Genomic DNA, 72,089 nt, shown 5'->3' with positions numbered 1-72,089 from the left:
GACTGCCAAAATGAAGCCTCCCAATGAATACAGTATAATGCCAAACAGATATACATATTGTACACTCAGTCTATGTAAAAAGTCAAAAATGCATTGCATCAAAACAGTTACATATTGGCAAGCCAGTTCACTACAAGCAAGCAGAGTCTGGGGAAGAACTACTCCCTACCTCCTTGGTGGAGCACCAAGCTGATCACTGACTCTCGCTCTAGAGAGTGCTATAACAGTTGCTATTGTGCACACAACCAACCTCATATACAGGATCCCTGCTCCCTGATTTCTCTAAAGGTGTTGTCCCTTTAGGGCCTAACACTTCTAGGGCCTTGTTGATCCCAGGCTCAATGGAACATCCACCCAAGTCAACTAGTGCAGGCCAAAGAAGGAGGACCATCCCTTGCCAAGCACTATGTTACAGTGAGGCAGGAATGGTCATAGACATAAAGCCATAGAGAGCGCTATGTAAATGATGTACAAATGGTTACAGGGGCTTTTGGCCAGCAGTAAGGGAAATTAAGCCATATTGGGAAATGAAGCCATCTGGGCATTCAATATATATATATATATATACATATATATATATATATATATATATATATATATATATATATATATATATATATATATATATATATATATATATAAATATATATATACATGAAAAATATTGAAGATACAATTGATTGAGATAAAAAAGAATTAGAGGCAGAACATAAAAGAGAGAGTAAAAAAGAAGAAGATACTTTGGGGGGTAGAGAAGAAAAATCATGAAGGCAAAAGTGGGGACAAGTATGAATGTGAGATGGGAGGTAGAAAAATAGGAGAGAAAGGCGATGAAATGCTCAAACATTGCCTAAAGTTCTTAATGTAATTTTAATTGATCTTCCACCAACATTTCTAAATGATCGTATTTGTTTATTTTATCAACCTAGTGAACAAGCTAATTACAGCTATCATAATTTACAATTAAAAACAAAGACAGATACATTTTCAAAGGGTTTCAGTATCTTTTCTTAATCTTTTACCAGGGCTTAGAATATGCATTTCTAGATTAAAGCTTTAAAGTTGCTAATTATGTTCTCAGAATTAACAATTATTTCTTTACCCTTTTAGTACCTTCTTCTGGCAACAAAAAAATGTCAGCACTGATTTAATTTTTTGTTATTATAGGATTAAAAGAAGTTTTGAAAATGCAATTAAATATGCCCTATAGCTATAGTAACTTTTTCCCATTCCCATCAGTTAAAACAACAGCATAAAATAAATGATATACACTTTCTGAAATTCTTTTTATAATCAGACATTACAGCAGTATTCATACAGAAACTATGTAAGGTCAATAGGTTTTTGGAAGGTAGATCAATGCAATTATATTTCGATACTGCAGCCTTCCTTGCATACATTGCCTTGATTGATGTAAAAGTAAATTAATTCATTAGGATTTTAGAGCTCATTGTCTTCTTTTCATCCTCTGAGGGTCTGGTGCTTCTGGGTAAAGCACATATGGTGGATGAATCCTAGGGAATTAGTCTAATTTTGTATGTTAAGTAATAAATGCAAGAATGAGGTGTATGTTGTGTTAATGTGCTAACCATTATTCCATTGATGTAGTAATACTTTAAATGCTATTAAAAATGCTACAGTAATTAGGACGCATTATTTCAGTTAAGCAAAAGCCTGACAAGTTATAGTACTGTGTAGGAATGAGCACATTTTTCACTTAAGAGCTACTGGAGGGCTGGATTAAAAAGTTCTCATAGTAACTGCATGTTACCTGTGTTTAAAGCATAAGGACTTTTTTTGCTGGGCACAAGTTTTCAAGTTCTCTGGTAGCAAGGACTGGCTACCAGCTATTGCCTCAAGTGCTTGGGGAGTGGGCTGCTTCCAGAAGAAAAGCACAGGGAATCTCCCAAAGGACTGTGAGTTAACGGTTTGTTTTGTTTGCTGGACTTATATTGCCCAAGTGGGGACTATGGGACCTTTGGGAAAAGGACATTTTCATTTACCAGTACAGCTGGACTATTTTTGCTTACTGCCTTCCCAAAGGTTATGAACTGTTATGTCGGTATTTAAGATGCTGTGTTAAATAAATAGACACGTAAAATCAGCTGGAAACCCATGTACTGTCTACTAACTGTGTGAAAGGAGCTGCTGCTGCTACTACGTGATTCCCCACAATACACATTCAAATACTTTTGTGCTCTATGGTATGTTAGAGCTCAGTGATAGGACTGCGCTTACACCTCTTAAATCCTGATGCAAACTGCAAATGGGGATTAACAAACCACATAACTATTTTATGGTGAAAAAGCAATTATTCTTTTTTTTTTGATATACCTGTATCAGATGTCTTCAAGATTAATTTAAGAACTTACCCATGATTTGACCTTGAGCTTGCACAACTACAGTTGAAACCCTGGAAATAATTTACAAACCTTAATTACACTCCCTATAGAGGTTATATATAGTGATGGGCGAATCTGTGCTGAAAAATTACAGCAAAATTTGCGAAATCGTAAGTCAATACGTGTGACTATTTGGTCCACAGGCATTATAGTCAATGGGCATCTGAATAATTTTGACGCACATCAATTTTTAATTTGCTTGCGGCGAAAACAGAAATTTGGCGCAAATTTGTGTCTAGCGAATTTATTCACCCATCACTGGTTATTTATTAAACATCTAGGTTGCATCATTTCCAGTTAAGGTTTTATTCAATGGGTGCAAGTTGGTTTCATGCATGGGTGCAACACCTGAATGGAGCCCTAGAAGTGACACTAGAGTTGCCACCTTTTCTTCTGGCCTTAACCAGGTGATGATATATGGGGTGGGGAAGTGGGTCTGAAAAGGGGATGATGTCACAGGGTGGGCCATGATGCTATGGTGGCGGCATAGACAACACTGGTCCAAATTTTGTATGTAGGCAGGGTTTGTGGAAACACAGGGGGGAAGGCAAGAAGGGTATAGGGGGTTTACAATTGGGATTACAAACTAGCCTCGGCCATGGCTGGTATATTACCAGCTATTCAATGAAATACCAGCCAGGTGGCAACCCAAAGTGGCACATGCAGGTGTTAATTCCGGTATACCCTTGTATCTGTGGGCCAGCACTTTGTGGAGTATAGAGTAGCATGTATTGGCACTAGTAACTTTATGAATAGTATTTAAGTTGCCACAACTTTATGCTCTCCACTGCACTGTATCATAGGAATCTTGCTCTTAAATGTACATTAGGCAACACATGCACCAACAGGAACTGCATGAACAAAATGACATAGATAGCTTGTGGTTATCAATGCAAAGACAATATAGTATAGACATAAGAGTAACTAGACTAAAAACACATGCAAATCATAATAAATATAAATGACTGAAGGATCACAAGTTTGTCATTAATGATACATTCAACATCTTGAATGCAGAAAAATGTAATCCCATAAAACAGACTTCAAAGCAAAGTAACAGATGTTGAATACTTCCTGACTGTAGGGGGTCTCCAAAATGCTGTAAAATATCCAGCAATAATTAAGTTATTGTATAATAAATGCATAAACAATCCAATTCTAATGTAAATGATTATGTAATTTTTCTAACCTTATATAAGCTGTCTGGCATACTAGTGGGTATATAATGGGCACTGGCATAAATGATTAGAAGCACTGTTGGCAAGGAGACACAGTTCATGTTCCCTTAAGAGCCACAATGTTTTAATTTTTTCATGTTAAGCTAAGAACTTGCACTGTGGCAATTTACCCTACACAATTATTCCTGTGGCAATACAGTATCAGAATTATCTAAGATTTGATTGGGGAGACCTGCATATTCAGTACAATGTTTTCCCCTTGGCCCTGGCTCCCAAGCCCTCCCCAGATCCCGCCCACTCCACATCACAGTTAAAAGACCACACAGACATCAGCACTAAAAAGGGGCCCCAAAAAATAGTTATGTTACTGATTAACTTGCCCTTTACACCACTATACAGCCAATACAAGATGGTTGTCTTTTAAGCCAATTCCCTTCCTGTGTATGAGATACGATTCCCTTATCCAATGCGCTAGCAGCGCCACTAGATTATATAATATTTAGTCGTGACGTCAGTCTCATCTCGCGAGACTGTAATGTAACGTTCCGAAAGGCTGCCGGAAAAAGCTGATTGGTGAGGCCAAGAAGAGCCGAAAAGCTAGACATTTTCAGGACAGCGAGATGCAGAAAAGTGGAATTGGGACGTTTGGGAGTGTTTGCTTAAGGAGACTTTATTAACTAAATCACTGTGCCTCGTAATGCGCATGTGCAAATCTTTGTTGCGATAATGTGCACTAGACTTTATTGATTAGAAGGCACGTAACTATAGAGGAAGCAGACCCTGCAGTTGCGGGGAGGGGGCCCGAGGTACAGCGGGGCCCAGACCACGGGGTCTGCAGCACCAAAAACCTCCCTCTGACGCTGTATTAAAGAAAAATTAGCTTGCACACCGCATCAAGCAGGTGTGCGCGCTCAAGCGTCAGAGGGGGGAGGAGTGCCAGACGGGTTCTATGCGCTTGCCCCTTTAAAGATTTTCAGCAGGGGGGGGCCCGATGAGAAGACACCGGTAGTGCAGTACTGCCTGGCCCCCCTTCTTGCCCGGGCCCTGGACACTTGTCCCCCCTGTCCCCCCCTGATGGCGGCCCTGTGGCTAACACAAGGTAGGCAGACCGAGGGGAGACACTGCACTGTGGTGTGTTTGTAAATGTTTAATATGCAATTTGGCTGTGGTTAAAATGCACAAATAAATGTTTTAAGTGAGAAGCTGTGCATGTCTTTAATTTATGTATTACAATACTGTAACCCTGGGTGGGTTTGTGCAACATTTATGCCACTGTTTTTGCTGTTCAGCTCTTTGTATGTGAATTGTATATTCAAATTTTAAACAACCAGAAATAACTGCAATTGATGTATAGCAAAAATGTTCTTTGTAAATATGTTTTTTGTTTACTGGATCGCGATTGCTTCTATGCAAGGACTCTGCACATAAGACAAAAAGACAAAGATAACTCCTTCTAATTAAGATGTTTTTTTTTGTGAGTGCAAGTAAAATATGTAAGTCTTAGCAACCATGTCTGAATGCATGCAATTACAGAATTATCATAAATATTACAGGTTTAAATCAAAATTAGATTTTAGCTCACCGGCAAAGAAATGCATGATGTTCCGAAATATAACTTTTTTTAATAATCAGATTCTTTTTTTCTTTTTTTAGTTTTGTTTTAGACTTTAATCAACAGAAGTTGTCTTAAATAATCCAGATACAATTTCAAAGTGATTGAGTGGTAATTTTCCAGGGCAGGTATGAAGGGCATCATCTTGTTTGAAGGCTCATCACAAGAGAAGCTGTCAGAGATTCTAAGCAATTAAACCCATCTTCTTTAGACAAGTCTCCTGCTGTGCCACTTCAAAATATATAAAACTTCCAGGGCTACAAAGTTGGGTTAGAGATAAACATAGTACAGTCACTTCAACAATAGGTTGGGTCTCCTTGTTATGTTTTTCCCTTGGTTGCTTGCTCTCCTTTGTAAAAGAGGCAGTCCCATCTTAAGCTCACAACCTATATCTAAACAATATTTACTTCAATCCCAGCTCTTTTCGTTAGATTTAAATTATACCAAACCACATCCAAACTGTTATATAATAAAGGGCACAGTGTTTGCTACAGGTCCTATCACCTATAGCAGCCAATCAGCAGATTCAATTTACTAGCCACCTGTTTAAAAAGCAAATATGTTATTGGTTGATATGAGTTACTAAACCTGGGCAGACTTTTGTGCCATATGGTGTGTTATATCGAACATCTTAAAACAAAGTGTGACAATGCGTTGCCTGCAAATCATATGTTTGCCACATTTTTAAGCCCAAATTCTTAGATATTCCTGTTAATACCATATACTGGTAGAACTAAAGCCAGTCTACAGGCCAATATAATTTGCACATGAGAGCTAATATCTTAAACTACTTTCTCTGCAGCAACATTTTTCTGAGCTGAAACCAAAAAACATGTCAAGTGATGAGCGATTGTTTTCACCACTCATGGATTTGCCCAAAAAAACCAAAACACCCATTGACTTTAATGCATTTGGAGTGAGAAAAACACCAGTTGACAATGCATTTGGAGTGAGAAAAAAACAAATTTGCTAGCAAAAAGTTCCTCATTTCCTTTAGTGTGAATTATTCAGGAGTGTCGTGAATTTTTCTCAACAAAACAGGGTGAAGATTCACTCATCACTAGACATGTCACTTACATTTTTGTTCTGTTTGATCAGTGTTCTGAGGTGGTAGATGCCAGTCAACTAAAGCAATTAGAGCTTGCCACAGTTTGTGAGAGTAAACTTCTGCTACTATTTCTATAGGATTTTTAGAGGCTTGAACAAGGTCAGGCCCCTGTGCGCCGTGCGTGTGCGCACACTGGGTTTTTTCGTCAGTAAGTCGCACGCAGGCAGAAGCACATGGTACAGATCTGGGCCAACGGGGCCCACCAGGCTTTTTCCCGACATACTGCTAGCCCAGTCCGATCCTGTGCTTGAACTTACAATTCATTTAACTAGTCATTGCCTTTGCTTGGCTAAATACTACAACTGTCAAATCTTTACCTTCAAGCTAGAAAAATTTTAGCATTTTAGTTCAACAATGAATCCCAGAAAATGTGATATAAAGATGCCATTGGGAAGTGGGTTAGATAAACAATTATACGGACACATACAGTGAAATGCCCTCCATAATATAATTGTCAGCTTTTTATGTGTGAAACATTCCAGAGTTTTCAATAATAGAGACAAAAAAGCAATGTCAAATTTTTTCACATTTTGGAATTACAAACATTATTTATTCTTTTTATCTGGTGTAAATGATAAATACTCTATTCCGCCCTCTGTTGTTATTGAACTACCCGATATGTTAAAAGCAGACAGTTTGACTGGGTGCTGTCACCCCTAACAACTAATATGATGTTTGCTAGCAGAAAACTAGTTAAAAGTACCTGCTATAGGCGATTAGTCCTGCAGTAATGTTGGCACCTTTGACATCCTGAAAAGTCTGGGGAATTAAGTGCATTTTATTGATTGTACGTGGATAGCTTCCTTTGCAAACAGAAGGGAAACAGATAAAAGCAGGAAACATTTGGCTACAAGGTGACTAAAGTACAAACTGGGTGCAGTATTATTTTATTGACTTGCCAGGTATGAAGTATTGCAGTTCCCTAAATTTGCAGAAACACATACATATTCTACAAGACGACTGGAGGGGGGTTGGCATGCTTTTAGCACTAAATCATATTTTTTGGAAAGCAATAGACAAATAGAGGGTATTACATCTAATGTGAGTTATTTCCCTTTTGCAAATGCTTTTGATAGAAAGACATCCAGATAGTTATATTTCAGCAATACAACATAATGCATATAGAACAGGGGAAGAAGTGAAAACAATTGTAAATTGATAGAAAGATGGACGAGTATATGTAGGAAGCAAATGAATAAAGTTCAGAGGGTTTTAAGTTATTGGCATAGCATTTTCTTCATTTTATAATGTAACACTTCATTGTACAAGAACATTCCTATTCTGTGCGTTATTTTAGGTAAAAGTAGAGATGAATTGTCAAATGACCACCATATTATTTTCTACATTTGCATGGCAGTTTACTTCTATCTATTTGCATTATTTCAACAGTGACTACACGATTTTAGGAACGCTTGAAGTTTGGTGTTTGGAGTGGGCAATACATTGTCCAATCAGTGATTGACTGTACAGTCTAACAAGTTACCATATTTATCACATATTTTTTGTAGTTCCTTGCCGCGTTCGGCTCTTGCACAGTGGCCTCGGCCCAGAGACCTGCAGCTAACCCCTTAAAGGGGAGCTCAAGAGGAGGCACCCGAGTCTCCCCATCCATTACCCATTCCATAACTTGCGCATAATTCAGACATGCATGTAATGGAGAACAGGAGGTACAGGCAGTTGATTAGGACTGCACTTGTTTGTGCCTCCTTACGCTGTGATCAGCTCCTTGTGTTGGATTTTCAATCTAGGATCAGAGCACAGCATTTAACAGGCTTTGTTAGATGAGACAGACTCTTGTGCCCCTTTGTGATCTAACACTTGCACCCCACAAGAGCAAAATTTTGCACAAGAACCCATTGTTATAAATGATGACAATAACATGCCCTAGTAGCATATTAATGGACAGTGTTTCGGGGGACTGTTGAGGTATTTTTTAATGGATATTCAATTTGGTGGAAGGAGCAGAGTATAGCTTTTCCCAGGGCAGAAATGCTTGTTAGATGAGCACTAAGGAGTGGCTATAGGGAAACAAAATGACCCCCTTGAAGCTCGATACTTTGTATAAGAATCCATTGTTATAAATGACAGTATGTGCATGGCCTTTTATAATAAAATGTCCTACTAACATATTAGTGGGGAGTGTTTTATTATATTTCTTGTGTATTCAACTTCACCGTGCTCTAGCAGTCTTGGGCTGACCCCTACTACAGCGTTCTACACTAGCATACCTTCTAGCTGTATGAGCTAATCTTCACAAATCTCACCTACTTACCATGTGACAGGTCTCTGCTATTCCTATCCTCTCTCTCCTCTTCTTTCTCCGTTCTCTGTTACTGATTTTTGTAATTGTAAAGACTGATTTTTTTTTTAAATGAGGTGATAGCTGGCACTGCCTATTGCTTTGTTGCTTTGGGTTATTAGACCTGGAGAAAATGTTGTGCCTTTTATTTGTATTCTTAAAATGAATGCAGAAAAATGTTTCATGGTAAGCTCTCACTAATAAAAGCAAGGTTGTGGCGGAGTAGAGTTATGGCCAACAAGAAAATATGCTGCTTAGGCCAAAAATAGAAAAAAACTTGAGAGAAATTGAGCCCAGTACATAAATACGTCATATAAATACTCCCTTTGCTTAAAGCAGAAGCTAAACTGCAATGATGCTTTTAAGTGTGTAATATGGCATTAGGTATGCAAGATTATACATGGAAATACATCATGAAAAAAACTTTAGTTAGTTGTTAGTCATCTGTATGCCCTTTACAGTATTGTCATTTTACACTCCTTGTCGCAAATCAAATGATCACACCCAATGTATTAACCCAACAATTTTAATAAAGATAGAGGAAACAATGCTTAAGGGATGTCAAGGAATTGCACTGGTTATAGTTTAAGTGTGAAGCACAGGATTATCCATCTGCAGCTGATTTAGATTTCCCCCCCCCCTTCAGCTCAGTATTGTCTGGATCATGATGGGGTGCAGGCTGGCTCCGCCTTTTCGTTCCTTTACCAGCCACCACCAGCATACAGTGGAACCTCAATTTTACATCCCCTGATTTTAAGTTTCCCCTCATTTTACATTGTTGTTTTGTGGTCCCACCTATATATTATGCATAATACATTTCTCTGATTTTACATTTTCCTGGATTTTACACCATTATTTTCTGGCCCCCTGAAAAACTTAAAATGGGGGTTCTACCACCTATCAGGTGTGTTTCCCACTTACTGCCACACCCTCTCATGGTCCACCACTCTCAGGGGTACCTTAACAAATTACGTACTTAACTAAAAAATTAACTTATAATCAAACTGATTGATTTGTTAAACATTTAATTAGTGTTACCTTCTCCCTCTGTTTAGCTTTAGTAGCTAGAACTTACAGATCTAATGAAAATGACACAGTTCTGGGTATTTTGTCTGCCAGGTTTTACACCTGATATTCCTCTTCATTGCCTTCTAGGTAAATGGTCATTGCACTTGTTCAAACACTTGTTGATTCTTATCTGAAAACGAACAAACTTTCAACAAGTGCTTTAATATTATTGTCATAAATAGCAATGACAGGGGGGATGATTTCAGGTGTTTCCACAGCATCCAAAATACCCAAAATTTCCCTGTCTACCATTTCCTTAATCTTCTAAACAGAGGCATAAACATAGAGAAAGCAGACCCCGCGGTCACTGGGGTGCCCAGCGCTTCCTCTATAGTATTAAAATCCTCCTCCCCTCTGCTCTTCTCCTTTATATTGACGCGGTCACGGCCTTTGCAAGCATGTGGCGGGGTAGAGGGTGCGACCAGCAGAGTGGGAGAGGCAATGCACACTGGGCCCTTCCAAATTCTTTCCAGCAGGGAGCCTTGTTTCACTGCTGCTTCTAAATCCAGTTTGAAATGTGTTTTACTGTATAGTGCCTTAGCCTCTTTTTATTCGTTTTGTTGTAAACGTATAGTAAAATGACAGCATTCACCTATCTAGTATCAATAAAATATGCACAGTAAGCAGTTAAATATATTCATGTCTGCTCTATTTTACTGCATTAATGCTTAACCCTTTTTGTTTCATAGTAAATTGCATGGCATTCTAAAGTAAGTGTTAGTAAATTGATTTTACAGTCACTATTGTCAGTCTGCCGTCTGTAAATACTTCTTGTCATGCTATGGATAAAGTACAGAATCAGTCACAGATAAGGACTGTAAAAGGAATTGAGCTTTGTTTGCTGTTGTTGATTTTGTTGCCATCCAATCAGAAAAAGCAATGATCAAAGCACACAGAAAGTGCCTCCAGGCATTAAATGTGCTATACTTATATCGGGGTTAAATATCTGTGTGAAAATGTGACAGCACACCTTATAAAAGATATTATTGAGTAATATAGACTTTCTGTAATAACCAAACTGCAAAGAATATAGCTTTTTTCCATTCTTTTTTTTAAAGGTCTTCCCATGGCGGATCTCATGACTCAAAGATGAGGCTTGTGCTGCAAGCTAAGTAATAAAATCTAGTAGATACTCTGGGCTAGCTTGTGACAAATCATATCAAAGCATTATTAAAGAAGGAACTGGAGACCCGAGACTATTATTGATTCTTGACAGAATTTCTTATAATAAAGAATTGCAATCAGGACCTGGACTTTTGAAGGTCCGGGAAGAATTCTATTTACTATGGGGAGGGCTGCAAAATAGTAACATCAAATTACACAAAGGTGAAAACTCTATGCAAGCTACATATTCAGTGTCAGCCAGGTCAGCGTGCACAATCAGGCGGCAAGATGTAAAGGCATAAAACCCTATAAGGGAGCTGATATGGATTACTATTTAAAATGGGCAAAGCTGTTTCCAGGCTTAGAGCTATTTGTGCTGTGAATGTGTTAGCAGAATGAATCTGTGACCCTTTAGAGTTCTAAGGACACACCTCCATTAGTGTCCATATTCCGACAGGGAAGAGGCTGGTACAGTCAACCAAAATGACAGGGTGATAAATATAAAACCACTATCATCAATAAGACTCGAATGTAAAAGCACTTAGTTTTAGCCTAAGTAACTCACAGAAAGTTAGGTTTCAAAAACCTAAGCCTCATCCATCAGTACTTTACCTTCGGTTGACAAAGTAATTGTAAGATATCTAAAATGGAGGTTCAATATGAACTGACATTTCTGAAAGGAGGAATTGTGTGCTGCACTTATTCATTAAATGTATTTCTCCTCACAGGGAATGTTTCTTTATTTTTCTCCTAGCGCCTGTATGAATAACTTTAACGTTCCCTTGACATACTGACTCCTTGTAGAACAGCACCTATATTCATTAATATGGTAAATGTATCATTTTACACTTGAAAACCTTTTCACACAATTATATGTTTGGAAGGAAATTATAATGAAACTGTACAAGGGTAAAAGGTTCACTCAAATAAATCTAGGTGATGTGTTCTTGCTCAGGAGGCATGAATCGCTGGAGTTTTGCAGTATATAAAATGAAGTTGCCGTTTGGAAGGATAGATGTGAAGAATAGGAACATACTGATATAAATCAAGGACAGTATGCATGTTTTAATTAAGTGGCAGAGCAATGTTGAGTTAACAGGTAATTTCAAGGTAATATATGTGCCCGAGGGTACTTTGTATCTAGGCAAGTTAAAGCTTTGGCAGGGGGGCTTAAAGACACAGTAATATTAAAGATAGGCATACATTTCATCACTAATAAACTTATCCAATACCCAGTTTCATAACTTCTTGTGCCACCATAAAAACAGACAGCAGGTATATATTATATGCAAAATACAAATGTGGATGCAAAACGGCCATAGTTCTTGTGCAAGAAACTGCCGAAGTGCCTCACCCCGCCCATCTTGGATTGAGTATTGCCGACCAAGGACAGTGCTTGATTCAAAGATCTCCAAAAGGGAGTAAAAAAGGAGCACAGAGATTCAGCATCATCTCTAACAGTGCAGCATGTGACAAGTAACTTTTCAGCCTTTTCTACCTTCAGGTCAGTGAAACCCTTCTGTTGACTTTTTTGCTCTATTAATTTTTTTACATGGGTTGTATACAAGAACCTATATTTGTCCCATCTTCTGCATATTTGTCTTTTTTCCATTAGATCATCAAGGTGCCTAGAGGGAGCAGTTATACTCTAAAGCTGGCCATAAATGTGCAGATTATAGCCTATATCGGACGAGCTATCTGTGCCAATCCGTCGACCTGCAACTAACCATTCAGATTAATAAAGTATTAAAGAGAACAAATCACATGATGCTTGGGCCATTAATTCAAAAACAGCAATCGTAGGAAAGAAATGTCCGACAAATTGTAGTGACAATCTTTTATTGATATCTGTCACAAACGGCACCCTAAATCCAGAACCCAAGCTAAGCTCCCTGGTCTCGGCTCTCACTTCTGCCTATAACCGCCGCCTTTCAACTTGGGAGGAGCCCTTGGCTAATTGGATGCCGGCAGGTCTTATTTGAGAGAGGAGCAAAGCTAACGGTTTTGGACGAGCAAAGGGGCACGATCGTCTCACCAAGGATACTGGATGGAAGACGCCAGATAACACAGCTTGGAAAAGGCAGGCTGGACCAGCACAAGTAGAGTAGAATTGTCAGACAGGCCAGAATCGGGATTGGAGAGTGAAGAATAGTCAGTGGACAGGTGAATGGTCAGGATTGGAGTAGTCACAGGCAGGCAAGGGCCAATACACAGAAGATCAATCAGGATTCAGTAGAATAAGCACCCAGGAAACAAATTGAATTGAACCTAACAATGGGCAATGAGCTATACACTGAATTCGCCATTTATATTTTTTTAATTTCGCGCCATTGCGTGATGACGTCATCACGCCGGCGCATAAACCCGGAAGCACGCCGGCCTGCGCGTCATAGGAGAACAGGCACTGAAGTAGATAGGACGCATGCGGCAGGCGTCTATGCCGGAGCCGCGGCGGGCATAGCCACTAGACCACCAGGGAAGGCCACTGGACCACCAGGGTAAGAGATATTTGTTACAATATCCTCAGATAGGCAATACATGCAGAGATCTTATTGGCAGCCAATATAAATCTTTTAACCTGTCCGATCGACTAATGACCAATCAACATGGTTGACACTCCACACATGGTTTCTTACTATTATGTCTTTGCGTCTATGGCCAGCTTAACTGCAACATATATTAAAAAAAAAAAACAGCTGTTCTTGTTCCAGTCTGGAAATGTCTGCCATGCTGCACAAATAAGGTGCTAAGATTGTAAAATAATTTGCAGCATGTCCCTGTTTTTACTCCCCTAAAGACTGCAAATGCAAACTAGTACCAGTGATTCAGAAAGGCCCCACTATCAGGTCAAGATTGGCTCTTTTTGGAATATTTGCCTGATTGGTCCAATCTGAATGATGCTGCTGTGTTTTGCAGGAAAATGAATCTCTTCTAGGAATTTATGACTTGGCTTTGGTACATAGAATTAAATATTTTCCAAAATCTTGAGAAATCAGTCTGTGGCACAAAGGAGCATTTGAACTATCACCTCAGTATGCACCCCGACAGACTGGATTTGCAGCAGTGACTGGGTCTCTGACTCTAAATATGAAGGACTACAACAGATGTAGGACAGCTGGTCTGGATCTGTGCCTGCCATGTAAACTCACTTCTTAAACCTGTTCTCCACTTGCACCATGGTTGTGCCCAAGTTATACAAACTGAGTAAATATTTTTACAAAATCAGGCATGATTATATTATAATTGACTAAAAAGAAATTAAGTCTGATTTCTAGTGTTTGGCGTTAGAGTGAACACACCATACTTTGGCTTCTTGCCTTTAAAACATTTATTGCAGCAGAATTGTTGTGGCACAAGCTTTCAGGGACGACCCCTTCCTTAAAGGCAAGAAGCTGAAGTATGGTGTGCTTCTTTTCTCCCTTTTCTCCCAATTCTTTAGGCACAAGTGTGCTGCACCATTGACTCATGGTACAGGGGAAACCCAGGAGCAACCACCTGATCCAAAGGTGACAGTAGCTCTATGCGTCCTCTGCATCAATAGGTGCAATTGCACTCAATTTAAAATGGGAGGCAGGAAGGACTGAGCGAAGCCAGGTGCAACTATACAGAAGTGCAAAGAGCACATTTTGATGTAAGTACCTGGGGTTTTATATTCAATTGACTGTGGAGAAATTTGCATGTGTGCAGCTGTGTTTGCCATGATAAATGAGGGATTAATAGCCAAGTCCGCAGGAAGTTCTCTTTCGTGCATGCAATGTGGGAACAGCATCCCACCCTCCTGCTCTATAAAGCTTAAATGGAGAGAGGTTTTTGGGTGTTTTCTTGGGTGAATATATTTTGTCACAGGAATGGGTGATGTGGGGAATACAGTGTTTGAAGAGTTTGGTATACCCCTGGGTAATGTTGTTCAGTTACATCTTCTTGAGTATTGGTCCCAAGAGATAAGGGTCCAGAATAAGGCTTACATTGGCTTAATGTGCCTTACCCTTGCATGGCTCCATCATATGGCTGGCGGTGGCCTACTAACCCCTGTAGAGTTATTGCAAGCATTCCTGTAGTGAGTTTTGCATTACATGTGTTAAGCCTGTTTTTCCAAGTTTATTGATCAATGTGTTAATTAAGCTGTGACATTCATACATCCAACAAGGATTGTCAGTGTTCTTTCCATAATGGGAAGTTCTTGGAGAAAAAGGGAACAAGATGGATGGGGATACAGTTAGGTGTTGTCCTGATCATTCTCTAAACTTATCTTTGGCAAAAGCACCTCATTTTATGACCCCCCATTGACTTCTCTTTTCTACTCCTTCCTCCTCTACAACCATTGATTCCATCTAAACTTCCTTTGACCCATGCCCCTGGACATCCATTCCACAGCCACCCCTGCACTCAACCTGTTCCTTAAGCTTTTCTATGCTCAGTCACCCTAAACACAGGGGCTTATTTATCAAAATCTGAAATTTTCTAGAATCCACAATTTGACCTTATTTGTAATTTAAAAGCTCGATTTTATCGGATCAGAGAAAAAAGTGATAAAACCGAGTAAAAACCCGAATCATACAAGATATTTTTTTTCAGATTTTTTTTACCGATTCCCTGATTTTTTATAGGCTTTTTCCTGAAAAGCCAGAATTTTTTGGATTTTTGCCTGAAAAGCGTCAGATTTTCAAGCTAATTCCAGCGCAGACCACAGAAACTTCCAAATAGAATAGGGACCTTTCCCATTGACTTATTATTTACAACCTCTGCAGGTCTAAGATGGAGGACTTTCGGATTCTAACTTTTTGCAGCCTCTGGGAATAATAAATCTCAAAAGATTCAAGTTTTTTTTTTCCACTCAGATTTTTTTGGGTTTTTAACATTTGGACTTTAAAAAATAGCCCCATCCCCAGTGTCCTCACATCTTTCCTTGCACCATACATACCAACAATAACACTCTTCCTATACTCAACTCTTGCATAACATTATTCTCCCATACAAAAGCATTAACAGAACTAAAATAAAATAATTAGGCCGCATATCTAACTCCACTTTATCTGCTAAAATTCATTACAGAGCTTTGAAAATATGTGGACATTTACACAGTATATCATGTAGTTAAATTGGCTATGTGTGGTATATTTCAACGCCAGTTTTTTTAGACACCTTTATAAGTATGCCCCATGAAGAGATGTTGATCTAAAACGGCATGGCTTAATTAGCAATTACACAGTATCAGAACAGGCCTTTACAAACACTGAAGTCTAACATTGCATTAGATAAAGGTATTTGCTGCACCTATCCAAACAATTATGATATCATTGCTAAGATATTGGAAAACACGAAATAAGGAACTGAAAAAGTCTTTGAATACAATGCTTTGACTGACAGCTAAATAATGGCTCTTGTTATACTAGTTCTATTAGGTTCTACAACTTCAAAAAATTATCTACAGCTTATACAACTTATTTTTTGTTTCCTTTGCCTGTCCCAGTAGACACAAGCCTCCAGGGCGAGACATATTAATTAAATCCTTAATCTCTCTGCAAGAGGGTTCGATTTTGTGATTTTCGACTTATTCTGGCACGTTTCCAGGTTAAAGTTGCCTCTGGGGAAAAAAAGAAAAACATAGAAATAAGAATATTAAATCAGTAAAATAGCTAAAACCCTCCCTCCTAATTTACTAGCAATGTTTACAGACCAGAAAGAAAGTAATAATAATGCAGCCCTATTCAATTTCTATTTGTTTAAATACCGTAAGTAGAAAGGCTCACAACATATTGTAAATATTCTGATGCATATCTGGTATTGCTACTATTGCAAAAAATATTGGGTTAATGACTCGATAAATTCTTAAATCTGAGCTCCACATCTGTATACCATTATTTTATTTTTTTTTACATTTCTTTCACCTCTTATTAACACCACGTATTAATGTTTTGATGAATGATAATCGATCAATATTTTGTTTCAATTCAGTAGCACTAACCTATTTTTTAGTTTTATGTTCCATTTTGCAATTACAACTTTTAGCTAGCTAAACATTTAAAAGCACAGTCTGCCAAAGCAAATGCATTTTTTCCCCAACGACTTCCTTTTCTGTCATATTGTCATTTTAACAGAGCTGAACCTTCCCCAATTTATTTTAATAAAAGCTTTTCTATAATATCGGCTCTGCCATCTCTTCTAAGAAGTTCTCTAGCTCAAGACCTTTTGTTCTAAATAATAGCAAGACTAAAAGTCATAGAAATCTGACCTTGGCAAATATGATATATGTCAGACTGAAACCTTTTGTGTTAATATCATGGCTTTTTCTTTCTTTTCTTGCCAAGAGTTTGTGTATATGCATGTTCAATAAGATGTTCCAGTATGTTCTTTTGTATTTCAGGAGCCACTTTAGGCTGAAGTACTCCTATTATTATTACAAATTATATGGGCTAAAAAGGGGTTATGAGATGTATATATGTAAAGGAGAAGAAAACACATCTCGCAATTTGTTGGTCACCAAACCCCCCAATAAGCAAATATGCAAACTTTTTTTTCCTGAGCCTGTGTACATCTTATACAAGCCTCTTATTGTTGTTTCACGAGTGAGCTTGTCATTTAAGAAACCGTAAGATTAAATGTTCAAATAGATACTTTCCTGCAACATTCTTAGCATATTCTATTGTCCTGTTTATTAGTCATATATGTGCCTAATTGTTGTTGAGTGTAGAATTTTAAAAGAATCTCTACAGAGTTGAAAATAAAATTCAAATTTTTAGGTTAAAAAAAATTATTTTTTTTTAGATGTATTATAATAGCTTAAATCTGAAAATACTACAGCTAAAACCTGTCATGATCCTGTAGAATTCAATGGCAAAGGTTCCTTCAACCATTTAAAGATGTTCCTAGCCTTCATGATTTTTTCTGTGGGTTTCGCTCGAAAACTCTATTTATTCAAGCAATTCAATGCAAAAACTCGATTAATACAAGTCTTCGAGTTGTTCACCCAGAATTCACTGATTCAAGTTTTTTCCATTCGAGGTTGTGAGTTAATTCGAGGTATAAAAAACATTACAAACTCGACCTTAGATACATAAGCCCTTAAGCTTTTACACTACTGGCATGCTATATATAATTTCACCATAAAGGTATTGCTTTTATATGCTTTTGCATTACCCCTCTGATCCCCCATGTTTCTCTATTTGGGGGCTGCCATATTTGTGCAGTGGTAATCTGTTAGAAGCGACAGTCAGGTTTCCAAAATAGTCAAATTTAGGAACTTAAAGTAACTTCAAGTTATTAAGTTACTTACATATCAGCAAAAAAATGATCAATGTACCCTATAGGTAACTTCTGATGTACATTAATATTTTGAAGATTCGATTTTAAGTGCCAGTATCACTTTAATATTGTATTATTCAGCTAATATTGTTAAATGTAAGGCTAGTATTTAATTATTATTATTATTATTATTAATATTATTATTATGCCTTTCTGACATTCAAGTTTTTTTCTGAGAATTCCATTCGAGTTTTCGGGTCGATTCAATTCATCCGAGTTTTAAAAACTAGATTTTATTAATAAATTTTGAATTTATGGGAGTTTTTAAAAACTCACATTAGCTGAATTAGGTGGGTTAAACATCTTTGCATGTTTTTTTGTGTGAGTGTGTTTGTGGCTCCTTCATCACTACTAAATGAATGAAGTGGACAATTTATTGTTTTTCCAATGATAAACCTTTATTCCTGGAGGGGGGGACAGGCTGCACCATTCATGATGACCATGCACATTTGTCTACTGTCTGACAGTTATTCTCGCTGTATGTACAGGGCATCATGTGTTTTGTGTCAGCATCTATATGCACAGACACACCATCATTTTATTGGTTGCAATTAGTCCTCACAAACCAGGAAAAAATATAATCTACATCCTGTATAATAATCTTTTTTAAGTATAAAAAAAACAGAAAATACTTTTATATTCCTTCGTTTTCTACAGTTTTTCTGTATAATGTAAGAAACCTACAGTTATTATAGATATCCATCAGAATGCCATTAAAAGACAATAACAGCAGTGGGTTAACCCTAGCCGTAATATGAATACAGGATGCATGATCATGTGGTTAATAGTGAATGTTCTGTGATTAACTGCCCCTGTTTGTTACAAGCTCCTATTAAGACTCTCTGCATTGGCTGAGGAGACACCACGGACCAGTGGATGATTAATGAATGCAAGTTCGCATGCTGATTAGAGTGTGGCAGTTTAATAAACTCTTCCCACATTAAATTATTTAATGCATTCATGCTCATGCTAGCTTTCCAGTGGTCAGCTTGACCACCTATGTGCTAATATTAGGAATTGGAATTCAGAGGATGGAAGAAATAAAGCAGTATATGAGATAATTAGCTCTTGTGTCTGATAAATGGGGCAATACCTATGTGTATACATGTTTTAGAACATCACAAATGATGTTTTCATTAACTAGAATATTCCTTGAAATTAAAAAAAGAAAAATGTTAGTTGGGACTTGGTTCACAAACTGTTCATCTGAAGGCAGCAGTTACTCAGGGTAAATATCTCTGAAAATTTAACGTTACTCATAAAAATAAGACATGTTGTTTAAGATGGCAATGAAACAAAAATTATGCATGAAGCTTATCAAAAAATGTTTCGAATGTGAGCACATCCTAATAGCAAACATTACGGTCTCTGAGGCATACAAATTATTGGGGAAAAAAGATTTGCACAGCAGTAGAAAACAAATTACAAATATGCCAGTATTTTACAATGCTCCTTCATATTTATTTACTGGAGATTTATGATTTATTATTACTCATGAAAGGTGAGTTAATTACAGCGCAGAAGTGAGAAGAGGAGTACAGGAAGGAGTAAAAGGTGGTATCTCAGCCGTCAATAAACTACAGAGCTGTGCTGGATCTTTCCAGACTTTCTTGTAATGCAGACTGTACACGTGCAATGCATACACAAAAAAGAATACAAATATATATATAGATATGTGTATATATATATATATACATGGTAAGCAGACACAGGCAGCCTTTCATGTGGGGGGGCCACACAAGGCCCGTAGGCTGCCAGTTGGACAGCCCTGGTCTAGAGTATTCATTTAAGTGCGCAAGGCAAAGTAAAAAAAATATGTCTGCAAATAAATGCATGTTTTCATAGGAACAATATGCTATATGTCTTTAGTACATTCAATGTTCAGAAACACGTTGATGTATTTATAACCATATAGATAGGTACAGGGTACGGTTGTTCGATCATCGTCTTCTTTAAGCTAATAGAAGTCATGAACAAGTTCTCTTTCATTTCAATTCATGTTAATTTGCAACCCGCACAACCATTATGTGAGCGAAATCTTCTCGTTAGGTAGGAGAATTATGCAGCATATCTATTTGGGGAATCTAACATGGATCTTCCTGGTCTTGTGATATTTAAACTGCCAGATATAGCATGAACTTGAACAGGTTTTTGTTATCATGCACGTGCATTAAACTCAATGTTTCTTTGAAATCCAAGAGTATGAAATACAGACCTCTTGGTAAAACTGTGTTCATCCACATGGTTGTTATATGACTAACACTATACAGCTGCAGTGTGTCTAGCATATGCCTAACAGCAATTGTGTGACTGCATGAACTCTTGTTGCTATAAATTCCTCCCCCTACATTTGCCATAGTCATCATCTATACGAACTTCCTCTCCCTGTGCAAAGGTGAAGATGATGAGTTCATTAAGAGAGGTCATATAGTATCAGGAAGAGTATGGGTGAATATTTAGATATTTAGAGAAAAATATAACTGTGATATACAGGTATGGGACCTGTTATCCAGAATGCTTGGGACTTGGGGTTTTCCGTAACTTGGATCACGATACTTTTTTTGCTAAAAAAAAATCATTAAGTAAACATTAAAGTGGACCTGTCACCCAGACATAAAAAGCTGTATATTTAAAGTCCTTTTTAAATTAAACATGAAACCCAAATTCTTTTTTCTATTAAAATATCTATTACTTTAATGTAGTAATTTTAAAATCTCAGCTGTCAATCATATATTGCCTGCCCCACCTCAGGCACAGCAATTGCCTTGATTTTCCATTCTACTCTTCCTAGATGTTACTGATATATCCCCTCCCTTCTCACAGTCTAATTGAGTAGCCTATGCATGGACATGGACATTAGGTCCCCCATTGGGGCGCATAACAAGAATTTGGCATGATGCAAAGCTTTCCTTAATAACAGCTTTATACAAAATGGTGCCCACCTGCTTGTGATGATTGTGAATTCCAAGAAGGAAGGAAACAAGATTAAAATCATTTATATAATGTAAGTAAAGTTTATTTTGCTTGACAATCAAAATAAAAAAGTATTTGGAATTATTTCTTAGGGCAATAAGTACCCTTTAAATAAACCCCTCGATTTGCCTAAGGACTAAGGATTTATTATATCTTAGCTGGGATCAAGTACAAGCTACTGTTCTATTAAAACAGGGAAAATAAAAAAATAAATTCAAAATGTAAAATATTCAACTTAAATGAATGGGGCATATCTACTGCAAATAGTGATGGGCGAATAAATTCGCCAAAATTCCAACTATTTCGTCCCTGTTCCGGGAAATTTGAAGAGTGCAGAAGCAGAACCCTGAGCCAGTGCAGTTTTCTGCTGATAGTAGCACCTGCCCGGGGTGTCGGGTAAGTATATACAATTACTTGGGGGTGCCTAACATTTGGCATCCACAAGTGGCAAATTACTTTCCTTCTCTGTTAAATGACTTATGCTTACATCAATATAAATTCAGTGAGCATATAAAGGTCATATGTGTGTATTTATTAGTGATGTTCTTGAAATTTCTGGGAGTGGCCACTTTTTATTAAAAATGTGCAAGAAAGGACAGAGATCCTCCATTGTCCTAGGCCATGAGCCTACCCTAAAACAAATATGGCATGAGCTTTACATGTTGAAAACAAGTGTGAATATAATATTTTTAACAGTTACAACTTGTAAACATAATCCCACTTTTAATACAAAAAAGTCAGTGTTTTGACTTTTACTTCTGACTTTTTTTGTCTTACAGGATACGATTTCACTGACATATTTTTGAGGATGTAGCTTCATTGTATCAATTCGCCAGTCAGAACCTGGCAAAATAGATTTCCTTTAAAATGGTAAAGAATTGAAATTGTCACACTTTGATAAATTAGCTGACCGAAAATTTCTGCTGGCGAAACGCAGCAAAAGTTTGCTACAAGGTAATTCACTACGGCCATTCCGTAATTCGGAGCTTTCTGGATAAAGGGTTTATGGATAACAAATCCAATACCTGTTCTGCTAAAACAGTATATTAATATGAAAATATAAAACAGAGTTTTATTACTACAGAGGGAAAAGGAATCATTTTTTAAAATATTGATTATTTTGATAAAAATGAGTTTATGGGAAAAAGGCTTTCTGTAATTTTGAACTTTCTGGATTACGGGTTTCAGGATATGTATATATATATATATATATATATATATATATATATATATATATATATATATATATATATATATAATGTTTTTAATAATAACAAACCAACCATGAATGAACAAAAGTATTCTGTATACAGCACTTCCCAAAGCAGCACATTTGCACTACATATTTATAAATGATAGAAAAAGACTTATTTTCAGTGCTTGCTATTTCAGTTTGATGATTAAGACTTGACAGGATATATTTCTTATACCCTCAGTATCGTTTTTGGATTTCTGGATAAACACAAAATATTTGCATTTCAAATCTAAAACTATTGAATGCTTCAGAATATAGACAAAACGATACATAAATGCACCTAAATGCATCTACACACACATAGCTCACAGATTCATAACAGCACTTGATTAATTTTTTTGTTGTGTCTTAGGTTTTGACATGTCACTGAAAGTTCTATGACCAATATCTTCACCCTTCTGAAATTGTGCCTCCAATAGTAATTATACAGCAATGAAAAAGTGCTAAACTTGAGATAGCAAGACTCCGCAGATCAATCTTTTTCAATTGAATCTGAACTTGTTTACATAAACCATAATTCAAGTTTTTAAAAATGTCACTGGGGGAGAAACTGATTTATTCTTGTCGTCTTAAAAAAAAAAGTTCACATCAAATGCGATTTTAACAACTTCTAAGTACTGAGACTAACGTTCTTTTTTCGGGAGCAAAGGAAGAGCATGTTTAATCTCAAAAAAATATATCTTATTGTAAATCAGTGTCATCCAATTAAATCTTTATCTTATTTCGGTTCACATTTGAATAAATCATATTTAGCATAATATGCTGGTTTATAATCTAAGAATGAAGAAATCATTTACCTGAAGGTGCCATCTGCAATGTATTATGCAAAAAAATGTTTCTTTTTTTTCACAGTAGCATTGCCCATGAGGAGTAAAGGGCTTATTTTAATGTATAAAACAATGCTACATATGGATTTATGCACCTGCTTTCCACAATTACTACATCATCATAAATTAATGCTGCTTGAAATATCATCATAAATTAATGCTGCTTCTATTTCTTTTTTTAAACCTTTTTCTTTTTAAAGTAAAACTGACCTTGATGGTGTGCAAATACTCTTATGGTTGTTGATGGAAAAAAAAAACCTAAAATAAAAATATTTTGTTTCCTATGCTTTATTTTAAAAACCCTCAAATGATTTAGCTATTAAAGCAATGTCTTATGTAGTTCATAAGGCAATTCTGTGAAATGTATAAAGGCACAGGTCTACAGGGTAAGTGCTTCTATATAGATCATGGTGCTCCTTGGATCTATCCATGACATTTATGGGGAGTTTTAAAAGACTTTATTAGGTTAGGGCTCTGTATATATTATATAAGCATCTGTGTAAAAGCATCCCTTCAGTTGTTCCTAACAACACATGAGTGATATAATTTTATATATAGTATACTACTATATAATATCATTTTTTAATTGTGAAGAGCTTGTGGTTCCTTATCATATTATAGGTTAATGTGCCTTTTTTAATCATATAAGAGAGAATGGGGGACCTCAGTTGACTATGCATTATGAATTTTATTTGTTCCTGTATTTCTATGGTTCAGATCATTTGGATCCTTATTTGAAGGCCAGAGAGGGGTACCTGAGACCTATGTGTATACTGGGGAGTTTACTTGGTAGATTTGTATGATACAAACTATTCTTTGTAGATACAAACAACTAATGGAATGGACTTTTTTTCACAGTGGTTCATACTATGGGTCCTGTTTCTGATCCCTAATCCCACTGCCAAATAAGGGGAGTCGGTACTAGGATGGTTATTAACATTTATTATGAAATCAAATTAATTGGGTGGGTTCATAGGTTGGCATGGGGTTCCTTTTTATTTATTACAGTCCTCAACCCATATGTTGATCAGGGCAAAGATAGGGACATTAATTGTCTTCAATCACCCCCAATCTTTGGGTTGGGGAGCAGCACCACATTCCCGGAGCACAGTAATACAGTCTGGCACTTGAAAAACATTAATATTCTTACCAGTATAATTTTTACTCAACTCACGAAAATATTTGCCAATGTTAACAAATGGCAACAAAAATGCATTTATATTTTGCCTTATTTTTTTTTGTCTTCCCTTGTCTGGTCTACGTTTTGACCTCTTTATGTATCTATGCTTTTAATCAGTCAGAGAGTTCTGTTGAACTAAAGCAGTATTCAAATGTGTATCTTCATTTAATGTCACTATAAATGTACATTTGAAACATTTTGACATGGGCCACAGGCAGCCTTATCTGAATATTTGAAAACTATGAAGCTGGGAGCATAAGGTCAAGGTCAAGGGTTTTTACATTTGGATATTATGAAAGGTGCTAGAAATGTTTCTAAATGATTAAAAGTGTATTAAGATCTACAGCTCTAAGTGATTGGAAAGGAGATCTGACATATAACAGGTATTCTATGAATGTCACAAATCTGTATTTCACAAACTGTATTGAGAATATGGAATATTTCACATGTGCTAAGCTTCTAAAACATCAAAGCATTCTGGCAATTTCCATTGTTTCTATGAAATATGCGTTCCTTAGCTTTATATATACAATTAGCGTCTCTTATCATACAGACATTGATAAATAATCGACCTAATGATTTAAAAGCCACTGTCCTTTCAGAAAGAACTATAGCAAAATGCCCTTCTCTGTAAACAACCTCTTCTTAATTAGGAAGGAACAGACCTGATGGTCCAGTAGGTGTGAAGAGGGGACGCCTGCTGCACCCAAGGTGGGTCCTTCTGCTGCTTCTGGGTTTAAGCGATGGTGCGTGTGAAATCATCGCACACTCTCTATTCAAGCTAATGTTCTTTGCCCAACATAGGTCTACTTTGCTAGTTCCTGGGTTCGATTTCCTGTGTGTTCATTCGTGTTTTGACCTTGCTTGTCCTGACATTTGCCTGAAATTTGACCATTCTCTCAGATCCTGTTTATTACTGCTTATTGTGTACCGACCAGGCCTGTGACCTTGATTATGCTCCAGTCTCCCGAATTTGTACTGCACTTCCTGAATTAGTATTGACCCGGCCTGTCCTTGACCATGCTTCTATTCTCCATTACTGTTTGCATGTAAGGTTCCCTTGCTCACCCAGAACTCTCTTCTAGGTCCTCACATTAAGATCTGGCAGCATCCGAGTAGCGGAGGGATCCTCCTGAAGTGAAAGGCGGTTGTTAAGGGCAGAACAGTGAGCCATGACCGGGGCCTTGGGGTCTGTTCTCGGTTTCGGATACCTAACGTCAAATTAATGATTTGAATTGGAAAATTTCCATTCATAGCAGACAATTGTGGCACATTTTTATATCACTTAATTATCAGTATAAGCATGTTCTAAGATAACAGATAAAATACATCAGTTTGCATATGACTTGGTACAGCTGAGCATTTACAGTAATTCAATGTAATTTGTGGGCATTAAATAAGCTGTGTATCTCCAGTAGTGACTTTTCCTGTGCTATCCCTAAGCACATACTATGTGTCAAAAAAATTCTGTATAATGCATACATTATAGTTAAAGTTCCATATCGTGTTATTTGCAAATTTGATCAAATTTATAATGTTCTTTGAAATAAGTGAAGAAAAACTGTTTATTACAAATAACTGAATAAATAACCTTTTTTCTATATATGCACTTGTGTATTATTTTTCCACAACAGATGGAAGAGGGAACATTGATATTTATAAAAATGATTTATTAGTTAAATCATTTATTAATATGCTTGTGGGTAGTTTATGAATCAAGATGAGTTACTGAAGCTGTTCCAATGGATGCAACTGTTCTTTTTAAGCAAAGCAACGTGCCATCTGCTGCACCAGTATGTATCACAAAAAGTCAGCAAAGACGCCTTGTAGGTCTGGCCAATCATAGAACTAATTAGCTTAATACAGATCATTTCAATCTGATACACAATTGGTTCCTCTGCTCTCAAAGCCAAGATACAAAATGACAGTTGTCTTGCCACTCATTTTGTACAATCTAGCTTCAATGTTGAATTTATTAATAACTGATTTAAGTCTATGCCATAAATAAAAAAGCATGAAAAGATTTGCTGTTGAGGGCTAATGATTAAAGCACACAAATAAAATGACATCTGACAACATGCACTGGACTATACCTATAAACATCAGACTTCGTAGCCATGTGTACCTGTAGTTCTTGTAGCCTGCTTTTTAATGTTCTTGTAGCCAAGCAAATAGCTCATAAAACAAATGTTGAAACTGTTTGTTATTACTACCTATAGTTTGTGTTTTTTGTACAAGAAACCATATTAAACACAACACAGGCTAACAGGTTGGAGTAAAATTTCAATAATTATCCTGTAAATGTAAACATAAAATTCTTAAGATTCTTTATGTTTTTGCCTTTGGGATTACTGTGTGAGTCATATTCATCTGTTATCTAAACAGAACCCTACCTGGCCTATAGCATTTTATAGGACTTTAGAACCTTATCTCCAGTCCTGCAAAATCAAATAAGCATTTTTTTACAAGAAAAATCAGACAAAATAATCAACGTTGAACCTTACGTATAAATGCATATTGGGCATTTGTATTTTTTGGTGTTTCTGGCCCTTAACAAAAATATAAATTTCCAATCGTGGGACTAAACAAAATAACAATTATAACACATGAATCAAAAACTGTAACATCCCCAAGTACTGGTGCTTGCAAGGTACAAACTTCAAGTATGTGCTGCAATTTTTTGACTGGGCTTTGAATACCGCTGTCATTGTTGTAAACTTTATGCTTTATTTTATATATAAAATATATGATAGTCAGGGAAGTTCTATTTAGAATGACGTAGTGACTTTGTAATAGTTAAATTATCATAGAAAGGCAGTTGTAAGCAGGGCACATGGCTTAGTTAGGTAGGGTACAAGCAACAAATAAAGGTAGATTGCACTTTAAAGATCATGTCAGATTATTAACACTAGTAATGAATACAAAAAGATATACCGGTACTGGCAGCTGGGTGAGCAGGAGATTTTGATAGCAGTTTGAATTTCCTGTCCTGTATTTAGTGCAGCTCACTTTTTCCATCCTAATTCCTGGTTTTTATCAGATGTACTCTCATGCCGAGTATAGCAGTGGCCCAAAGCTTCTAAAGAACGTGCTGCCCCAGAGCTGGGCATTTATTGCAGTCCTACAAATCTGCTCCTGTTTTTGGCTAGTAAATGGTGCAAGGCAAAGATATTTCTAGTAAAACATACAATATCAAAATACAAAACTGTCCACACATACACAGATTTTTATGTACAATTCAATCAATTCCTGACCAACTGTATAATGATCTGTACATGCGTTGCCTCTCAAAATGTCTTTATCATTAGCTCCTTTACCTTGGTATACCATTGTAATAGTATACCCTCATTTGTCAATAATAAAAATTAAAGAATGCATAGCTATTGGTAGGTAGAAAAAAGAATGTTACTGCATATGGGCCAGATGAGCCTGCATTAAATAATAGAAAATCAAAATAACTATTGGCAACTAGACAGGGGGCAATAGGTAATTACATAGCAAATAAGGCATTACTAGGTTTAGGCTAAGCAATTAGCAGCCTAAGGGTAATTTTAGAAACAATATACAAATGTGTAACAGAGTTAAAAGATTGAAGGTACAGGAATAACAAAGGTAACAGGATCATCACATTTTGCAAGAAATACATCTGAAAATCATCTTGCAACTGTTTTTTAGATACTGAACATAACCCTACAGAGTGCAGGGGATTCTAGCCTATGCCTTTTTTGTCAGAAAAAAACACTGACCACATATGATTAATATTTATGCTAAAACTCACGCATTCGTGATTTGCATCTGTTCTGTAAACTAACAGAAATTATAAGCAGATGCTGCGTACACACTAAATTACACACAGACACAATGAAATTAGCATTTCACAGCTGTAAATAAAAAAATAAATAAGGTAAAGTCATTTTAACCTTTCTCGTGGAATTATTGTATTTCTTAAAGAGCCATTTACCAAAAGCAGAAGGAAAAGCTGCTGGTGGAGTTATAATTTAATAATAATGATGAAGAGCAACAGGTTGGACTAACTTGCTCTGTATTTTTATATAATGTGCACATGCCATTTTCATTTTTATTTAAATAGGTATATTTTAGCTAAAATCTGTAAATATTGCCATTGTTCTTAAAGAGGCCTTCAAACCATTTTTGACACAATTCTAAACAATTTCCAATATACATTCATTACAAATTATTTTATCATTTAATTGTTATTAAAATCAGTATCTTTCAGACTGTTTCTGACTCTTTGAAACAATGTTGCAAGCTAACTAATTAATGCTGTGCAAAAAACCTTGAGGAGATCTGAATCCTGTTTAGGAATCAGTATACCCAGAAGGCTGCATGTTGTCAAATACTCAGAGATAATAGTAACACTATTGCAAAATAAATAAAATCTAGCCAAAAATGGTCATATTTTAACCATTAGGTTTTTCCCACTACAGAAAACCTTTTCCATGCCTGTCTCATTAAATAAAATGGACTTCACAAGACATGTTGATGTCAGGTATTGGTGCCAAATTAAAAAAAAAATAAAAGGCGCTTTTGACTTGTATTGAGCGCCCAAGTTGGTTCTCAGTTTCCTGACTTCAGCTAAAGCCTTATATCGATTGGATATTGACTTTTTGCCTGTCTTCTGACCTCCGTACCTTGCCGCCTGCCTTTTGACCCTTCGCCTGTCCACGATTTTCTCTGCCTGATCCTTTTTGTACCCTGACTCTGAATACCTTGGCCTTGAGGATCCTCACCTGTTCCGCAGCAGAAAGTTCCGGGCCCCAAAAGGGCATTGGTGAAAACCGGATTAAGGTGGGGCTCTCCGTCTACACCTAAAGGGTAATTCTGACAGTCCTTGGGCTCCTAGGGCGTTATACATATTCTTCAAACTGTTGTGCCATATTAAATAGAAGATTGTGAAAATATGTACAACTGAATAACCTTCCCAGTGACAACCTTTACTAGAGGAGCTGCTTATTTATTGGCTGAGCATACAAAGAAGAGGGATTAAATCCTGGTCCCCTGTTTCATATTTCGTATCTGTGCAAGTACATATATCTTCAAAAACATGTTTTTACATTACAAAGTTATGATCATAAAATTGGCAAGCTCCCATATAATGTCATAGTAAACCCCACATGGTGGTGGCTCTATAAAAGCCACAAGCTGGGGAGGATTAAGTTAGATAAACCAATGCTTTGATCTTGGCTGTCTCTCCTATAATAGCTAATGCAGACGGAGGCTCATACTGTGAAACAGATGACTGGGTCAGAAGACACTTTTCCCCAAAAAAATGTAACTATGCAGAGAAGTACAAAAGGGGCTGGCCAAAGGTAAATAGTTAGTTAGGGCCACCATGTGGGGATTATTTTGGCATGGTACGGTGGCTTGACAATTTTAGGATCATAACTTTGTAGTTAAAAATGGCACTCTCCTATAAAAGCTAAATGCAGGGGAAGATTTTCCCTGTGATTGAGACCAATGCCTTGGTCAGGAGACACTTTGCCTGCTCTATGCTCCCTGTATGTGTTTTACTCTGCCTGCCCTATGATCCCTTTGTGTGCCATACTGTACCTGCTCTGTGCTCCCTGTATGTGCCTACTTTGCCTGCCCTATGCTCCCTGTGCGTGCCGTACTTTGCCTGTCCTGCTCTACCTGTGTGTGTGCCATACTCTGCCTGCCCTATGCTCCTTGGGTGTGCCGTACTCTGCCTGCCCGATGCTCCCTGTGTGTGCCATACTTTGCCTGTCCTGCTCTGCCTGTGTGTGTGCCATACTCTGTCTGTCCCATGTTCCCTGTGTGTGCCATACTCTGCCTGCCCTATGCTCCTGTGTGTGCCATACTCTGCCTGCCCTATGCTCCTGTGTGTGCAGTACTCTGCCTCCCTATGCTCCTTGGGTGTGCAGTACTCTGTCTGCCCGAAGTTCCCCATGTGTGCCATACTTTGCTTGTCCTGCTCTGCCTATGTGTGTGTCATACTCTGTCTGCCCCATGTTCCCTGTGTGTGCCATACTCTGCCTGCCCTATGCTCCCTTTATGTGCCTACTCTGCCTGCCCTATGATCCCTGTGTGTGCCATACTTTGCCTGTCCTGCTCTGCCTGTGTGTGTGCCATACATTGTCTGCCCCATGTTCCCTGTGTGTGCCATACTCTGCCTACCCTAAGCTCCTGTGTGTGCCATACTCTGCCTGCCCTATGCTCCTTGGGTGTGCTGTACTCTGCCTGCCCTATGCTCCCTGTGTGTGCCGTAATCTACCTGCCCTATGCTCCCTGTGTGCCATACTTTGCCTGCTCTATTCTCCCTATATGTGCCTTACTCTGCCTGCCCTATGCTCCCTGTGTGTGCCATACTTTGCCTGTCCTACTCTTTCTGTGTGCCATAGTGCCATACTCTGTATGCCCCAAGCAGGAGGCATATGTATTTAAGGGTGTCTTAATATGACTTAACTTGTTTTCCCATATGATTGATAAGTGATATCCCTTCAGTGAGCACCAACTATTTGGTGTCTTGGTGTGCTACATGGGTGGTAACATTGGTGTGGTTTAAAACAGGAAGTGGTCAACACTGGTTTCCGTTATTGGCCCTCCATCATGTAGGCCAGAAAAATTCCGGCCCTCGGTACCCCAGAAGTTGGACAGTAAATATGATCTCAAGTAAACATACTGTTTGTTTTCAACAAATATTTTTGTTTATTGTAAATTATCATTGGGCTGGTAGTAGAATTTTGAGTAAGTAAAATTAATTTGAATGATCATATTTCATCCTTCTTGCAGGGAAAATGCTTGGCAATGAGTTTTATAACCTATGTCTCACCGGGCTTGATTTTAATATATTATATCACAAAATCTTCCCTAACTGTAATAATTAGCAGTTGGAATCTATTTTCTGTCATTTATATTTTCAAAACATCCATCAAGTTCTATCTCATCAGCTGCCAGGTGGAAAGTAACTTTGTTGTTCAAAGCTATCAGATGACAGAACAAATTCATTAATGAGGTATATTTCAGAATCTCTCATGAATAGGATTTGCACATTATACAGTATTTATAGGATTTGTTACATTATACGGTTATCCCGTAGATAATATGGCAAGTCATTTCAGAAAAAAATGCTTTTGTTTTTTGAACCTCCAGCATTTAAAAAAAATATATGCCTGTGAACAATTCAGCAGTTGCTAGTCTTTCCAAATAATTTAGATTGTGTTTGTAGAAACCTTGGCCTTACAAAGGGGTGTCAGCATTCTGCGATTGCAAAAGAAATGTCAAAAGACAAACCATTACACAGAAAAACACAGAATTGTTTTAGCCAATATCTTTAAAGTGGATTTAAGCTCTATTAGCAAATGATGTTAGTGTGTTTATTGATTTTCATGACTTTTCAAGACATAAACAACATGTTATCTTCAGTTAATATAATATTTTGAAAGATGTATTTTATTTCGTTTGACGACTGAGTTAGTATACACATTTCAATTTATTTGGAGATTGTATTGAGATCTGAGAGCAGAGTCTAGCATTTAGTTTTTTGCCCTGAATTAAGTCTACATTTTCATGATATTTCCTAGCATATATTAGCATTTTAGCCCTACACTATTTTCCAGGGAAACATCTATTTTGCTCACTTGTTTTTTCTTATTTTTACAGAGACATGGTAAATATATCAAAGGGTTAACAGAGAGTTTTACACATGAACCAGTTTGTCTGTCCACCTTTTGATAAATAATTTCCAAAGTGTTTCATGTTTGAGTTTGAAATGAGTTTGGATGAGTGTCCGCAGTGCTGAAATGCAATGCAGTACACATTTCTCTCACTGAAGTGTAGGGGGTCAGATTCTACTTACACCCCTATGTATCCATCCTGGTCTCTCTGAGCTATTTTATTCTCTATTGTTTCATCCACTCCTATGCTGGTGCCATGAGGTCTTGTCACCAGCATAGTAGTGATCTAATTAGCCATGGGATGGGAGATGTGCCTGAAAGATCTGGGATCCCAAGAGTATGCCAAAGATGGACAACCTAGGAAGGATCTGGGAGTGGTACTTTAAGAGAAGGAAGTTCCACCAAAGGTTATAAAGGCCCCCATCTCACATCTTGTTAGAGAAAGGAGAAAGATACCATCCAGGAAGCAGCAAAGGAAATGCCCCATTAAACTGGACAAGAAGAAAAGACCTGAATCATCAATGCCACTTAGACCAACCCATTGTCTGACAAGCTGCAAGATGTCCAGCAGTTGTGGGCCAGCGGGCCAAACTTTGATTGCATCCCAGTAAGTAAGCCACCACTGGCAGCTCTACAAGCAGCAGTATCTAGTTTTTGAACCTGCTAAATTAGAGCAGCTACTTCATCTAAAGGGTGATTTGGAGAACAGCACTACAGCACAGCACTGGAATATAATATATACTGTATATAATTGGTAGCCTATACTGTCTTAGCCAAAAAGCTTGTTCCCATGTGTCCCCATGTATAGATATTCTTATATTTTATTCAAAGTCATTTGTATATCATCAGATGCTTCATTTGTTTATATAGCACCCGTAAATTACGCACTCCTTGTGCAAAACAGGCATTTCTATAGAAGTTTTTTTATATTTAGTAGGACCCCCCCAAGATATATTCCTTGAACCCGATAAGTGGAGGCAGCATGCAGTTAAGTACCAGGTTTTTCTCTTCCAACAATACCAGAGAGAGTAACTGATCGCAAAATAATGGTGTACCATGCAAATAAATTGTTTGCTTTTATTTTCTTATAGCTCTGTTGGTGCTATGGGATAGCCTAAGAATAAAGGTTGAGGTCCTTTATGGCATGTTTAGAATTTGAAGGATAGTTCATCTTGGCCTTTGTTCCTAAATCATATCATAGGATAACATAAACATATTACAAAATAAGCATTGCAATAAAATAACATTATGCAGTACGGTTTTACATTTGTATCTATTACTATTGACTTGATAGAATTATTCTACCTATTTGACATGGAAAAAGTGCTATTTAGTGGTGCATTGGTAAAATTTGTTTCTAGAAATTTAATTACTGCAAATGAATGATTGTGTTTCGAAAATTAATTTAGATATTAAAAATGATGTTTTCAACCAGATCTGTTATTCCAATTAAATATTAACTCAACACTGTTTTCTTCCTAAATGGAATGAAGTGCACCTATTCATCTCCGTGCTTAAAATTCCAAGAAAGCCCAGGCTGCCACCAGTCCTGTGCATCACTTACTGTAATTTATTTTCAGAACTTAATTCTATTTATAAATGAAAATCCTATTAAGAGAAGACAAGAAAAATTAGTCCAATGTTTTGCATTGGTAGGGTAGAAATAAAATGAGTGCCCTAACCTGAAGTGACATTTACAAATTACCTGTTAATTTAAACTGGGTTGAAGGATGACAGAGTTTAGTCAGACTGACATGGAATGACAGTCAGGTCTGCTCTGGTCATAAAGACCCTATGGTTAGCACATTTATCTGCTGTTTCCACGGGGAAAAATATGTTTCCTCTATAATAAAGTATAGTTTTTGTAAACCCTATTTGCAGGCTGCTAAGGCTATGCTTTATGGAGCTATAAAACACATCTGTATTTAAAGATGAAAATATTATTTATCCACAAAAAGGCAATGGCCTTTTGAATCCAGTCTTATGACTGTAGTTAACAACTGCAGTCCGAGCAAAGACATCAGTAATCTAGGACAGTCGTGCACAGGGCTGAAAGCAGTGCCAAGTAAATATACATATTTTCATCTAGTTTTACACAAAAATAGCACTAATGTATGAAGAAAAATGCCATAGCTATAGCAGGGTTTTTGTTTCCATTGCCGTGGGTATTGATCCCTGCATAAAATTATATTGTATTCCATGTGAAATACTATTAATATGTTGTTTTTGTTGACAGCCTGCAACATTTCCAGTAAAGAATTCATCTTTTATTTAACCTTCACTTTGTGGCAATGCAATAGAAACATAATTTTAATAAGCACAGGCTAACAGACAGATTCTAAGAAAATGGCCACAGATTGAGTTATAAATGTTTGTATTCTTTATTCAATGCTAGAAATCCTTTGAACCTACACAGGTAGGCATTTTTGATGTTAATGATAATAAAAAGGATGATTAAATAGATCACAACTGATGCACATATGTTCCTAATAGGACTAGATAACCTAGGCCTAGGGTATAGGGACAATGGTCACAAAGAAACTCATTGTTCTCAAGGGTGGTTCACTTATTATGGATTTTAAGGCTTCTACCTTATAAAACAACAGGTTTAAAATCTTTTTTTATGTAGGATTTCGTTACTATTTGTGTTTTAAAATCACGTGATGAATATTCTTTCACTGTACCTTGAAATCTAGGTTTGCAATCTCGTCCATAAACTCGCTTTGAAAGTAGGGTGCGACATAAAGTACGTGCACAACCCCGATGTCATTAACTTCAGTGACTAATGTGCAAGCATGAAGAAAAGTCTACAGAAGCTAGTGTTGCAAGTGTGGTCGTACCCCTTCAATAAAAGGACAAAGACTGGCAAGCTTTGGTATAAAAAAAAATTCAATAAATAAAAAAATACAAAAAAATGACTACAACATGAGATGTGCTGATCCAGGGAGAGAGGAAGGAAAACTAAAACCTCTGTGCCAAAAAAAAAACCTTAACTGCCTGGCATTGCCCCCTCCCCCCACTTCATTACCAGGAAAACTCTTGGTGGGCCCAAGTGTAAGTGGGCCCACCGACTCCTAACCATTTGTTACGTCATTAACTATTTCTGTATGGGAACAAAGTGGAGAAATATGGCCTATGGTCTATTTAGTTAATCTGCTAGGCAGGCACTGAGGTCTCCCTCACTCCTGAGCAGTGGGATAGTACAATGTTCTTTAAAAAGAAAAGTGTGTTGCTGAGTTTTACAATTTAATTAGGAGAGGCATGGCATATTTAAGTGATTCATTGTTCTACATTAAGCATCAGCTGTTTTAATACAGCTTTGTAAAGCTAGACTAATCATGGCTGTGCATTTGACCTCTTTACTTTAGCCTCTGAAATCTTATTAGAAGTGGTACTACTCTGGTACTACCTCTTTAACAAGTATAAATGCCTAATGATTATATGATAACATTAGCTTTATATGCTAATATCTACCAAGTGACCACACATGGGGCCAAATTGAACTGTGTCCAAATAAATGTTTTCTTGGTCACAATTACCAGCAGAAGGAGGAAAATTCAGCAAATGTGAAGAAGGCAGATGGGAAAAACATACAAGCACATCTCCATGTTATGTGAAAAAATATTGCCTTCTTCCAGAGGCCCTGAAGGGTTAATTGCATGGGTAGTTATTGAAGCATGACGATTGTTGTCCAGTTATTGATTATAGAGTCATGACAAGTTCCACCTAGAAATGTCCAGTTCTAGCTACAAGTATGTATACAGCTATATATATATACAAGACTGTACTGTATTTGTTATCCACACCTGCATTACTTTACAGCTTAGGAATGTTTCAAGCAATTAATAATTCTTAGTGAAGACTGTTTCCTGACAGGTAGGTGATTTATTTTTCTGTACTCCAATTCCTGTTCAAAAGATGTTTGCACAGTTAATAAAGTTGGTGTTGTGGAAAGGCACAGTGAGCTGATCTACATCAATTAATAGATGCTGGGTGTATTCTAGTACTATCCATGCGGTATGATTTGCTGAATGCAATAAAGGATGAAACTGTGTGAGTGGTTGGTGTGTCCAAGTTGTTAATAATAGTGTATGCAAAATTCAGGCATCATTAATTTAGATGTTTTGTATATACAGCTGCAGGAATTAAAAAGCATTGTTGTAAGAATTATTTAAAGTCAACATAAAGGCTACACTTCAACTTCAAGTATCATAGATAGCAACATTATAGCAGGGTCTTAAAGACAACACTAGGGATTCTACATAAATCATAACTAGTGATGGGCGAATTTGTCCCGTTTGGCTTCGCCATGAATTGTTGCATTTCGCTTACCTTTTGCCCGTTTCGGGAATTTCGTGCAAAATTCATTAAAGTCAATGGGCGTCCGATTAATTGTTGCCGCCAGAAAAATTCGCCGCGAATTTGCACCTGGCGAAAAAATGTGATCATCACTAATCATAACAGATAACAGAAGGAAATGACATCAAATGACAGTAAAAGGGTGTTCGATATAGATCAGAGATTTTCACTTGATACAGGTTTTGAATGTATTAATTAAAAACTGCCAATAGTTCTTCAGTGAAAAGTCTACAATAAGCACTTCTAAAAGCTAGTATGCTTCTTAAAATAATGGTTCTTGGTCATAAAAAGTTTATTAAAATGCCTCTGATGCAGGACTGGAACTAGGGGTAGGCAGAGTAGGCACGTGCCTAGGGAGCAAAGCTTGGAGGGCGCACGGCATGTACCTCTAACTGCTGCCTACCCCAGTCCGGTCTGAAGAAACCTGAGATATGCACATTGCAAGAGCGCCTAGGTGAGGAGAGGGTGGTATGCTTGGCCTGACACGGCCTGTCAGTGTGCACGTGAGCTCCCTTAAGTATGTGCTCCTGTACATGTGCACATGCACGCGCTGTCATATTTGCACGCATTGGATGGGGTGAAGCGACCGGTCGGGTCTGGCCCAGCTTTGCTCTGATGTTTTCTTTGGGTGTAGCATTCCACAGCCATGCATGATACTGTTGTCCACAGGGTTAAACTCCTACCCATGTCACTTGTCCAATAGGACTTCTTGTAGAACAATTCATAAAGCAATAACTGGGGCATCTAACTGTAGTGGTTCTGGACAAGACTCCACACAACAGAACTTGACTAATCACAGTTGTAGGCTTTTAGCAGGTACATGGATTTGACTGGAAGACAATGATGAACAAGGCAGGGCTGGTCACAATGCTTTTATTTTATGTTCAGCTCTTCTATAGGTATTTCCATTGAGGAATTTATATGGTCTTGGTGACTTATGTGCCTAAATTTTGTTAGACATGGAAAAGCCCTGGTTCTATAAGAGCGGGGCTGCATGACAAGGGATCCTAATGACAAGCCAGATTGCACTGGTTTAGAGATTGGCAGAATCAGAATCAGATGAAGCTGTGATTTAGTGAGAAACAAGGAGTTAAGACGGGGAAAATCTGGGCTGGGGTAGAGATAGAGAGGGGTGTGAAGTCAGGAGAAGAAGCAGTTCACTTCCTTATCTTCTGAGCAGGTAGAAACATATTGTATACCATCTCTGGCTCCTGGTGTTTTATTAAGGTATGTAACAAGGGGGTTCAGTGGGATGGCACATGGTGAAGGGTTAATTGAGGAGTAAAGACCAAATGAGCAGATCTTTCACTGTTATGCCCACATTGAGGTACAATCATAATCGACGCTATGCAAATCATAAAAGGAAAAACAATTTGCACAAAAAAGGATAAAAATTTGAATTCCCCAATATAATTTACATTGTTAGACTGACATTGTACTGTAAATCAAATATAGGTAAAGACTTCCCTTGTTGTTCTCAATGTATTTGGTTCATCACACAGAGCCAGGTACCGTCCTACCTCCTTGACTTCACAAATCAGAACATATCACTCTGGAGTAGTGATGGGCGAGTTTGAGACAAAATTCATGAAATGGCGAAAAATTTGCGAAACGGCGCTGGCATCTCGTGTTTAACGCCCGCGTCCGTTTTTGACCCCAGTGTCCATTTTGTTGATGCCCAAGTCCATTTTTTTTATTCATTTTTTTTATGCTGAATTTTCGCGTTGGTTTCGCGAATTTATTCGCCAGCAGCAAATCACAAGAATTCGCGCCTGGCGAATAAATTCGCCCATCACTACTCTGGAGAACCATTTCAGCCAAACTGTGATCCTTAGATAAGTTGCATTAATAAAGGATCACAGTTTGGCTGAAATGGTTCTCGACATATGTCGTTATATGTGATGTCATTGAACTGTAAATTTTAACTGCATATAGTACACTTGCTAATTTAATTTGGTAGTTTGTATTTAAGTATTCAAACTCAGCAAAATATATACATGTTGTCTTAGAGCTACTAATGAAGAGATATCTGTATAAATAAGATTTATTGGCAGGTAAGTACTACATTATACATTTCAACCTAAAAAACGTATTTATACTGATCAGAGCTATAATGTGGGTAGTATATATTAAATATGATGTATGTCAGAAATCTATGATGATAAATATAACTAAATCTAGCATCCATCAGTTTATTACACAAGATGTTTAAATATGTCAGCAATCACATAGTTTGCATTAAATGACTTTGTTTCAGGTATTTACTGAAATAAAACATTTTTATTTCTATTTATTCTCTTTTCGCAATTTGCTGATCCACAATATACCATAAAGTAAGTATAGGGGTCCATAGGGTTAATATTCCCATATGTTCTGGAAATCTCCTACTTTTTGAAAATCCCCTGGTTTGGCCAGCTAAGAGTTGGGCCTAATTTAGAGATGGGAGGGGGAATGTTTCCTTTTCCAGGTTAAAGTGTGCCCCGGCAAAGATTTGGCCAGAAGGTGCCAATGTTACTTAAAGGATACTGTCATGGGAAAACATGTTTTTTTTCAAAACGCATCAGTTAATAGTGCTGCTCCAGCAGAATTCTGCACTGAAATCCATTTTTCAAATGACGGTATCCCTTTAAGTACAGGATTTATAAAGGAGAGGCTCGTGAGTGCTCTTTCTCTTTGGCTGCCACATGCTGAACAAGGTGGATGTCTGCTGAAGAGCCTGGGTTTTAAGTTCCAGGAAGGAAAGGCCCCAAGGGAAGTAGACCTTGGAGAAGTCAGGGAACAGGGGTCCATGAATGAGGTATGAGATAGTGGTAAGGGAGGCTCCTGTCATAGTACATAGTATAGAGTGTAAGTCAGATAGTTGAGCTAGAAAGAGCAGAGAAAACCTGAAAGAAATCAGGTTAAAGGATTTCCCTGGAGCTTCACCTAGAGGTTATCTGCTAAAGGGTGTCAAGTGGGATTCCTGCAAATTCTGTTTCCAAATGGGTGTCAGTGTGTGAAACGCTCTACTATTTAATGTGCCTTGGCCACTTTGCCTCAGAGAAGTTGTGTGTTGTTTGAGTACCCTGTTACTGTTAATAAATTGTTATTTTTGTTAAGAACTCCTGGTGTCCAAAAATGCTGTTTTAAGCAGCTTAGAGGTACAGTTCTGCAACACCTCTTCGTTCATCCACACACATATATGTGAGGGCTCAGCTGAGACTGAGGGTCTAATGTAACCAATGCTTAACACTATTTTAGTGAAAGCTAGTCATGAGTGTAAACTAAGGAGTACATAAATTTAACCAAATCAATGCGTTATCTAGCACTATATATCATAAGAAGCTTTATATCCTATTAGAAATCATCTACTTGTACAGTTCTACAACACAACCATCCTGGAAAGTCAGTGAGAAATAATATTTATGGAAACACAGTAGGATGGTCTGCATTAATTTCCGAGGGAATAACCTATTGCCTATTTCTCTATTTCTTTTAAATCGTGGCCTACGCAGATAAAATGCATGTGGAAATGGGAACATTTTGGGACTTTGTCTTGCACTTCCTCGGACTACTGGAATTCGTGCATGAAGCAATGGTCTGGATTAGGTAAAATTTTGGTATCATTTCTCTATCAGACAGGCCTTATATATGTTTCCGTCAGAAGTCTGCAGTGCTAGCCTATTATTCTATGTCGTGAAACCAATAAAATAACCTTTGTCCTCTCACTTAACATTTTACCATCCATACCGCTATTCTGACTGCTGCACTTTCTCAAATCGTTTTACAAGAACTGTAAAAAATGTAATCCTTTCTAGGCTTGTATTTATTTTCTCTTTCATTGTATACATCTCCTATGTACTTAGCAAGTGCTCTCAGCCTGGTTCGCTAAAACAAAGCACTATAATACTCACAGCTCCTGATAATGCAAAAGTGCCCTTCAATAAATAATGACAAGCTGATTGAAGTGTTCGTTCTTGTCCCAAAGTGTCCTAGCATAAATTGTGTACAATACCTCTTATAGCAGCAAATACAAAGATACTCTTAAAATCTGATAAGTTAAAAAGGTGCTTCTATGCCCTATCTTGCAAACTATCTCACTCTATCATAATAAACAGCTGTTTTTCTACTGTACCTTGTGGATCCCTGTAATACTGACCCCTGTGGGTAGCTTTCTTAAGAGCAATGCAGTAGAAACCAAAGTTTTGAAACAATGGAAAATTATTTTACTCATGTTTGGCTTTTTTCAAGATATTGGTGTATTATTACTGTAAAGACTTGACATTGTATTCACTCAGTGATGCATGATAAGGCTAAGCAGCTGAATTAATGTAATTTATAAATATATTAATGTAAATATAAAGATAGATTGGCATAGGATCACTAAGGGTGCAAAAGTGTCCCTTAATGCAGTGCTTCACTGGAAACTATCCATAGGTAAGTGTCACAAATGGCTCCCTAAGTTCAGAACAAGTGCTAGGCTCCCGGTCATGGCTCAATCTTATGCCTTTAGCAACTGCCTTTTGCTTCAGGAGGAGCCCTCAGCAACTCAGTGTAAGAAAAATACCTGTGCGGCGGGGACGCCTGCCGCATGGTCCTTTGCGCCTGGCGCCATGTTGTTTTCTACGGCGCGCGGAGAGGAGCAAAGCAAGTGTTCTGGACAAGTGAAGGTGCATGAATGTTACCAAGAATTTCCTTGCAGTCAGTTGTGCGTAAAACCACTTTCATTAAAGGAACTTTAACTTTGCACCTCAGTATAATTGTGCTTTGCGACACTTAGGGTCCCATTTACTAAGGGTCGAAGTGAATCTTCGAATTCAAAAACTTCGAATTTCTAGGTACTTTGATCATTGAATAGGCCAAAATTAGATTTGAATTTAAAAAAACCTTGACTTCGAAAATTGAAGTACTGTCTCTTTAAAAAACTTCGACTTTGCCACTTCGACACTTAAACCGTCCGAATTGCTGTTTAGCCTATGCGGGACCTCCTATAACCTTTCTGAGTGTTTGGCTGAGTAGTCAAAGTATTTTTTTTGTAAAATCGTTCGAATCATTAGATCCGAACGATTTGATCGATCGAACAATTTTTACTTTGAACGAAAACGGCCGAAGTATCAAATTCGATGGTCGAATTTCGAAATTTTAGAACTTCGAAATTCGACCCGTAGAAAATGTGCCCCTTAATCTTTCCTTTGGATCTGAATCAGGCGCTGCTGCACCTATTGCCATAGGTAAACCTTGCAGCTACCACCACCTCCTATCCAGACAGTAGCTCCAGGGCTCCAAACATCGTAGTGTAGTTGCACCAAAAGAATAGGGTGCACACATCACTCACATGCCAAATGCCACAAATGATGCCAGACAGACTTAATATAGCACAACTGTGCCTTATTTGCAGTGAAGCATATGCACCTCCCCTTTGCACCTGCAATGACGCTTACATTCTGGGGAAAATGCTTCATTGTGGGAAAAAACATGATAATTGCTCTTGAAATCGCACTATGCTCACTGCACTTGTAGACTTAAATGAAATGTCTGCTATAATTATTTGCTCACCTTTACAAATGGCACAGCTCATTTTGAAAAACTCAATATCCACAACAATAACATATCTTACAGATCTTCTTTATATTGCACAGATTCGTCCATTGCTAGTAATGAATTTCATGGTTGCTCTAGCACACAAACGGTTGAAATACCGGTTACAGGGATTCCTCTGATATGACTATTTTGCGTTTAGGTGTGAATCTTTAATATAAGCTTCCCGGACAACTTGGTTTTCTACTAAGCATACATTACCCATGTACTGTATAATATACCATGTAAGGTATATGAACACATGTATATATGTGTATACTTGTAATTGTTTAGTAAACAAGATTTTCACTACAGTTGCTCATTAAATATATTCAGTAAAGTCACAATCAAGCTATAACACTGCTGCTCATTGTCTAAAAAAATTGCAGTTTTTTATGGAAATTTTAGATATTATGGTTTAGAGCCAAACTTGTGTAATAATGTATAAAATGGGATAACCGCATAAGAATCTAAATCCTGGCTCATAAGCCAACTCCACATCTGGCTTGTGTCTTATACTGATATCACCAATAGCTATGTACGATTGCTTGTATTATTACCTAAAGAAAGATTGATATGCTCGTCGAGTTTCTGCTTGTCTCATTTGGGTTTGCTCTTTGGAAATTTGTGTCAGTGGGAAGAGACCATTATTAACCACTTATCTTTTTGGTGGTTTTTCACTCAATTTTAACATTATCTATATCTTCTATATATATTGCATTCCTAGAAATCAGCTGAGAGAGCTGCTGGAAATGATTCTAGTGCATACATTCCGGGGAGAAGTGCTCTGGAATTTGGCGTGTCTGTTTTTTTTTTCTTTACATCCTGTCAGAATTAAGTATTTCTTTGCATCAGATCAACAATTGACTTGCAAATGAACTACAGATAGATCAAGACAAACTGTTTCAAATAAATAGATGAAGGCATACTTGTGTCTTGAAAATTGATGGTGTGCAGTTATTCTTGAGTAATGTAAGTATGATGATAAATTACTTATTTTACTTTTACATATAGTGTTTAATGATTATTCCCATCATCTAAGATAAATCCCTTAGGCGAGAAATGGATGTCGCATTACATAAGCTGGTAGTGATGGATTTTAAATGGATATAGCTGAAATATATGATAAACCTAGCGTATAGGAAAGCTTGGTTTGTTATAGTTAAAATATAAAGACAAATGATTCCTCTACTGTAACAGTTTTTACCTTAAATTGCACTATGTGGTTTCCTAAGAAACTTCCTTTTTTTATTTTTATGTTCTTATAAAGGGTAACCATTGCAAGATATTGAAAAAAAAATATGGGATAGTGCAGCTGCAGTAGAAATGTAAAATAGGCTTTGGGGTATATTTGTCCACATGGAGTGGAAGATGTCTGTTTAAATATTATTACCTTGTATAATTTAGTTTCATTCACAAACAAGATATCAGTAAGTAGTAGAGGATTAAACCAGAACTATCTACAGACTAGCTTTAAACTTATTTTATATCCAATTATTTGGATTGGCCCCAGCCTAAATTCTTCTGTAGCTCTCCATGTAGCCAAAGCTATGGGAAATTTTAAATATAATACATTCACTTCATCTATCAAAGACAACTATTCACTCTCCAAAACAGTCATTAAATATGATGGGTATGCTCAAAAGGCTGTTATTTAAATGTATTCTTCAATAATTTGTTTAAATCACCGTACCACTGTAGATGTAATGACCATGCTTATGTGCCCACACCTTCCTGGCTGAAAGCACCCTCCCTTTTTGAAAACCAGAGCCACATGTGCAGCACGCCAGTCTCCTGGTATAATGCCAGACCTCAAACATTGCTGAAGATTAAACATATTAGTCTGGCTACTGCTAAGGAAAACTCCATAGGTACCCATGGATAAGTAACATCTGGCTCTTTATTATGAGATGTTTTATTCTCTTTAGAACTCCTTCCAGAGAGAGTATCACATGTTATGAATCTTGGACCTATTAAACCAGCAAAGAGATTGTTTAAAACTTCTATATTCTCCTTATCAGCAGTCTAAAAGGAACCCACAGGAAAGCATTTTAAAATGAAAGAATCTTTACATTATTGCTGTATTTATAATAGGAAGACAGAAGGAGATTGAAGACTGGGATGACAACACATAAATCACAAATTTGCCAAGCATGGCAATAAAGGAAACATACTTTATGTCAAACATTTTCTTTAAATCTAAGTCATATTACACCCTCATACTTGAAATGCATGTCAACATAACCGAGAAAGTTTGCATTTATGCAATAAATATAAGATCTGTGATATATAATTAACTCTTAGTATGTGCAGAAAATACTAACCAATTTTTTATGTTCTTAACCTTGTTCATTTTGTACCCCATAAACTAAAATCGCGCTGTGTCTGCATCTGTGAGTACCCCCTTTACCCAAACAATAGAGACCAATCGCATATTGTCTTAAGATGTGTGTACAAGGGTCTGTACAGGGTCATGCAAACTATGATTAGGGATGTCGCGGACTGTTCGCCGGCGAACTTGTTCGCGCGAACATCGGCTGTTCGCGTCCGCCGCAAGTTCGCGAACGTCGCGCGACGTTCGCCAATAGGCGTTCGCGTCAAAATCGTTCGACCATTCGACCATTCGAGCGCTAAAATCGAAGGATTTTCGTTCGAATCGAACGATCGAAGCATTGGATCGAATGAAATCATTCGATCCAATGGCTTCGATCGTTCGACTCGAACGAAAATCGTTCGATCGAACGATTACAATCCTTCGATCGTTCGAATCGAACGATTTTCGGATGATCGAAGTTCGCGAACAGTTCGCGAACTGTTCGCAAATTTTGCCAGTGTTCGCGAACGGCGTTCGCGAACACATCGGCGGCGGTTCGCTACATCCCTAACTATGATTGGACTAACTGGCAAACAGACTTGGTTGATGACCATATCAATAACCATATGATTATAATCATTGGTTGAATGGATAAATGGTTCTTGAACTAAATCTTTTTTTTAGGAGACTGTTGAACAAGACCTGTGACCATATTTGTCAGTTAGCATATGGGTGAGATCAATGACCTAATATCAATTTAATTGCAATATCAACAATACATAACTTTATACAATGCCATCTTAGGAACATGAGTAGAGCCTATTTACTAACATATTGCCAGAATCAGCTGGGATTTGAGCCAGGAAGCTACAGGTTTCTGGCTGCTCTCTGTAGCCATAAGGTCATGAGAGCAGCTGGTGTGTCCTCCTCATCTCTGAATTACTCTCATCCTCATTTATTGTCATTATTCACATTTAGTAAGGGATTAGATGGGTGATCCTTCAGACAAGGACTCAATAAATGAGCATGTGAATAAATCAGAGATGAGAGAACTTACCAGCTGCTCTCCAGGCATAATGGTTAAGGAGAGCGACCAGAAGTCTATTGGTTCATGGCTGAAATCACAGCTGATCCTAAAACATAGGTGTTAATTGCACAGTTGACTATAGCATCCAATCAAAAATTAGTTTTGACCAGTCCATTACAATGAAGTGACCTTATTTATGAAGATACATTTAAAGTCCTAAGTGAGATTCTTCTTTATTTGCACATATGATTTTGGCCTTTTAGCCATTTATGTAATGAACGTTGGGGTCATTTTCAGTTGATGAAGTTAACATTCTTGTTCATGGTCGAAATAAACTATAACTGCCGTGTATGGCAACTCTACATATACTACCCCAGGAACAAGGGTATCAAAGCAGTTAAAATAGGATTATCTAAATCAGGGATCCCCAACCTTTAGAAGCCGTGAGCAACATTCAGAAGTAAAAGTAGTTGGGGAGCAACACTAGCATGAAAAATGTTCCTGGGTGCCAAAATAAGGGCTGTGATTGGCCATTTAGTAGTCCCTATGTGGATTGTCAACCTACATTGAGACTCTGTTTGGCAGTACATCTGGTTTTTATGCAACTAAAACTTGCCTCCAAGCCTGGAATTGAAAAATTAGCACCTGCTTTAAGGCCACTGGGAGCAACATCCAAGGGGTTGGAGAGCAACATGTTGCTCGCGGGCTACTGGTTGGGGATCACTGATCTAAATCAATTAGGACACAATTGCGTTTTGGGATTTGCAAGTGTTATTAGTCTATTGTGTTAAAAGTTCATATATAATAGAAGACAGGTACACTGTGTTCCATTAAACACTGCATATTTGCCTCCTGACATCTCATTCTCAACATTCATTTATCAACATTCTCTTTAAAACTTGGTTGTAAACATTGTTTTCTAAGGAATAAGTTATATTTTCTCATTTCCTTCCCAATATATAATATGTAACATCCATCATTCATACTGATAGTCATTTCTTGCATGAAATGAGCAGATTATTGTTTTTATCTAATTCTGTTCAATTTCCTGCTTTACATTCTGTTTGATGTGGGCGTGATAGAAAAACTGCCAGTTAGTAATAAGGAAAGGATGCCTAGTGAACAGATTTTAACAGATTTTGTTTTGAATGTTTTTAACTTTTATGGCCATCTTCACTATGAATTTTTCATATCTGGTAAATATTAGTCGTTGAAATAGGGCCATGGAAGCTGACCAACCTGCATGTGTACAAAAAAAGGTCTTGTAAATTTGAACAAATGGAAATACACAACAGATTTCTAAAATGCTGTTCACTTCTGCCCTGGGTCAGCATTTAAATAAATCACTCCAGATTTCTTTTCTTATGATATTTAATTTTCTATGTTTCATTTTTATGTAATTTTTTGTATTTGATCATTTCCATCAAACCAATAATAAGAACAGATGGATTAATAATAGGAAACATATACACTTACCCTTGCTATACTGAGTTTTCCCCAAGTATGTCTATAAAGAAATACATTTCAAAGGCTTTGTGTTGATTCTAACAAGCAGCATCATGGCATTCTGCAAATTAGATTTCCTGAACTTTTTCCACCATGGACCAGATTCAATTTAGTAAGAAAAAGGTTTATCACGTGAACACTCATGGATGAGATTCAATTCAGAAAAACTTATCCCATGAAATTTTCATGTGAAAACTCTATTGAAGTCTAAGGGATCAACTGGAACTGAATTAGGAGAAAAGTTTTTTCTCCTTGGATTAAATCTCGTCCATGAGTTTTCACGTGTTAAATCGTGAGATTATTTTTTTCCTCACTGAATTTAATCTGGCCCCACAAATTTATTATTGGACTTGTCTATTTAAACCACAGCCATCATTGCTGACATGGACATCATACAATGACATTCTTGACAAGGCTTCCTCCTTTGCAAACAACAGTTTAGGGAAAGATCTTCCCTATTTCATCATGATAACAACCCCATGCACAAAGTAAGGTCCATTCAGAACTGTTTGTAGAGATGGGAGTGGAAGAACTTTAGCACCTGCACAAAGCATCAGTTAATAGTGCTGCTCCAGCAGAATTCTGCACTGAAATCCATTTTTCAAAAGAGCAAACAGATTTTTTTATATTCAATTTTGAAATCTGACATGGAGCTAGACATTTTGTCAATTTCCCAGCTGCCCCTGGTCATGTGACTTGTGCCTGCACTATAGGAGAGAAATGCTTTCTGGCAGGCTGCTGTTTTTCCTTCTCAATGTAACTTAATGTGTCTCAGTGGGACATGGGTTTTTATAATTGAGTGTTGTTCTTAGATCTACCAGGGAGCTGTTATCTTGTGTTAGGGAGCTGCTATCTGGTTACCTTCCCATTGTTCTTTTGTTTGGCTGCTGGGGTTGAGGGAAAGGGAGGGGGGTCAGATCATGTTGCCTGGTCATGTGCTTTCAGAAAGAACCAGCACTTTAGGATGGAACTGCTTTCTGGCAGGCTGTTGTTTCTCCTACTCAATGTAACTGAATGTGTCACAGTGGGACTTAGATTTTACTATTGAGTGCTGTTTTTAGATCTACCAGGCAGTGGTAGTGTTTGGGAGCTGCTATCTCGTTACCATCCCATTGTTCTGTTGTTAAGATGCTGGGGTGGGGGGGGGAGGGGGTGATATCACTCCAACTTCCAGTACAGCAGTAAAGAGTGATTGAAGTTTATCAGAGCACAAGTCACATGACTTGGGGCAGCTGGGAAATTGACAATATGTCTAGCCCCATGTCAGATTTCAATTGCATATAAAAAAATCTGTTTGCTCTTTTGAGAAATGGATTTCAGTGCAGAATTCTGCTGGTGCAGCACTATTAACTGATTCATTTTGAAAAAAATTGAATTTTATTTTCCCATGACAGTATCCCTTTAAATCAATATATAAATTTGTTTGATTTTCTGAACTGTGGTATTTCTTGTATTAAAACTGCCCCATATCATTACAGTGAATACTGGGCAAACAATATATGGGTCATTATATGAGCTCAAACATTTTTATACATTCATGTAAATGTCAACTGAGCATGAAAAATCTGAATTGGCATACAAAGCATTAAGAAAATCAGATTTATTTGTACAATTTGAGATGTCCTTGTTGGTTAGAAATGTTAATGTTATTTTAAATTGCCATTACAAATAAAATGCCATATGCTGTTTATTTTTTACAATTGTAAAATCAGAACTTTCTGTGGTTAGTCATGCATATGCAAATTATACTTTTAGATTGGCCATAATTTCTATTGTGTTTTTCTTTTAGTAATTTAATAGAAATTAGATCTTTTTCCAGAGCAAAAATTAAGATTAAAACCATACCTGAGAATTCTTAAAACTCAAATGAGAGATTGATAGAAAATGTGTAAATGTGGATATTTTGATATATATACAAACAATATACGGTAGGAAGAATCAGGTTTTACACCTAGGCACAGTACTGTTTGCTTTTTTTTGCAATGGCAGAATAAGCTTTTGACTTCTATAGTAAGGATGGATGAGGATAGGGTCCTAGGTTTGATTTCAGCCAGGGTACTTTCTGAAGTATTTTGATCTCTGCCATTGTTTAAAATGTTTCTGTCCCTGCTCCAATTGAAATTTACTTCAGATTATTGCCCTGTACCACATGGTTCATGGGCACCCAACACCAACACATTTGTTTGAGGAATATAACTGAATTCTCGGTTAGAGACTGCTGTCATATTATAAATAATAAAATATCTTGGTAGAATGTTTCTTTTAGTAATCTGGTTGTATTTGCTTCTCTATACCAAGTTTATAAATTCTTTAAAAGGTCACCCTGTTGGAACCGTATTTCCCATAAGCTATTGGAGAGGTAGTTATATAATATATATTCCCAGTGAAAGTCTTTAGGGCTCTTGAAGTAAACTGACTAATGGCCTTAAAAAGTTAATTGCTATGCTTCAGTAAGTGAGTCTATCACCAGACATGGGACCACCCTACAACATTGCAGAGTGCTCCAAATACTGCCTCTCTTGTTGCAGAAGTTGGTTGGCTCAAAGCAAAATGGTGACTGTTATGAAAACTGCACATAGCTATTTAAAACATAATCTAGAAGTTTAAAAGATTGAACACAATTGGGAGGCATCCACGTTTTCAGTGTGTCCACCTCTTCCATGAGAGAATCTGCATATGTGACCAGTTAACATTTGCATTTAAGATATGGACCAAACATTATAGGTTAAGAACTCAATTGAGTTCTGGCCATTGAGTACGTCAGTGCTAATTTTAATTAGCTTCTTTCCCTAGCTTTCAAATGTAATTAAAGAAGCTTAGTTGTGCTCAGTGATGCAAACCACCTTGTTTAATCACTAACATTATTTCCCTGAACTTCTAATGATTTTCAAAATGCTTGTTTATGCAGAATTAGAACAGTAATTATCTTAGCAGTTAATTTTGTGCCTTCACGTTTCACACCTAGCTCAAACGTCATTTATTTACTAGAACTTTTCAGTCAAAACAATGGAACTCCTGTACTAAATGAGCTACTGACTACCTGATTGAAAGCCAAAATGCTGTAATGCTCTAATAAAGTTGATCCCAAAAGAAACAGGTGTATTAATTTAGGTCCTTCCTGTCTTCTGCTTGCACGTACATGCTATGCATTTTCTTTATTAGGTTTAAAATGGGAGCTTGGTGAGCAAAATAAGTCATTTAACTCAGACTTGTGGAGCAGAATATAATCTTTAATTTAGACTAGAGCAGTAAAAAAAGGCCTTTAATTTTAACTGGCAAGTGCGTGTGAATTTGAATTAATAATGCAGAAAATTGAAACTGTTTTGCTGCTGTTGCTGGATATTGACTGTTCTTCACATGCCCTTAGCCTCACTTATCCCATTTCTCTCCTAGCTTTGGCTGGAGTTTTCCTTGTATTATTATTATTATTATTTTTATTATTATGCGGCAGTTTTATGTACAGCAAAGTGTCCTGTAGAAAAAGCGTCTCAGTTGGCTGAATTCTCTTTATGGAAGAGCTCAACATTAAAGGAACCATAAATTTGTATTCATTTGGTTTCCAAAAAGAATATAATTTGTTCCTTCATTATATTCTATGTCAGGTATATTTCTTTCTTAACTCTCCCAAGACTTTTTTAACTTTTGGCTTATCCCTAGAACCTGCTCTGATTTCTTTTTATAACAGGCAAATGATTTAGTTGCTGGCGCTTGTTAGAGGAAATTTGAAATATACTTATTAAAAATTATGGCAGCCATTTTTTTCCAGTCGCTGACTAATGCAGATATAATCAAAATAATTTGAAAATATATAAATAAATAACCCCGTGCTTTGCCAGGCAATGATTAATCTAAAAAGCACAGAAGAAAACAAAATCTGGAGTGGTTAAAGAAAGTTTAATGGGATTTTTTTTACTTCATTATATTTTAGACATACAGCAAAACCTATTAGCTGCATAATATGGTCAGATTCTTAGGGGAACCAATGGTGTTGTGGTTAGGAAAGGATATGGATAATTCTCCCAGATCAGAGTACATGCTAAGATGAAAGGCAACTGAATTACATATCTAGTGCAAAACAGTTTGAAGATAATGTAAGCACTCTCTTGAAATAGAAAGTATGAGTATTTTACCTTGCTGTTCTATGTGATTATAATTTGGCAGGGCAAAGCAAAACAGCCTAGTCTGATAAAAACTACTCCATTAAAAAAAGGCTGAACTAATGCTGTGGCATTATAATTCTTAGTTTTTTGTTCTTTTTATATTTTATTTTTACAATAATCATTATTATTGTTTTCAGAAAGAAGTCATAATGAGCCAAATTGGGAAATTATGAGAGTATCTTTTTGTTTACTGTAAACTTTTTCAGACCTTATCTAACCAAATTGTGTATTTCATCTTAATACATATATAACCCTAATTTGGTTAGTGTCTCTTTAAATTGCAGTTAACCCTTGGCAATCCAGGGGCCCTGAGTCCCTTTTGCATATGAAAAGTACTGGGAACTGGGATTTACAGCGCAGTGCCTCCACCTAGGGAACACTGAGGAGCACACCTCAAGGAATTTCCAATAGGACAAATAAAACACACAGTTTGCAAATGAAACAAATATAAACTTTATATAAACAGTAGTGAAAGAACTTGGGCAATCTAATACACAATGCACTCCTGCACTGGGGACATGTGGGACCTACCTAAATAACTATTAGGTACCTGACTGTTTCTCCAACACAGTCCTTATTATTATCAAAGTCACAATCCTCTGGAAGGGGTTAATATAGAATGTTCCTTCCCCACAGCTCTCATACCCCAGGTAGCGCTACTTTTCCCAAAAGTACCTCACCCTTTGGAACTTAGCAGCCGCTCCCACGTAGCAGGTTAATGCACAAGACCTGTCTTCAAATTGGGGCCTCACTATTGTATCCTTGCCAGTATCCTCCCTTGGGTGGCTCACTCACAGGGGTTCTCTAAGAGGCAGTCACACTGGAGATTACAGACAGCTCGGCAGTAGGATAAATCTCACCGGTGGCACCTTTCTTCTTCTGAGTCTCTAGCAGTTTGGCAGGGAACAGGATGGGCTCTCTCTGTACTTCCACAGATTCAACAGCTTGGACAGTTTCACATAACTTGGTTCTGGCTGGATCTTTCACCACACAACCCCTGTTAAACTATATCAGAGACCCTGTTAAAAGAATCCAAAATCAGGCACTCCCTCTCTCCCAATGCACTGGGGCGCCCAGCCAATCGGACGGCTCTCCAGCCTGTAACTGGGCTGGCTGATGTCACAGACAGAAAAACTGGAGAAGGATTTCTCTGATCCCCTACACATATGTGGTTAATAAGCAGATAAATATAGGGGGTAGTCTGTGAGGATAGCCCACATCTAATCTAAAATAAATGTGGGTTCATACATAATGCCAAGAAAGTTCATAAGAGGTCAGTGTTTTATACAGAGTGTAATGTCCTCTGTCCTTGTTTGTTCCCCCTATTAGCCCAAATATGTGAACTTTACTCAATGAATGCAGATATAATTTTTACAATGTTTATGGCACATGTGGGTTTTCTCAGCCAGGTACTACAGCCAGCAGAAAAGTGGAACAAACCACCCCCTACAGGTATTATTCACTTTTACTGGTAACATCTGAAACCTCTGATACAGTTGCTCTTATTTGCATTTTTGGGCTAAAATCACCTGCACATGAGGTTTCATCTGTGTCCCATTTACATAGATGGAAACACAGGAAACTCTTTGTGGTATGTTTTAGTTAGCCATGTCCATCAACTTCACCAAGACAGCACCTACATTAACCCATTAGTCTTGAACAAGTTCCCATTAATAGAGTAATTTAGATCAATCAACAAAATGAAGGGAGCTCATCCTGCACTTGATGTGGGTAATATTGTGGCAGTGCGACTTCTGGATGTACTGCACAATCCTTCACAATAACCATAAACAGAACTTAAAAGCTTAGCACCTACCAACATTGCTGCAGTGTTGTCTTCATTTACACCAGTTTTACCACATTGAAGAACAACTTTTAACCTTCCAGACAAAGAGAATGAAACCCATAAAATGCAGCAATTTTGGTAAGTACTAACTGTGACAGGGCTTTTCAACCCTTAAGTAGTAATTCCAGTGAAATTCGCGAAACGGTGAAAAATTTGTGAAACATCGCCGACGTCCATTTTTTTGTGGCGGTTTCGCAAATGTATTCGCCGGCGGCAAATTGCAGGAATTTGCCGTAAATTCGTGCCTGGCGAATAAATTCGCCCATCACTACCCCTAAGCCATCACATGGTATATTTTTCAGGCAGGAGAACTTAGAGGCCTGAAATATGATTTGTCTAGTAATTTTATCAGCTATTAGTACAAGATGTTGGTGCCTAGAGTGTCACACAGATACATGTGTAGCTAAGCCACAGATAGGCTATGGGTGAAGCAACAGACAATGTATGGACAGAAAATACTCTCAGCGGTTGATGGAGCACCTATAATAAAAGGTGCTCTATTCAGCAGAATAGAGCCTCTAAGCAGTAGCAAGATTACTATCCAAATCAAATAAAAATGTAATCCTTTATATTCTGGCCCTGAGTCAGCCACATAAAACAAAGTTATACTGTGAATACAAGATAACTAGGAATAGCAAACAAGTCTATGGCACTGACCTTGTGTATTGCCCCAATAATTTCATGCCACACCCCTTTTCAAAAAGTGAAAATTACAGCGGGCTTTATAATGATTTTTAAATGACAGTTTTAAACTGGAGGTTTTTAATCATACACTCCTGACTCTCAATTTAAAACTCATCCAGGGGTGCTTCGCCAATGAGGTCGTCTCAGGCGGCAGCGCCCCTCTATGTACCAGGGGCAGCAAAAATGCTGCTCCTGGTACTTTAAGAGCGAATTTCTGGGGGAGGGGGGCAGCAGCAACTGCTGCTGCCTCAGGCAGCCGATGGGCCAGGATCGCCCCTGAACTCATCTACTAATTTGAGATGTTGATTTCAAATATGTATGCATTAAAACCTAATTTAATCATTGTCATGCATTGACAATCTACAGTACTGAAGCTTAAAGGAGAACTTCGGCTTCCAACCCAAAATTTGATAAAGAGGCCCACATAACACAGAAACCCTTAATAAACCCATCATAGTTATCTGTATAATGAATAAATGGCATTTTCTATGTTGAAATCCAGATCTTCTCTTTCTGCATCATTTGAAATCCTGGCAGGAAAGGAGGGACTAAACACTGATGTTACAAATTGTAACAAATTCTCCACAGCTTACAGACAGCATCCAGGAACTTAATAACCCACAATGCATTGCACTGTGACGTTCCTTTCCTTATTGAAATCACGTTTGCAGAAAATTGTGGGGTTTGGAGGATGCAGGCTAAGGACAGATGGCTGTTGACACAAAGTAACAGTAGTCAGACTGCTCAGCAAAGTAGTCAAACAGATCAGCAGGAGAACAGGGGGTAGGCTTAGGAAACTGTCAGAAACCGTTAAAAATTATAAAAAGTCTACATATTTTTAATTGATGTTTATTGCAAAGTTGCTTGAAATTATGTTTGCTTTTCAAAAAGCTTAAGCTATGTTTTTGTGGAGTTCCCCTTTAAGCTACAGAATGCTAGTGAAATAGATTTTACATTTCTGGGTTACGGGTTGTTCAATTTGGGTTTGAGAGTTTCATGCAGATTTGTGAACCCACATATACAAAAAAATATCAGCCAGAGTGCAAAGGGTTACTCTGAAAACCAGGATTCTTTTAAATTAGAACCATTCTGCCCATTTGAAATAATATGAAGACTAAATTCAGACTTTTTTTGTTTTTGTGAGGCAGTTTCACCTCTTCCTTTAGCTGTCTCACATGATAACCAAACATTTTTTTAGCCACAGCCTTCATTTTATTTCTTTTAAGATAAACGAATGCATGACAATAATGAATAATAATACCAACCAATTAATATTAAGCTAAAGATACAGTTAAAGGCATCTGAATTCTTTTCATGTTAAGGTTAAAGATTTTTTCATGCTTGTTTTTTTTTTTCTGCTCTTACTTGGAGCAAAATAAGATAAATTACATATAGTATGATCATTCATATTCCATAAAACTTCAGGCAAAATCCCTGAACACAACACATTTACCTTATGGTAGAGAATGATATTGTGATATAGTTTATTTAATATGTGGTGAATAATGTTTTAATTAGATCCTATAGAAATGAACCAAGCAAGTCATTAGTAAACAGCAAAGCAATATTGCAGGCAATTTCAGTGCTGAAGAAATTAGCTCTGCAGAAAAAAACTTACTTAACTGAGCATTGTGTTTTAAAACAGTTAAGTAATGATTTATTTATAATGTGTTATTCATTTCCTGATGCACTGGCAACTCTGTTGGAGTGGTTACACAAACTGCAGATTGAAGAAAACCAAGTAGGAGGCTAATTTCAGTCAATTTCTTTCTAAGTACCCACAAACACAGCAGAGCAAAGTTGTGTTGTCTTAAGGGCAATGACAGATGTAGCTGTCCAAAAATAACTTGTAATGCAGAAGAATAGGGATTGTCACATGTAAAATATTCTACATGGGACGATTCCCATTCTTCATCATCTCTCAAACGTCTTTGGCAAAAACATGTCACTTTTCATTCCAGGAAAGGCAATAAAAAGGGGCTTTGTTGTACTTATGCATTTTTAAAGTTATAATTAATGTAAACTGTATGTTGAGATATATATATATATATATACAAACTTCAAATAGAGTCTGCAGTCTCAGGACTTAAAAGTTAAACTTTTTTATTATTAATACAAGCTACTGACTGACGTTTCGGCCCCCTTGAGGCTTCAAGGGGGCTGAATCAGATTTTGTTGTTTTGTGTGCAGTAATTTTGGTAGAGTTTGTTGGAAACACTGTTTTTATTGTTGCACGGTCATGTTGATATTAGTAAAGACAATGAACAATGTGTATGAGCACTACAATTGTTTCCATGCTGATGACATCACTTGTGTCTTCAAACTCTGTAAGCTTCTACCCATTATCAATGACATTTTTAAGAGCACTTCAGAAAGAAATAAACACCAGCTTCACCCCTGGGACGTTTATCATGGGTGGCTTTTTTCCACAAACCATGCTGATGGTCCACAATAGGAGCAAAATATGCATTGTAAGCATTTGTTTTTACACCAAAAGTAACGTATGGTTTTAAAATAACTTTTAAAAATTCTTTTACATTTAGGACATTATTGATTAAATCAACATTTTTGTCATTTTTTGTCCTAATAAAAATAAGAACATAGTTAATATATATAAAAAATTATTTATTCCATCAACATCTCTAATAATAAGAATACAATGAAAAGGAAACAGCACTTTTTCAATTTGGTGTTTGGCAATCTTACTCCAATCTTCCTTATCCTCCCAAATCTGTTCTGTCAGTTTTGGATTTAGTTATAATCGTTTGTAACATTATTGCTAACAGAAGCTCACTAAATCTCCACGGAATGACTATGAGTAGAGCACATACAGTTTAACACTTGAACATTTTATACTTGTATACAGGGTAGAACCCTTGTATTTAATCTAAGAATAAAGCATATACATAGCATATACTGTAGTACTTATGTGTTGAAGCAAATGGTCTTTATACATGTCTCTCCACTGTACAAGGTATAGTTTGGTTTCTTTTTGAGGACAGAAAGTCTTCTACTACTTCATTTAGGGGGGCTGATCTTGGGCTACACCTACTAGGTTACAAAAGCAAATATAGCTTGTTTTGTCAGAGGAGGGCTGATTTGTTAACTAGCCTGATCTATCAAGAGCTGCTGTGGACATCAACTAGGGTTTAGCCCTGGCTACTTGTCAGTTATACGTTACCCTACCCAGGTGTGATCTATATTTGGTCCTATTACCTGATTATTCTAGAATGCACTTCCTCATTCAGGATGGTGGAGAGATATAGAAAGAGTCTCTCTAAACAGAGGATCATAAAGAATGTGTTTCTTGACCCAGCACAGTATAAGGCTAATGGCACACTGGGAGATTTGTATTTTGTCACCCTAACAATTTACCGCTCCAAGGGAAGCAGACATAATGCTATAAATAGCCCCCAATTCAAAGTGAAAGGTAAACACTGTAATTGTGCCTTGTCCTGATTATTGACAGACATGTATCATTGTAAAATGCAGAACCGTGCATTTTGTCACCCTTCCTTGGAGCAATAAATTGCTGTGGTGACAAATCACTACAAATCTTTCTGTGTGCCATTACCCTAACACTCCAATTAGTAACCAATAGCATATTATACATGTAATCTTGATTATTTCCTAGCAGATACAATACAATCAAGACAAGGAAGTTAACAAATGCTGATCAACACCACATTAAATTGGGTATCTGTTGAGCAGGTTTAGTAACAATTTAAAAAAAATATAATGTGCCTAGTATATCAATTCCTTTGCCCTTCTCACAGTTAAACAGATATAAATGTTTTTGCAGTTTATGAAGTTTGCAGCTCAATGGGGGGGATGTAATATGCTTCGTTATTGCAAAATACATTTGCAAAGACACCTAGCGACCATATTTGAGACATTTTTGACTGATTAAGACCTCAACAACTTCCTAGTAATTGAGATTCACAATGCAATAAAAGCCTAACAAAGAATACTACATTGCAACAGGCACATTTTTATTGGCAAAGTTTTGCTCTTGAATTTTATTACATTTCATTTCCCCCAATGAGTCTACATTTCCCCATGATTTTGTATGCTTTGCAAGATTTGTATTTGTGAATATAGAATGGGGATGGATATACTTTGTATTATTGTTTGTGGTGGTGGTGGAGAAGTAGAAAGGCTGAAGGGGCTTAAGAAAAAAAGCCAATCAGTATATTATTAAGAATCTTTCCTAGAAAAAAATGTCCATTATTATCTTCCCTAACAAAAAGCCTCTTCACCTACATCTTTGCAAAAACCCACACGTACCCAAATAATCAATGATTAGAGCATTAATAGCACAACATGAGAGCAAGGATGGCTAAATATACCATTTAAAGCACTAAATTATACAGAGAACTTGTATTCTGAAATCATTTTCATTTTGCTCAAGGAAGTCAACTAGTGATGATGATATCCAGTTTCTAGCTGATGACACAGAAAGAAGAAGATTATTAACACAGAGCAATCATGCAAAAAGCACTTACTAAATCAATTAAATTTGAAGTGCATTCTGGAACATTGGCTAACAGCTGTTTGGTGCTTTGACTTGCTTTGAGTAAGAACACTTTATAGCATTGATGTATTTGTACCTTTTGCCTGCTGCAACCCCTAATAAAAAGCAAAATATGCCTATTACCACCTAACCAGATAAGAAATGAGATACATCAATCTTGGCATGAACATCAGCACTTCATAAATCCCCCAAACAAAACATTTTACCTTATAATACAATAAAATATTGTGACAATGCAGATACATTTAATTGAAAAAGTTGATTTACGGGGTCTTTGGTCTGTTTTAAACAGAACACCAAACAGAATGTATGCTTGAAATGATTACTGGTGTAATTAATTGAATAAAATCATTTTAGATCTGTCTCAAGGGTTGAATATACCAAATCTTAAATACATTGTGTGTAGAACTTGCATGACTTATACTGTGACGGGACTGCAGAAAAATATCTCAACCACCAAGCAGATTAGAAAATTGGAGACATGATTTAGCACTACTGGGCAAGTTATTATATTCCAATGCTTTAAGAAAGAGCCAGAGGGATAAATTGTCAGGCTATATTCTGAGATAAACTAAAAAGAAATGTTTCCCCTTATTTTTGTAAATGTAAAATAGTTGTAAATTCCAAAATGAAAAATGCATGCTTTGTATTTGTATGCTTTGTATTCAGCAGTATCATGACATTTTGAGAACACTGCCGTCCATGACTGGGAAAAACTTTTAAATGTGGCCAAAGTCCTCAGTAGGGATGTAGCGAACTGTTCGCCGGCGAACTAGTTCGCGCGAACTTCGACTGTTCTCGTCCGCCGAATGTTCGCGAACGTCGCGCGACGTTCGCCAATAGGCGTTCGCGTCAAAAATCGTTCGACCATTCCACCATTCGATCACTAAATCGAAGGATTTTCGTTCGAATCGAACGATCGAAGCCATTGGATTGAATGAAACCATTCGATCGAATAGCTTCGATCGTTCGATTCGAACGAAAATCGTTCGATCGAGCGATTAAAATCCTTCGATCGTTCGAATCGAACGATTTTCGGATGTTCAAAGTTCGCGAACAGTTCGCGAACTGTTCGCATTTTTTGCCGGTGTTCGCGAACGGCGTTCGCGAACACATAAACGGCAGTTCGCTACATCCCTAGTCCTCAGTAACTGTTTTATTTCTGGTACTAATAATAATAAATATAAACATATTAACACTCTAGAAGCTTGGAAGATTTATGCATATCAATATTTTAGGGGCCCAGTGAAACTGTTAACTAAGGGAATCTCCCTGAAATTCATTTTTATAGCTATTTATTTGGTTCCGATATTGACAAAAACATTAAGAGCTTGAATGGTTTTTACATGAGTGGGTCAATGGGTTGATAGACAATCCAGATTAGGTCAGCTTTGTGCTATTAAACCTGCATGTGGCCTCAACCATCTAAAGGTGGCTATACACAGGCAGATAAAGCTGCTGATATTGGTCGTTTAGACCAATTTGACAGCTAATCTGCCTGTGTATGGAGGCTTCCGACGGGTCTTTCTGATCGACATCTGGACATGATATTGATCGGGAAGGTTTGATTATTCTCCCGATGACCTGTCGGAGCCCATTGCGCTCAACTTAATCTGTAGTGTATGGCCACCTTAAGGGCATCTTCTAAGCCCCCTGTTTCTGCAGCCATGTTTTATCAAATTGTACATACATAATAACATAGTACATGAGTCAATGTTTTTGTGAAACTTGCATAACTGATAACTGACTGTTAGCTTATCCAGGATTATCTGAAGCTTATCCATTTCCAGAATGAAAACAAATATCCATTTCTTACTCCAAGATAGCAATTGGAACAGTCCCTGGATCAGCTTTGTGTCAGATGCGCTCTGGTACGTTCTGCAGCACAGAATCCAAGATGGCTACCGTGTCACGGTTTGGACTTTTTGCATCCGTATAATAAATGTCGGAAAATGTGAGGTTTTTTTTTCCAATGAAATTCGGATTTTATAGTAAAATAACAGAAGTATTTTGAGTTTTTTGCATTTAGACTTTAACAAATAACCCTCTTAATGTTTCCACTGAGTTCATGTAATGTTTAAATGTTTTTTAGTAAACATATGGTATATGCCCCAAGTATTCCATACAAAAGATCCCATACCTGTCATTTCTGACATTCCTTGTTTTCTGTAAATAAATGCTACTAATGATGCAAAGATGACTATAATATGTGATGTAATGAATAAGTAATATTCCAGCTCATACTTGAACATTGACCTCACAATTCATTTTTTGTTTAAAACAATAAATGACATATACAGTATATACCTTTAAACAAATCCCTGCCAGAAAATGACTCAATTTAGCACACTCCATAGTATCCATCTGTAAGAGGGCTGTAGTGCAAAAGAATGTGCCTCATGTTTTGCTTTTATTTATTTTTTTGTTACTGCTGCATTTCTGTGCCCGAGGGAGAAGGAGATGGAATTGGAAAATATAAATAACTAATCAAAAAATTAGAATTGATTGGATAAATAATTTCCCTTAGTCTGTTTCTTAATAAGTGATCGATCTTGCAATCAATATTCATTATTTCTTAGGCCATACCAAACTGTTTATTGAACAAATGAACAGCTGAAACTACAGTGACAAGAAATAAAAAAGTGAGCCAATTTCTTTAATAACTTGGGCTGAACAGATCATCCTGTTTTACCTGGTTGTTCCACATGAACAAGCTTGTCACTGAATCCATTTGTATGATAGAGAAGCAGGGAGCCTGGGTAATAGAATATAATGTGCTTTAAATGATTTGCGGTAATAGCGTATGCTTTATTTGTTTATCATTGTAAGGGTGCAGCTGTTTATTTGCCAGCAGTTTTTTTTTTGCACATTGTCATGTATTTTCTTCTTAGCGCTATAACAATATTATTGCTTCAAAAAATGTATGTAAAATATTTACATTTTAGATTATATTTCACTCTGGTATTAAAGTGTTTGATTATATTGCTTTTCCATTATCAGGAGGAGGTGAGCTTAGAATACATTTATAAATTGGTTCTCAGTTAATAGGACACGCACATATTCTTACATGCAATCATGTTTTAGACTAGTAATGTATTTTAACACCCAGTTACATGTATACACAAGAATTTTGTGTTGTCCATTGAACAGATTTCATTGCTCTTATAATTGCCATTTATCCAGTGCAAGTGATCCGTCCATTCCCTTTTTTGTTTGTCTCCCCATAGTTTGTTTGAGACAAACCCCTGGGTTTTGTTTGGTGGACTTTTCCGACATTATATATTTAACCCTCATAAGAGATGTTCACAAACATTTAAAGGGACGGAGTAGATGAACGTGTAATCTTATTTTTAATATTTATTTGTAGAATCAGGAATGCCCATACTGTACTACTGTGAGGTCTACTTTTAGTGATGGTGTCCCATTAGGATCTACAGCTATAAAAACATTGCTAGCATTCTGTTCCATGGAAAATATTATTAAATATGGAATTATTAGAAAATGTATATTGCCATATTTAACAAACAATTATTTCTTATGTAACCTTAACATAATGTATATCTGAATGAAAAGCATGAAATATGAGGGTGATTTAGACAAGCTGTTTGTTGACAATGAGTTTAGATCTACTGATCACCAGCTAAAGGTCTACTGGTAGATCCCAATCTACCTTTTGGGCACCCCCTGATCTAGATGATAAAATAAGCAGCCAATAGCATACCTCCAAATTTTAACCATTTAGGTGGAATAACCCCAACATGCAGATCCCCTAAGCGGTAGGACTTAATCATAGGTAGGATATTTGGTTGTTACTGGGTTTAGTAATAGAGAGGGGATATGGTCTAAAATGTCCTGATTTCCCATATAGGAAATGGCACAAAAAAATGGGTTGAGAGTGTCTATCTCTGCATTATATACTACTCTTCGTGGCTGAAATTCTTTGCTATATGAATTCAAAGGGTCACACCAGGTCTGAAGAAGGGTAAGATTATCATAGTATAAATAGTCTGCATATAAATATGTAAGCTATTTACACCATTTATAAACAGTTTTTAAGCATAATACATGCACACACCTGTATAAAGAGGACCCCTTGTTTTCATGAAAGTAAAATGAGCAATCTCTGCATTCTCTTATTTACAGTAATGTACAGAGCTGGACTGGGGGGTCTGGGCCCACTGGGGCTGCTACATCAGGAGCCTGCACACCCCGACTGGCTGACCCCCTCTACCACAAATTCCCCTCTCTCTCTCTGGGAAGGAAGGAATGAGTGATGGCTCTCCCAGCCGTGGGGAGCAAATCTGGGGCAGCTTGCCCACCTGGTGTTTTTCCGGTAACCTGCCGGTTCAGTTCTAAACCTGTAGGCCTAAACAGTTGGAAGTAACTATGTAGCAGGTTTCCTCAAGATCCTTAGTAATGGCGATGAAAATTAAGTACTATTTCTCCTACATACATTACTCTCTGTTTTGTGTTGTCCTATAAGGTGATATGCCTTGTGTTGTGTTAAGAATCCATAGATGTCAACTCTGTTGGCAATGTAGTGCAATATATCCACATTTTACTGTGCATACAAAAGCTATTAGCCCATTTTATAAGTTTCTTATGGTCTCTATGCTCATTCAAACACTCACAAAAATGTTTTAGAACAGATGTAATGCAGATGAGGGGGTCATAAGGACAAACGTAGAATTATTGCTACAGTGCAACTTTAATGCAACCCACACAACATGTTTCAGGCATCACAGGCCCTTTTTCAAGTGTGTAACACAAGGGTTTTATGGAATTTATATAAGAATAATTTCTGGTAAATGTGTACCTGAAAAGCAAATAAAATCAAAGGGGGTAATGTAATAAAATGTGCAGACTTTGCTACAGGTATAGTAATCCATAGCATTTAATCGGCAAGTAGCATTTACTGGCCAGCTGATTGGTTGCTAGACCTGGGCAAACGTTTAGCTTTTATGACCCTACATTCAAAAGTGAACACAAAGTGTGCAAAGTAAATGCAGAATATGAATAGTAAAAAGATCTTTGATAGAAATCAGTGATCAATAGGCAGTGTGGCTTTATCTCCACTTGTATACATTCTGCCCATAATGTTTATTTTTGAAATACATCAACTACAATGCTATTTGTTGCTAAACTTAATAAAATAACAACACGCTGCTATTGATGCCAAAGGGGTTCTGTATAAAACCGGATTTATTACAATTTTACAGGAACACCCTACAAATTTCTGTGCAACCTATACTATATGAATAGAGAATTATTCAGTCCTTTGCACGTTCTTAGAAAAATAAAGTTCAATAACATAAGGCTTTAAAGTGAAAAAAATTCACATTTTTACTGTCCTAAAATGTTAATGGAGTTTACCTTTTTTTTTCAAATTTGATCGATAACCAAGAAGAACATACTCATAAATTACTAAAGGCAAATACCATTCTATTAGCACTGAGAGCATTCTGCGACATTTGTCAGTCTGCATTTTAGTGAAGGAAAAAAATTAATTTGCTGAAAGCCTTTTTTTTTCTCCTTGCTGCCTTTTCTGAAACACTTATATCGTGGAGTCATTTAGGAAATGTAATTCTGAAGTATTCATAATGTAAGTTTCACTTTACACTGTACCTCTCTCCGACAATCTTAAAGTTGCATGTTTTATGAAATCACCACCTATTGTCATTTTTCTATTATGATACTATTAGGAAATAAAGAGATCTATGTAAATGCAGATATAAAAAACACATTAATGGCTGTTACCATGAGCAACATCTGTGCGCCATCGTGAACGCTTACACTAATTTTCTAAAGATTGTTCCATTCATTACAGTGTATTGTTGCCTGCAATGGCAAAGCCTTATTTCCATGCATTAAAGACATGAAGCTGAGTGGGTAAATGTGAGCCTAATCAATACCACTTTTCATTTTGCTCCTAATGTGCCGCCTTTTTTCTTTCTTTACCTCCTGCACAAAATCCAAAAAGATCCTGACTTTACAGTCATAAAATGTAATTCTTCTGCAGAAACACAGGCAATAATGCTCCCTGTATTCAGGCATATTGCATATTCTAATGGCATTTGGCTAAATTGAGTATGGATTTAACATCAAAGGCTTCATGAATTTTTCAAATGAGATATTAAAGTCAATATTTCAAGTGAAAGATATTTCAATTTACTTGCATACACAACAATAAAAGACTTCTACAAGGCACAGATACTTGCCGTTTCCACAATGTTCGCTCACTTGCAAAATTATTAAGTTATAGGAAAATCAAAGATGATATGGCAATGACAGCGAATAAATTACACCAGCAGATAATGCACAAGTGTACCTTATCTCTGCAGTCTCCAGCAGAACACTTGCCACTGGCCTGTTCCACAATTCTAATCATGTCTTTTTGCATTTGCATAAAGATCTCCATTGCTTCTTCATAAATCTGATTATATGTAACTGGAGAAGAGCTGCAATAAAGTAAATCAATAGACAACAGCAGTGTTCATTTTCAATAAAGGGACCATCCCCTATAAAAAGCAGGTCAATTGCAATCATTATAGTACAATTTGTTTGTCTAACAAAAGATATATGTGTACCATCATGGCTTGTTATGAGTCAAAAACAATCAGTTGCCGAGTCAGTATGAAACAGGAACACATGCAGGCAATGATTATAGCAGTGGAACCGCGAATCAACCATGAAAGCAGTAAGTATTATGGTTGTTTTACCTGAATCAGGGATTGTGGATGAAACCATACACTTTATTATTGCATTATCTGAACCACTGTGTGTAAAGTGATTCAATCTATGATGATGATGCAGCCTGAACCAAATATTTTATATAAATAAATATGCCCAATAATTAAGTTAGCACTGCTACAAACAGGGTGGAAAGCAACACAATCTATAATAATATCCCCTGAACCACAGACAGTGTATAGAGCAATGTATTTTTTTTAAAATTCTCCATGAACAACAGTTTACAAAGCAGAATAATATAAAATGATGTTTCCTAAACATAAGAAACAAATATAAATAAACCATAAATAGCTAATTTATATAAAGGCATATAAGTCCAAACACGGGGAGCATCTCACCTCTATCACACTCTCACTTCCCTTCGGGTCAAATCCTTAGACACCCAGCGACCACGGAGCACTCGGAGTGGTGTGTTAAAATATTTTTTCTGGTGGCGAGAAGCCATGAAACACGTTAAGCGGATGATCTGATGTTTAGTATGCTGATGCGCTGTTATTACTTTTTTAAAATGGATTATTAAAGTTTAAATATTTTAACACACCACTCCAAGTGCTCCGTGGTCGCTGGGTGTCTAAATATAAAGGCATAGGCTTGGTTTACCCAGCAGCCCCATCTTTTGTATCCCTTTAATAATATCCCTATTAATAAACTAGGGATGCACCAAATCTACTAATCACCATTTTCTTGTTAGTGCGATAAAAAGTCATGTTATTTTAAGGATACAGATTGGGACCCTGAATCCTGCAGAAAAAGGCTGAATCCTTGATTTGGTTGATCCATTCTTTAAACATGTGCCTTAGAATGCAGAGGAGGTATTACATGAAGAGATGAAACAATCACTGTGGCCTGAAACTTATGCAGTAGGCAAACCAGAACAATATCCTAAATATACCCTCTAAGGCTAAGCATCTGAAAACTTATTCTAAAAATTGCATGTCTTAATTTGGAACACACAATGGCTATGAACTATTTATTAGCCAAACATCCCCATGCACAATGTCAAGTGTAGGCTGAAGTAGAATAACAGTTGTTGAGTCAGTGGAAAAGCATTCTCTGAAGTCTGGGTTTAACAGATGTCTAGACAATCCTACCGGGTTGAATAGACTTGTTGGAGGGGCAATAGTCTTGGGTATTTCTTTGTATAAGCTGTCCCTAGTTCCAGCGAAAGCAAACCTTAATGCTACAGGGTACAATGGAATTTTTTCTAAATATTATGATTCCCACTACTCTGTGACAATAGTTTGCCCCTGCATAGATCCCTGATGTCAACACATATGAACACACGTAAGATGGATAAATGCAAGAGTATCCAATGTTTGAAAACTTAGTCTAAGCCCTTCTTAGAAGAGAAGAGGCAGCAACCATGGGAGAACCAACTTGTGCTTTGCACTAAAACAACAGTTGCTTGCTTTTTGTCCAAGCTGCCTTGAGACGGTGTTAATTCCAAGGCTCACTATTTCTGGCAATTGTAACCAGAGGGGGGTGGGGGGGTCCGGCTGCACGGCCCGTACCCGGCCCCGCCTCCACCTAGTTATGTTACTGTTTATTATACTATTTTTCATGACACAATGAATGCACAGGGGTGATTACCTGCTTGCACTTGCTCTGCAATACTGAATTTTTCCTTCCTAAGAAATGTCCCTGCAAAGATTTGTGCATTCATGCGCACATGACCCAGCCATCACCCAATACAAGATCACTCTATCCTAACTAGTGATGGGCGAATTTGCTCCGGCGTCTCGTTTTTTAAGCCGACGCCCGTTTTTGACACCGGCGCCAGTTTTTTCAAAAAAAAATTTTGACGCGGGCGAATTTTTGCCGCTAATTTTCGCGGGCGTTTCGCGAATTTCGCCACGAATTCGCCCATCACTAATCCTAACCACCAATTAAAATGGTGGACATATCTTTTTGGAATGATACTGGCCACAGCTTTATTAGTTACAGCAATACAAAACATTGTCAAATATAATACAGTAAGGAAATACAATTTAATGCAATTTAAAGGCAAGTTGAATAACCTGTGGAGAAACAAAATATCTACAACAAAAAGTAACTTATCCTGAGCTCCTGTCAGTCTGCCCCTTCCATAAACTGAAGCAATATCCCTTAGTCACAACTCCACCAACTTAGGGGATATGATCACAATCAGGACTCTGTTATCAACTACTTTTGACAAGCAATGTTCTTGTCCCACCATAATTTTCTAAAAAATCTTTTTTCCACAAATCTTTATACCGGCAGTCACCCAGCTTAGGGTTTACCCAAATTCTTTTCCATACCAGAAACTCTCCGCCTTGGCAGACTGACAAAGGTCCACTAGCTGTGATGACTACCATGGATATATTGACCTCCGTCAGTTTAACATGACAGCCTCCCCCACATGCCCCTGCCCTCTGTGACAACTAAAAAACAATAAAGGAAAAACAACAAAACCATCCACATTCTAGGGAGGGCAGGTGGGGATCCTACTGTCTGCTACCCGACCTAATATGGCGGGTAAGCTAAATCTAGCCTTGGCTAACTAACTGTTCCACTCCACCCCCATCTAACCCCTCCCAAACAATTAAATGAAGCTATGGCCGCTAAGCGGGATTGAGCCTGGGTCATGTTTCCCCTCTTCCAAGCCCTGCTAATATCCGTGCCTCCCATAATGTCTGACACCACACTTACAACAAATTGTGGTGTGTATAGAATATTTTTTATGCACAGACATCATTCAGTATTGGTTTGGAATTTCACGCTGTCCTGCACATGCAGTATTTAAGATCATGTTTGTGCATAGACCCTACAAGAAATGAGGGGAACAAAGTAGCTTGTTTACATAAGTGTTCCTGTTCTTATTTTAATGTAATTAATCCACCACACTCCTGCAATTCACACATACTGCACTGGTGGTGCTGGCCCTCCATTGACCTGGCTTGGTCCCTTATCACCAACAATATCAATGTTTTGGGGGCACACCCTCCCTTCATCAGGATCCTGATGAAGGGAGGGTGTTCCCCCCCAAAACACTGACGTTGGTGATACAATAAAAAAAGAGATAAGCTCCCCAACTACAGAAATCAAGTGTGTGCGGATCCGTGAATATTTTCCTATTTTTTATTTTCCCAGTTGAGCAACACGGAATATGCTTGGCATTTCATACATACTGGATTTAATTATTCTAATGATAACATGTTGTGAGGCATGACACAACTGCAGGACCACAACAAGGCCCTTTCCAAAGGGAGGCTTTATTTGGATAGGCCAACACCTACTCCAAACTGTCCTTAACACATTCTAAAATCCTTTTCTGCTAAAATGCATAAGGGAGAGTTTTACCATTGTTTGCTTCTCCCTGCAGTACTGAAGCCTTTGTAAGATACAGTAAGAATGAACATCTGGCTTCTGCAATTGAATTGCTTTCCCTTGAGGTACATGTATGTGTTATGAGGGAATGTAAAGAGAAGAAATTACTTTCCCCCTTCACACAGATAAAATCTCTAAAATCAGAGCACACAACCACAGTCCCGGTATTTCCTCACAGGGATCATTGAGATCTCCGTTTACAAGAATGGTTTAAGTTGGTAACACAGTACAAGAAAAATAGACTGTCGTGATTTTAAATAACTGTCTGCGAATATGTAAGCATTTGCTGGAAGCATTAAGAATCACCCTGAAGAGACTCTTTCAATTCAGGATTTGAAGCTTCCATTAATTGGTGATTATGTTCCGTGAACCGCATAACAATTCCAGTGCAGATGTTACTGACATCAAGATGAATGACACAGGCACGACGTAAAAAAATAAAGGAGAAAAAGCATTACTGGCAGGTAAATAACTTAACAGATCACTAAGTTATGCCAATATTGCCAGCTGCATATCATGTGCAATATCCATGTTACCATCATGGTCCCAATGACAATTTGTATTTTCATTTGATAGTATATATGGAACAGGAATCAAGAAGCTGGAACCTTTGCCCTGGATTATTTGATTTGGCCTCACAGAACAATTGCTGGAGTGTGTAATGAGATCATTACAAAACATTACAACATATTTAGCTCAGAAGGAAACCAATGTTATTGTCCCTCAAAGGAGTTTCATTTTAAAGAATCTGAGTTATAGATCCCTGCTCACAATCTCTTGTGAAATCTCAAATAAAACAACTTTAGAATTGTTTTACCGAAATGACAGCAAATGTTCTTGTAAAATGCTTGTAAATGTGTCTGTTTTTCATCACACTTAAAATATGTCGCTGTATCTAACCTACCTTAGAAAAACAAAAAAAGCATGTGAGATGTCTCAGTAAGAACCCTTTAAATATGAAACAGTGGCTGAAAAGTGATCTCCAAACCCCCAGTCTCACTAATAACCCCCATTTGCTACTACTGAGGCAGGACATTCCTAATTCATAGATCCAAAAAAGGGGCAAAAGCAGATTAGGGTTGTGGTTTGGAGAAACTAGGCCTGGTACAGTATGAATTGTGTTGCTTAAAATTGCCTAGTTTTTTTTAGCTGGGAATGTTGGTTTCACCTTACATAAGACCATTGTGTGACATGGTAACAAAATCGCTGCCCTGTTTCAGATCATTGTGGGCCTGATGCCATTTCAATATGTGCATTTTTGGCATTTAATTTTTTAATCTTTAACTATTTACCCTCCTCTTCTGCCTCCTTCCAGTTCCAGTCACTGACCCTGCCATCCATGAGAATAACACTATATTGTTATTCCTAATTTTTATACTTATATTTCTATTTAGGCCCTCTCCAGATAATCTTCCAGGCTCTAATTCAAAGGACTGCCTGGTAGTGATGGGTGAATCTGCGCCATTTCGCTTCGCCAAAAAATTAGTGAAATTTGCAAAACGGCGAAAAATTTGCGAAACGGCGACAGCATCTCGCAGTTTAGCGATTTTTTTGCCGTTTCGCGAATTCCCGTTGTTTTTTTTTTACACGCCAGCGAATTTTCATGCCCATTTCGCAAATTTATTCGCCGGGACGAATCGCACAAATTCGCCGCAAATTTGCGTCTGGCGAATAAATCTGCCCATCACTACTGCCTGGTTAATGTGCTGGCAATCTGGACATGCAGACATGCAGACAAAGGCTAATGGCACACAGGAGCTCACGAGTGGTTTCAGACTGAGCCAGCACAAGTGGTGACAGGTGTTTGCCATACAAGTGAATGGAGGATGGCATGGTCTGTCATTAGCCTAAAGTCAGAGATTCTTAATAATATTCCTTTAGAGGCTTTGCTGACTTCAGATGAAGGTCGAAATCCTGAAAACTATTAATTTCACTTAAAAAAGGGAATTGCCCTATATTATACCCAACTCACCAAACACACTTGGTGACCCAGATGTTACAGCCTAAACCCCATAGGCTGGAGAGTTTAACTGCATTGTTCACCTTTGAGTTAAAGGGATACTGTCATTGGAAACCATGTTTTTTTTTCAAAATGCATCAGTTAATAGTGCTGCTCCAGCAGAATTCTGCACTGAAATCAAGGAACAAATAGATTTTTTTATATCTAATTTTGAAATCTGACATGGGACTAGACATATTGTCAGTTTCCCAGCTGCCCCCAGTCCTGTGACTTGTGCTCTGATAAACTTCAGTCACTCTTTACTGCCATACTGCAAGTTGGAGTGATATCACCCCCTCCCCCCCCACCCCAGCATCTTAACAACAGAACAATGGGATGGTAACGAGATAGCAGCTCCCAAACACTACCACTGCCTGGTAGATCTAAAAACAGCACTCAATAGTAAAATCTAAGTCCCACTGTGACACATTCAGTTACATTGAGTAGGAGAAACAACAGCCTGCCAGAAAGCAGTTCCATCCTAAAGTGCTGGTTCTTTCTGAAAGCACATGACCAGGCAACATGATCTGAGATGGCTGCCTACACACCACTATTACAACTAAAATAAATACACTTGCTGGTTCAGGAATGAAATTTTATATGGTAGAGTGAATTATTTGCAGTGTAAACAGTGTAATTTAGAAATAAATACTACATCATAAAAATCATTACTTTTAGTATGATGTAGAAGGTGATATTTTGAGACAACTGGTTACAATTTTTTATTATTTATGGTTGTTGCATTATTTAGCTTTTTACTCAGCAGCTCTCCAGTTTGCAATCTCAACAATATGGTTGCTAGGGTCCACATTTTAATGAGAGACTGGAATATGAATAGGAGAGGGACTCAATAGAAAGATGAGTAAAAAAAAGTAGCAATAAATTTGTAGCCTTACAGAACATTTGTTTTTTAGATGGGCTCAGTGACCCCCAATCCAAAGATAGAAGGAGTCAGAAGAAACATGCAAATAAGTAAAAAAAAACTATAAAAAATATTGAAAAGTTGAATTAGCCATTCTATAACAAATGTGACACCATAGGCTAGGATAGACTTTGTCCAGCTAGAAAACAGGTAGAGCACCCTTTACTTTTGACCCTCTCTCCACAGGATGGGCCTTTGCTACATGAAAGGTTTAAGGTATGGTGTTGTGTAACTACACCTCACTTGTGCTGTGAGACTAATTAATAATAAGTAGTACAAGCAACATCACAAAGCAGAGCGTAACACAGACTGACACTCTCCTTTGGACACTGTTAAGGTGAATCCACTAAGTTCACCTTAACAGTGTGCTGCATTTCCTTAGACTCTGTATATAACTCTTGACCCACAGCAGGTTGGGTAATATACTGCTTAGCTCCTGACCCTATAGGATATTGCACAGAGGTTGAGCACTATTGTGTGGAACTCCCCTGTGGACAGACTTGGCAGGGATCTCACTTCACCTGTTACACACCCTGTAGTGGCCTGGATCACATCAGGGAAATCCTCTATCCTGATTCCCTCTCCACTGGGATCCCTACACTACAGGCAATATGGTCTGGGAGAGATACCTCCAAAACTGCCACCCCTATGTTGGAGCTCAGAACTGCTCTTTTTAGCTCAACCCTTACTGACTTACACTCCTAGAGTATACTGTTACTTGAGCTACACCTGCCATTATCTAATGCCTCATTCACTCGGCCCTGTACCATGAGGTAACTGGACCCATTTCCAAGCCAAAAGCAGACATCCACCCTGTTCCTAAGGTGGAAGGCAAAAAGTGCTATCCATACAACTTTCCATATATATAATATTCTGGTATGTTGCTTTCATTCAAAGCAGAGAGATACGTTATTAACTAATTAACCAATTAATTAACTAAATATGGATACTATGGGTTTTTTTGCTAACAACCATTAGTTTGAATTTCTGTATTGATTCTCTTGTCAATAATATTGATATTTTGTGATATACGTATGTTATGTTACGCACAACTTGTCTTTTTATTATTTTTATTGATGTGTGCTGCATCTTTGTCTATTTGTCTTTCACCTCCCCCTCTA

The 72,089-nt window shown here is 37.4% G+C and overlaps 1 long non-coding RNA gene across 1 annotated transcript; it reads right to left on the bottom strand.

Annotated features, from left to right (window-relative positions):
- Positions 1 to 15,497: 15,497 nt before the first annotated feature.
- Positions 15,498 to 36,394, bottom strand: LOC108713661. The gene is made up of 3 exons (XR_005966821.1): positions 36,296 to 36,394; positions 27,243 to 27,453; positions 15,498 to 16,355 (listed from the first exon to the last, which is right to left on the bottom strand). It is a non-coding gene; the product is annotated as an uncharacterized LOC108713661 (long non-coding RNA).
- Between the last annotated feature and the right edge of the window lie 35,695 nt (positions 36,395 to 72,089).

Source organism: Xenopus laevis, chromosome 4L (assembly GCF_017654675.1).
Source record: "Xenopus laevis strain J_2021 chromosome 4L, Xenopus_laevis_v10.1, whole genome shotgun sequence".
Taxonomy (NCBI): Eukaryota; Metazoa; Chordata; class Amphibia; order Anura; family Pipidae; genus Xenopus; species Xenopus laevis.
The sequence above is the reverse complement of the archived record's forward strand: the minus strand, read 5'-3'. Positions and strand labels throughout refer to the sequence as shown.